This window comes from Adiantum capillus-veneris, chromosome 17 (genome assembly GCF_014529385.1).
Source record: "Adiantum capillus-veneris isolate H3 chromosome 17, ASM1452938v2, whole genome shotgun sequence".
NCBI classification, from domain to species: Eukaryota; Viridiplantae; Streptophyta; class Polypodiopsida; order Polypodiales; family Pteridaceae; genus Adiantum; species Adiantum capillus-veneris.
The window spans coordinates 78,332,682-78,404,770 of NC_140947.1; the positions used below are offsets into that span (position 1 = coordinate 78,332,682).

At 40.6% G+C, this 72,089-nt stretch overlaps 1 protein-coding gene across 2 annotated transcripts; it reads left to right on the plus strand.

Annotated features, from left to right (window-relative positions):
• The first annotated feature begins 2,350 nt into the window (after positions 1-2,350).
• Positions 2,351-59,538, plus strand: LOC147437536 (uncharacterized). Of its 2 annotated transcripts, none has more exons than XM_086485964.1 (2): positions 2,351-3,337; positions 59,017-59,538. In XM_086485964.1, exon 1 carries the CDS (start codon positions 2,507-2,509, stop codon positions 3,314-3,316), a length of 810 nt encoding a protein of 269 aa, XP_086342090.1. In that variant the 5' UTR covers positions 2,351-2,506; the 3' UTR covers positions 3,317-3,337; positions 59,017-59,538. The 2 variants fall into 2 exon arrangements, with proteins under 2 accessions (XP_086342090.1, XP_086342088.1); XM_086485962.1 differs by having other exon boundaries at positions 58,892-59,028.
• Positions 59,539-72,089: the final 12,551 nt, after the last annotated feature.

Genomic DNA, 72,089 nt, shown 5'->3' on the forward strand with positions numbered 1-72,089 from the left:
CAAGAGCCATGCTTCAATGCTTAAGCTTTCCATCTTCTTCATCTTCATTACTATGCTATTATGTTATGCTAAGCAAGAAGAGTGATGATAAGTGAGCAACTATTTATTTCTCCTATGAATGATTCTTCTTCCTCTTCCCTACTCTCATTTCCCACTAGCTCTCTCCACCTTCGAAGGTGTTTGAGGCCTTGGAACTGAGGCTTGGGATAGTTAATGTTTTTTGCAAAGTTTATGTTATGCTCATGATGCATGAAGCTTTCCATATTCATAGCATCACCAAGGTCACAAGGAACACAAATATTGTACTGTACCAAGTCTCTCTTGATGGGAGAATCTATAATACAAACGCTTTTTGGAGGGGGGACCGGCTCCAAGTAAATCCGGTCCTCAACTATTGTCATGTTCTCTAATACACTCTCAACAAGAAAGAAAGTTAAGTACTTAGCTATTATCCTCTTTGGAGCTTCAACCACCATGGAAGCTCTAGGAGTGTCATTGAGTACATTTCTTTTGGGGTAAGAAAGATAACCATGTCCTCTCCACACTTAAAGCATTTATGGTTTTTACAAAGAACAACATGTTTTTGACAAGCTCAAAGAGAAGCTTATCTCTCAACTAGTCCTTATGTTTTCGGATCTCTCAAAGCCATTTGAGGTCCAATATGATGCTTGTGTTGATTGCCTTGGAGCAGTGTTGCTTCAAGAAGGGCATGCCCTAGGAAATGAGAGCCGAAGGCGCAATGTCGATGAACGGGTCTTAGGCATATACGAAAAAGAGCTTTTAGTTGTTCTACATGCCCTAGACACATGGAAGCACTATCTCTTTGGGGCTCCATTCATCCTACAAATGGATCACAAAGTTTCAAGTACTTCATGACGAAAACCAAGCTTTCCGACAAACAAATGAGGTGGGCAAATTTTCTTTCGCAATTTAGATTTCATATTTTTCGCATTGCTGGCAAGCACAATCAACTGGTCGATGCACTTTCACGACGGCCAAGGGTAAATGTGGTGTCTATAGCAACTCACAATGATCTATCTTTTTTGATAGATGAGTATGCTACTGACCAAGATTTTAAGTAGGTAATTACAGCCTTTGCATTAGGAAAGAAAAAAAGAACCATTTACCTTGAAGGATAATTATTGTCCAAACGGCAATAGGCTATGTTTTACTTACCCGTACAATAAGAAAGTCATGTATGAATCCCATGCTTCTCCTTATCTGGGGCAAAGAAGGATTCCATAATCTACTCTTCAATGAGTAGAAATGTATTTCTGTTGGCTACCATGAAAAGTAAACATACAAGAGTATGTTTCAAAATGCAAGGTGTACCAAAAATTCAAATTTGATCGAGGGAAGAAAATCGGATTGTTTCAGTCGACAAACTTAGCAACAAAACACACTCTATGCCTGTCAAAAAGACTATTAAGACACATCAAACGGTAACCCTCTCTAGATCTCAAATTTTCAAGTAGCATGGCTTGCCAACATCCATAGTGTCGGACAAAGATCCTAGAATGACTAGTAATTTCTAGAAGAGTCTCTTTCAAAATCTAAGAAGTAGATTAAATTTCTTCTTCGGTGTATCATCCTCAAACGGATGACCAAAGTGAAATAACTAATCTAACAATTCTTGAATCTACTAAAAGCCTATGTCATGGAAGTAGATCAACGTTCTTAATGAGAGAAGTACCTACCTCTTAAGGAGTATGCGTACAATGACATTGTACATACTTCTATGGGAAAAACACCTTTCGAGGTTAAAGAGGGAAGATCCAAAAGTCCCTTACTATTGAAAGTATATGAGAAGATCTTCGCTGTTGATGAATATAGCCGAGACTTACAAGAATCTTTTCCAAAGAGTAAAAGGGGTTATATCCATCTTAAAGCAAAGGCAAAAAGAGTTGCTGCTAATAAGCACAGAAGAGCCTTAACCTTTAAGGCTTGCTACGTGAAAAGTGTGTCACGTGCCAAGGGGGCGGGGGGAAGAGGAGAATCCCTCCCCCTTTTACACTCGTATAGATTTTGGAAGCTTTCACAAATTTCAAAGGTATTGTGGTGATTTTACTTAAAGGAAAATAGTTTATCTTTAACTAAATTATAACTTTGTGGGTAAGAGGCTTTAAGCGTGGTCGCTATGGTTCAATCCTTGGGACACGTGGGTGTGGGTGCAATCCCATAAAAGTAGGCATCGTATTGAAAAGAAAAACTAAATTATAAATTTCCACCAAGATGTGCCATACGCGCCCAAACTCAGGCGGCTTCAAACATTCAACCAATATACAAACTCTCACCTGCTTTAACTGCCCTCTCTTACGCCACCTCCACCTCCTCACCTCGTCACTAATTGTGTAAGGATCGTGCTCCTCACTGTACGCTTATTATAAAAGTTGAGACAAAAATAAAGGGGATGGCGTGATTGCAAAGCCATATTCCTTCTCCCGTTCACACAACACCCCTACTCCTCCAGGCTCCTCGTCCTAGTAGCAGCTGGGGCGCTCATCTCATGTCCAGTGTGGATGACGATGAAGAGCTCTCTCCCAGGCACAAGCGCTTAAGAGAGCTGTCTCATGATCATCATATAGATACGCCACCATGGGCAGCAGAGGCCGAGACCGATACGAGACAGCCTCAAGCAAGCCAGGGGTGCATTTCACAGCACGAATCCCGTTTGCACCAACGCGCCGATGTATTGCCGAGCAAGCTCCCGGTCGGCCCCAGCACCAGCCCCGTCGAAGAAGAAAACAAAGCTTTTGGTAGGCCAGGCCGTGTAGGCACCTCGTTGAAGCTTTTTGGTGTGGAGATGACAGCTAACGTCAATGAGGCAGAATTAGGGGGAAGAAAAGAGGAGGTTGAGGAGGAAGAGCAGGATGAGGCAAGGCCCGGCATGGGCAACAGTGGTGGATCGATGACGATGGCTGGTAGCGGCGGCAGCGAGGCAGGGAGCACGCGATTGTTCGAATGCCAATTCTGCAGGCGGAAATTCGGCAGCTCGCAAGCGTTAGGGGGGCATCAGAATGCGCACAAGCGGGAGCGGCAGGTGGCGAGGCGAGAGAGGATGCAGGCAGCAGCGGCTGCGGCGGTGGGGCCAATGGAAGCAGCGGTATTGCGGCAGCTACAGGGGCACAGAATGCCGGCGTCCACGTTTCTGATACCACATTCTGTGCCACTTCAACAGTATCAGGGTGGGGCAGTTTATGTTCACACGATGGGCGGCCTAGGGCGTCCGGCCATTGGCTCGCCGGTGCCGCCTCCCCCTGCTCTTGGCGACCCCTCGGTCCACCTCCACCTCAGCCTTGGGCGTCACCCTCATTAACAGACAACCATTTCTTTAAATGTAAGTGTTGCATATTTCTTTGTAACAAGCTGTAGATCACTTGAAACACGTGTCACTGGCTTCTTAAACCTTAGCTTAGATTTTCAAATACTGTAGTGTAGGTATGAGCTCGCTGTGATACACTTTCACGATATGACCGTCCCTCTCTCTGACTTTAACGGCCCCCAAACACAATTCACATGTTTTAATAACTTCCACCTTCCCCATTACCCAAAAAGCAAACACGTTCAACACATTTCTAACCTCTCTCTCTCTCTCTCTCTCTCTCTCTCTCTCTCTCACACACACACACACACACACACACACATTATGAAGCCACAATCAACGGGGAAAATACAATCCCTAAAATCTCTCTCTCTCTCTCTCTCTCTCTCTCTCTCTCTCTCACACACACACACACACACACACACACACACACACACACACACACACACATTATGAAGCCACAATCAACAGGGAAAATACAATCCCTAAAATCTTCACCTCATTGGATGGTTGAACAATATAGTAGAAGTTGAAAAGCCATGTGGTGATCACTATCACTAGGATTTTGACTGTGGAAGGTAGGGCTACCATCTGATTTTCAATGCTTTGATAGGGAGAACCTTGAAATAGATAGGGTGGACAAAGTGGATGGTTGAACAATATCGTCGAAGTTGAAAGGTAGTGTGGCAATCGCCACGACCTAGAAAATGGAAACTCAAACAAAACGTAGTTAGAGAAACTATCCATAGTGGATGCAATCAAGAATGTCCTTTTACCTATTAATAGGTTGACATTGAATCCCCACAAATGCCAACACCTTGTTTGAGAACAATATTTAGCTCGAGGATTAAAAGTACCAACCATATCATACACATGCTCTTTAGGTAGACCCAACATGAAGGATGCACTTCCATGAGAGGAGCCTACACATGGAGGGAATGTGGCAATTTTAGTAGGTTTCCCTAAAATAGCATAGAGTTGGTCATGATTTTTTCTATGGCCTAGAAGGTTACTTCCTCATCTAGTTTGTGTAAATTAATGCTACTAATGCTCCCCAAATTCATTTTGAATGACAACCATATCACATAGATGAGAATATGCCCTCCACTAATAACTAACTAGGGGTTTTATTTTGGTTACATGCATAATAGGGATGATACAACAAACCGGTAGAGTAGTGGTCTCTCTCTCTCTCTCTCTCTCTCTCTCTCTCTCTCTCTCTCTCTCTCTCTTCACCACGAAGGATTGTGCTGCGTAATCTTGTAAATTCGGGCCGCCAGATTGTGTGGCTTACAATGCATGTGCCTCATGCATGATTTTCACCTCCACTCTTTGATCATATTTGAACATGTCCGTGTCATGTTGTGATGAGGCTACACGGGCCAAGGGAAGAGGTGAAGTTGCGTGCAGAAGGAGATACGGGGAAGAGACTAGGCCCAAGCGGTCATGGCAGAAGCCAATTAAACTACCAAGTATACCTTCAGAAAGGGAATTTTTGAGGGTAACAAATGCTTGTTAGTTGCAGTTAGGGACTCAAGGCATCACTCAATTTGGGTGGTTAGTTGCGAATATTGGAGTTTGAAGTAACTCTGTTGCATGAAACATTGGTGTCACATATTATATTGTGAATTGAATAGACTACTAGGAAAGCAATTTATTTTTTATGTACCAACATTGTATCCCTCTTTGTTGACCTGTCTAATTTCTTCACTTAACAATAATCATTTCCTAAATTTGTGGTTAAGTCAGGATTTAAATTAGGTTTTTTTCTTAATTCAAAATCATTGCAATTCAGCATTTGAATTAGGGTTTTTTTCTTAATTCAAAATCATTGCAATTCACGATTCATGTCTTGCACGCTCTCATAGCCTTCTCTTGATTAGATCTAACTTTATTTAATATGCTACTTGAGTTCTGACTTCTCATCCTTGAGAGCATCCAGTACATCTCCCTCCCAAAAAACAATCTTCATACCTCAGATAACACTCCCCTTTGATTTTTGCTTGTGACAGCCCAAAAACGATGTTTTTTTGACATTTTTAGCAAGTTGGCTTCCCTGTAGTGGGGTTGTCATGGTACCATGACAACCACCATTGGCCCTTGCACTGCATAAATCCCATCTAGCATAAGGAGGGGCAAGCCTAATGGCCGCAAAACTAGTGTCAGCACACATCCAACAATCTATGCCATGTAGCATTGCCTAGTAAAGGCTATCACCAACAACACCAATGCATGGCCATGTAGTGCGCATAAGTTCTAGCACACACAGAGTCCACATCTCCCTGAGCTCCATGAGCTCAAGGGAGTTCTTTCCCCTTTTGGATTCCTAATGAGAGGTCCCAAGTTTGTATTTATACATTTTGTTGGTGTGGATAAGCATCATGTGTGGGTTTTTCCAAATGCCACGTGACAATCTCCCCCTTTGAACCTTGTTAGTGGGTCACCGCGATCAAGCATCTACAACATAGCTGTCTGGCATTAGCATATTGTCAATACTCAGGGAAGCGGGGCATGGAGAGTCTTTGAGGTTGTCAGTCCTTAAGAAGTGAACCTACAGAACGAAGCTATCTCCAACACTAGCAAATCTATCACTCTCCACTCAAGCAATCTGCTTATGTCTTGTCTCACTGCCCTCGATCGTTATGCCATCTCGAGACTCAAACAAAGTCCAAATGCAACGGAACTTTGGGAGGAGGTCTAAGACATTTAGGGGCACTATTCTACCAAACTTGGTTGCAATCGGGTAAGGTACCAAAATCATGATCAAGGTTTTGAAAACTACAATACAACAATCCAAAATGGTCGCCCTATGGTCTGGGAACACTCTCCTATGGTCAAGACGTTAAAAAACAACCATTAACGCACCTAAAACATCAGATTTATCTCACACTCAAGTCATCATGGACCACAACAAAATTGAGAACGGTTACACTTAAATTAAAGAGCACAAGATAAGAAACATTATGCAATTGTTAGGAAAAAAAAAGGATTACTAGAGCTCAAGAAAAATGGATTACAAGTCGCGTGATAGTAGCCGCTCTCAGACGTGCGCTAAAACTCTCCAAAAACTTTGATAATGATAATGATCAGTGTTCAAACTTACAAAATTAGGCTTATATGTAGGGATTCTTTTGCCACTGGATACCTTACAAGGTTCAAACTCAAAATTAGACTTTATAACTTAAATTTTACAAGAATTGGCTTAGAGATCTCTCGGTTAAAAATCATAGTTCCTCATGTTTACAAAGATTTCTTGGAAAAATAATAATGGGACTACAAAATTGGCTGCTTTATGACAAGGTGGTTGACTAGAAGGGTGTCCGTCGAGCTGCTAACATTCACCGCTTCCTAGCCATTGCATGTCCTTGTACAAGCTTTGTCTTTCGCCTAATGAGCACTTGTCCTTAGTTTGAGCTCCACATCATCTTCAATAGTGGAAGGTGTCCTTTTTGAGGGCTTGGTGATGGTTTTGAATTTCTCTATCCTTGCCACTTTATGTGCTTGGACTGTCATATCTTTGAAAGGATTGTTCATAATTGCACTTTGATAAGTAATGTGGTAGCTGGCAGATCCTTCGCCATGGGGTTGAACATGGTTGAGTCCATCTCGAAAAAGCGTGTCATGAATGCCTCCTTCAATGTTCACAAATCGTATGAGGGCAGGAACATGACTCTTGTGTACATCCCATAATGATATTGCGGTTGGGAATCTCTGTCTCCATATTCCATGCTAAGCCCTTTATTCCTTCAAGGAACACTTACCATGGGTGCTCTGATGCTTCGATGTCCTCAAACGCGATGATGCACGTGATTATCATCTTGGCTATCTTCACCAGCATCTGGCATGTAAGGTCGGGGACATCGCGCATCTGGGTGATCATTGCTTGTAATTAAGTATGTACCATATATATGATTTTGTTGGTGGGAAATTGTTGATGGGATTTGATAAGACAGGGTAGTTGAGCACGAATGGTCATTTTCTCTGCCAGTTGTAGTAGCTTTCCCAGGATCACCTTCTTGGAATTGGATACTAGGTGGGATCAATCTTGAGGTCCTGACTGAGGCGGTGCACCTTTAATAAATTATTCATATAATGTGTGTTCAACAATTATAAAAAAAACCCTTTACTTACATGCTTAAGGTAATAAAATGATCCTTTTCTTTCCAGAACTTATGGGTTTTTCTCTAAAATCAATTAAAAACCTCCTTTTGTTAATATAATCTTGTGAAAATTTTAAAATTTTGTCAATTAAAAATCCATTCATTTGAACCCATGTGGTAACCCATATGTCTAAGATGTGAACCCCCCAAGGGTACTAAGGCACATTTTTGTACATAGTCTCATCATTTGGTCGCTTCTCGAACCACTTCTTATGCCATAGGGGTGAATCTTGAATTTCCAAGATGGTCAGCACTTGATCTAGTGGTACGTCTTTGTAATCCCCCTTCTTGTTTGGATCTAATGCCTTTAGGAGCTTCTTTTTCCACCAGAATGTATCTTGCTTCATGAGAGGTAGAGGAATCATTTCGTGGCCAAGTTTCTGTATAGCTTCATCAGGCTTTATCATTAGCAAGGTCGTTGACTCCAATACCTTCAATCCATACTGCATATATTCTTTGTGAGAGGGATCATGAGCTTCTGTTATCCACCGCTTGATCTCTTCTCATGTATGCAAAAGATCCTTTGCGTCATCAAAATCATGTAGCCCACCCTCAGTAGATGTACTTGATAGATGTATTGGGGTTGGGTCTACCCTTGTGGGTCACTATCTTTGCTAATGGTGTCTTTTGGATTGGAACAATTTCTTTTGCTTGTAGGGCACTGATTTCCAAATCTTTACTCTTTAGCTCTTGAGCATTCCTCTTCGCTTGGGTAGTTAGGTCGGTATGTGCTTTAGCTGGTTGTCCTTTCAACTACTAGATCTCTTTATCCTTTTGAGCTTGAATAGCCTTATGATCAGCCTTCATAATCTGTCTATCATAATTTTCTTGAGCTAGCTTAGCTTCCATTGCATTCAGCTCCTCGAGGACAGCAGCTAGAGCTTGTGAGGTAGAAGTCGAAGCCGCGGTATCTTGGATTTCCAGGAGCTTGGAGAGGGTATACTTCACGACATTGTAAGAGCCGCTTAGCTTTGCATTTCATTGCTGATCCTTCTCTAGATCCTCTTCTAATATTTGTTATTCCACTTTATTTTTGTATTGGTGGCTATATGCTCTTCAAGTGCCTTGAAGTAGCCCACAACTTCTCTCTTTTCTTTTTCCAGCACTTCCTGCAGCTTTCTTTGACTTTTTGTTAAACAATCTGCTACTGCAACCTTTTATTTTCTTCTTTGACTGCCCTCTCCTCTGCTTGAGCATCTCGTGCATCCAACTCCCATAGACTGTATATTTCTCTTTGACAGTCAAACTGCAACTTTATGGCATCTAGATGCTACTCCAAATTGAATTCTTTGATGTGCCAATTACCATCCTTGATTATCGCTCTAGAGTAAGGTGATACTGGGCCTCGTTCTTGAGTGTTTCGTTGTTGTGAATTCCTAGCCTCCAGTTCTTTCTTTTCTAGTTTCTCTTTGTCTTTGCTTTGATTGTCTTTCTCGGGTTGAGATTGATCAACTTTTCCAACTTCTTTGTCTTGATCATCTTGCTTTTTACCTTGGTCTTTCTTTTCTAGTAGGTTGTGATCAATATTCTCAGCCTCCTTGTTTGCTTGCTTCCCATCAATGGTCTCATTCTTTTCTTGGTCAACTTGATTTTCTTCAAGGTGCTTTGGTTCTAAATAATCCCTTTCTTGGTCCGCATCTCTCTTTTTGGATTCTCCTTTGTTTTCTTCAGTGGGTGGAGGTGTTGCCGGCCTCGGAGAAAGGTGTTTCATGGTCTCTGTATAGGTTTCTTGAGGATCTCCAAGTGTCTCCTCCCTCGGCGATTCTTCAGTTTCTTTGTCATTGCTCTTGGGGGAGTCCTTGGGAGATTCTAAATCATCAATATTTGGTTTCTTTAACTCCTCCTCAATTCTTTGCTCAACGTTTCTCTTGAGTATTGTGTGGATGTGCTCCCGCATGGTGCCGGCTAGCTCTACTTCTTCTACTACTTTTCTCCTTTTATATTGCTTGATCTTCTCAAGCCTCTTGCATTTCCTTTCCTCAAGTGATTTGTCGATATCTTCCTCATCTTTATCATCTGCTTTCGAGCCCTCTTCATCCACCTTTTTCTTCTCCTCTGCAATCTTTTTTTGTCGTTATTCTCTCAATCTTTAAGCTTATTCCATAGATATTTGTGTTTGTGTGATGGTATTTGCTATGTTGGTCTACGCTTGAATCTCACTAGAGGAATGCTGATATCTTCCTCCTCAATCATCTCGAATTCGAATGGCGCATCGGTGTATCTCTTTTCTTTGGTTTTATCTCGCTCAACTCAACGTCTGATTCCGTGGCTTCACTATCTATCACATTTGCTTTAAAACTCTGGCCTCTTGTTCTTCTTTTGGTTGAAGTCGATGAAGATCCTCCTAGCTCTCTGATAGAATGGTTGGCTTTGTGAAGTAGATCGAGCTAAGATTCTACAGGTGGTAGTTGGTCGATCATCCCCAGATCTTGGTAAGAAGTCTGTGTCAGAACAGGACCCGCATTCATGTGTGTCTTCTAACGGTTGCTGCTCTTCAAGTTGGCTCCTACTAGGCTCTCCAAAATATAGTTTTCGAGGTCACTCTTTGCTCTGTCAACCCCATAGCCATGACAACTGCAATGTAGAGATTTGGATTTGTGTATTGCGAGGGATTTTGGACCTTCAAATGCTAAGAGATTAGCCGCAATGGCAGCTCTATTTTAGTGTAGATGAGGTCCTTGTATGTAAACTTGTGGCCTTGTTTCTTGATGAATGCCTTATCGTTGTCAATTGCCTTTGTTTTCAAGAGGAGGTTGTGATTGCCTAGTGGTAGATACAGGGCTTGGTTGATGAGATCACTAGTGATTCTAACTTTCACTATAACCCCATATTTGACTGTTAAGGTGGCCTCTTCATTGTATTTAATAGATATCATCAACTCATGAGCTCTCTAAAAATATGTTCCCCAATGAGGTAGCCTGAAGAAGGTATCCATTTGTAGGCATCTTGACCCTTCAATCACCTGTCATTTTTGGTGTAGAGACCACAATTCCTTTGGAATGGTAGTGGTATTTATTTAAGCTTGGTCGGTCACTTAGAACTTTCCATCAAAAACATTGGTTAATATCTTGCTAGTTCTTCTTCTGAGACGTGCGCTTTCTTGTTTGAGAAGATGTCAACTACTTGATAGGGTGAAGCTTCCCACTACTTTTGTGGTCTTCTTCGAGGCATTCTGGCACCAGAAAACTAGTTGATTATCTCCCGAGTTTGATCAAAAAGTCTTGAAAAAAGCTGGAAAAACACCAACTTGACCATAAACTAAAAAATGAGCAGAACTTGATCAAAACGAGTCCAAACTTGATCAAACTTCATGAGTGCATCCAGGAAAACTATAGGCACTAGGTCATGTGGTTACATGTCAGATTTGTCTTTGAGGTACATGGATCGTGATCCATGAGGAACACATTTTAAAGATCTGATGACACCATCTGATTTAGCATGGTATGGGGTTGTTTATGGTTCAAATCTTTTTGAATTTGGATCATAGGTTAGAGATTTAAGCCACCTTTGGGAAATTTTCACAAACTTAGAGAAATTTGGAACTTTGGCTAGGGTTTTGACATCCAACAGGTTTGAAACTTTAGGGTTAGGCTTTTCTTATCACTTAGGACTTGATGGTATGGTTTTGACTCAAAAAGCTAAAAAAGGTACATAGATTGCGATCCATGTTTGGTAGCCCTTCTGAGGTGAAACTTGGTGGACATGTTCCTATAGCCTATCCTAATACATTGGTGAAATATTAGTTTTTTCAAGTTTTCTCGATTTACTAGTTTATAGCTCAATTTGGTCTTACTTTGTCAAATCTGATTTTGAATGGAATCTTTGATTCCTCATGTTGATCATTCTGTTTGAGATTTTTCCCATTTGATAATTGAGAGTTGGAGAAGAACCCCAATCCTAGTTGTCTGTTGATTTTCAGCCCAATTGGAGTCTGTTTGGACCTCCTAGGCTGTTGGAATTAGGGTTGCATGAAAACACACACAGCTTGGAGAAGACGAAGGAAGCTCAAGGCACACACAAAGAGTATGTTAGTGTGTAATGGAAAGATAGATAGCCCTAGAGTGATGGGCGTATATACAATGCGCGAGGGAAAAACCCTCCTGAAGAGGGAAAAAAATACCCCAACGGTCCTAGTGTGAACACATTACTGCCACATGTATATGGTAACAAATCTCCGTTGGGAGTGATACGGTGAACAAGGGCTAGCACGAAGAGTAAAGGGAAGTAGTGTCATGCCCTGAGGACAGGATCAGTCCACAAAGGGGAGCAAGCCCAAAGCTTTGAGGAAAGCTTCAAACTTCTCACAAGACAATGCCTTTGTGAAAAGATCTGCAAGGTTTTCTTGTGCTGGCACATAAACGAAGTTGATCTCTCCCATTGAGAGCCTCCCCCTAACATAGTGGTAATGCACCTCAATGTACTTTGTGCGAGAATGAAAAACTCGGTTCCTCGCAACTGCCAATGCGCTCTAAATGTCAGTGTAGATGATGTTGGCAATGTCTTGTCCAACACCTAAATCAGCCATAAGGCATGTAAAGCCATACACACTCAATCGTAGCTGTGAAGACTACCAAGTTCTCCGCCTCACAAGTGGAAGTGGCCACAATAGGTTTCTTCTTGCTCAACCATGAAATATATGAATTGCCAAGCATGAAACAAAAACCACTTTTGGACACTCACGTTTCATAACAACCAGCCCAATCTGAGTCCGAAAAAGTATGTAAATATGGCGGCAACGATCCTCCCTTGGGATAAAACACGCCAAGATGCAGAGTGCCACTCAAGTGGCAAAAACTCCTCTTGACTGCCTACCAATGCTTAGACCTTGGGCTATGCATAAATTTGTTGACCTGTGAGACTGCAAACTGATTATCCGGCCATGTGTTGCATACATAAATGAGGCAGCCAACAACAGTTTGGTAAAGAGTAACATAAGCAAGATCACCGGTATCATGTAGACTTAACTTCAAACTTGTTTCCATGGGAGTGGCAATAGGTTTGCAATCATCGAGTCCAAACTTACATAGCAATGTCTCTATGTAACTTTTTTGACACAAGGCAATACAACCATCACACTGCTTAAACTGTATGCCCAAGTAATGATGCAACAACACCAAATCTTTCATCTTGAAAGTAGCATTAAAATCAACCTTAAATTCAGCAATATGTGCCTCATTGGGACGAGTGATCAACAAATCATCCACATAAATAACAACAATGAGAATTACATCGCCCCCATGCTTGACATACAATGGGCTTTGTGTTGGACTATTACAAAAGCCTTGTTTGACCAAATGAGTGTCAGCTTTCTCATACCAAGCACAAGAAGATTGCTTCAATCCATACACATAAGCTAGACACAGCCAAAGCATAACAATCTGATGCATAAGAGGCATGACGAGAACCTAAATGAGGATGACTAGACAAAGGTGCATCCAATTTACTGTCATGCAAAGTGTGCACCAGCTTTTTAGGCATACCTCTAGCTTGCTCATTTTCAGCCCTTTCCTCATCAAGTACATCATGTACATCTTCATTAGTAATAGGTTGATCCGTAACATTTTCAGAAACCCCCATAGGCTATACACTTGCCTCATTTTAATTTACATACAAACTTCCACCACTGAAAAGAGGCAATAAATTGTCATAAATGTCCTATGAGCTTACATTACTATCTCTAGTACATGACAACAAAAGCTAAACAGAATCTTCCACAAACACATCACATGAGATAAAAATACACTTTGTTTGCGGATGGTACAACCTGTAACCTTTGCTTTCATCACTATAACCAACAAAAATACATTTGACGGCCTTATCATCCATTTTTCCGCGTTGCACTTGTGGCACTAAACGATAAGCCAAACAGGAAAAAACACATATGTGCTCAATAGATGGCTTTCTATCATGCCATGCTTCATATGGAGTCATAGACTGCAATGCTTTTGTAGGACAACTGCTAAGTACATAAGTGGCACATATGATAGCCTCGAGCCAAAACGAATGTGGTAAAGCTTGACTCTTGACCATACATTGTGCCAGGAGAAACTGCGTGAGACCAGCATGTGCTATATAGCACAACCCGCAGTAGACTGTATGGGACCTGTTATGCAATAATTGGCATTGACAAAAATTTTGCACAAAATGACAAAATTGCCTGTGCAAACCTAGCTGTAATGGAAACGGAGGTCGAAATGAGTCTGAAATGAAAAGCACGTTGAAATCTGAGAAAACAAGGAGGGGTGATCTGGCGACGCTTGCGACTAAGCGTGGGAGGACGTGACCTGCTCTGATATCAATTGTTGGAATTAGTGTTGCAAGAAAACACACACAGCTTGGAGAAGACGAAGGAAGCTCAAGGCACACACACAGAGTATGTTACTTAGTGTGTAATGGAAAGATAGATAGCCCTAGAGTGATGGGCGTATATACAATGCACAGGGAAAGAAACCTCCTAAAAAAGGAAAAAATGCCTTGGCAGCCTTAGTGTATTCACACACATCACTATCAGATGTATATGGTAACACAGGCCCTTTGGAAATTTTGGCCCACTTTGAAGGCATATTTTGTATTTCTTGAAGTACATTTAAGCTCACTAACTTTTTGATACCCATACTTTGCTCAAGACCACAATTTTTGTCATTGGCACCTTGAAACTATTGAACTTGACAATTGACTCACTTCAAAAGATCAAACATTGAAATTTTGCCAAACATTAGAATCAATCGCCGCAGGTTAAGGGCGCTTTCAAGGCCAATATTTTGCACCACTCATTTTTGAATTCTGAGCTGGGACGACATGGATCATTATCCATGTTCCACCCCTTCTGGCAATTGTGATTGCATGGACAGATTTTGCTATGTGAAATGAGTATTTTTTATTAAAACATTTGTGGATTTGATTTGATTGATACAATTTTTTGTACATTTGTTTTGTGTTTTTGGTTGTTCACAAGTGTTCTAGCACTAAAGAGGATCATATCTATCCAATCTAGTGAAGTGTGGGTGTTCGGTGTGGTTGTAGCAGGGAGAACCTTGACAGAGTGCACTAGGTCAAAAAAGCTCTCTAGCTCTCTCTCTAAAAATAACTGCTTGCAAATGAGGTCTACTTTGCCCATTTTGCTTATATATGTTTGGTTTACTCCGAATGCTATGTGCGTAGTTACCTTGCTTGGTCACATTTCCCATGACATACCACCTGTGGCTCATACTCATCATTTGGATGCTTGGTCGTTAATTGCTCTCGATTTTGCAATTTTGGCATGTCGTAAGTTGACCCAAAATTTGACATGTGTCAAATCCTTCCATACTTGACATGCTCAAAGCTCCTGTGTAGATTTGGTGTTTGCTTTTAAAACTTGAATCCGACTTTCTTGGATTTTTTTATTAAGTTTTGATCCTTATTAGGTTAAAAAAGAAAGAAAATTATTGAAAATTATTATTACTTGGCCAAAACTTTTTACCAAAACTATTCCTCACACTCATATGTATATACTCTCACTCTAGGCATCTCACCCGTCAAAATTTATCAATATGGATCATTATTATGCCTGATAAGAGTCAAATTTTGCTGAAAAGTAATAAAAAAGCATAAATTTAAGCGACAAAACACACTTTATACAATATACACATGATCTTTCATCATCTTGCAGCTTAAGATCTTACAATATGCTGCTCCAGCAATTGTTACTCACCTCTTTCCATTCTGAGTCGTCTCAGACAAATCTTTGTGCAATGTGCATGGGTACGAACAATGTGTCTATGCAAGGCCATGAACGTGGCCCTATAATTCTTATAGGAAGAGATGCACTGGGTAACACTAAGTTGTGCAAGATGTGGGTATTGAACGGATTGTTCAGTGGTTTTTGAGGTTTCATCTAAACCGTGTTTTTCAAACAGAAGCCTTTGAAGACGATTTTCCCGTTCCTTAATGGTTGGTTTAGTGAGTACGATTTTTGGGTTGCTGATTTGGCTTTGCTTAACTTTGGGTACCCACGTAAAGGTTGGTGTTGGAGACTTTGAAGATGGTGGTCGGTCTGATTGTTTGGGTTTCCATTGTCGTGTTGGTTGACAATGTTGTGCATTTGTTGTCTTTTTCGATTTAAATTTGGGTATCCATTTGTACTTGGGTGAACTTGATGAAGCATTTGGATTTGTTGGAATCTCGTCCATCGTTTTGGCTTGCTCTGAGGGATTTTTTCTCCTTGGAAGCTTGGCTTAGCTTATTTGGAAGTCTGATTTGAATGTAATCCTTTGGGTATCCTTATTTTCTTTGACTTGGTTTCCAATATGGACTTCTTTACCCAAACTTGTTTGACTGTTTCCCTTGGATATTTGGAGATTGTTGCGCCTTGATGGTGGGACTATATGTTCCAAATGTGATATGTTTGTGCCAAGGGAGTGATGTATGATGTGTCCTTGAGGTTGTGTTTTAGAGCGTCATCTTGTCAATCAAGAATTGCTTTGTGAGTACACATCCATAAAACTCTCAAAATGATTTCTTCATTAAGATCCGTGTATGGTCATGATATGGAATTGATGTGGGCAGTGATTACCATCAATGTTGATTTAGACATTGGCTTGTCCCAAACTAACCATTGTTCCTCTATTAGCTGCCTTGAGCTCAATCTTTGTTGGTTCTATTATGGAGTTTGATAGTTTGAGGTATATAGAATATCGCATGGTATTAACGCATTCTCGAGTATCCACAAGTGCTCTTTCGGTTGTTCCATTGGTAAGTTGGACATTGATGTGTACATCCATATCTCCAAGCCAAAACGTTTTCGATTTGGACTACTTTGATAGAAGGAGATGGTGTTTCTATTTGCCGAATTTAAGCGATATTTTGTTGTTCTTTGCGTTTTAGAATCTGCAACCTCGCTTCTTCCTTTGGTTGGTCTTGAATGGCTTTAGCTTTTTGCTTCCTTTCCTTCGTTTCATGAATCTTATCTATAGTGTCAACGATGAGAGATAGATGGTATTTCTTTAATTTGCAACTATTTATCCAATTAGGTATGTCCTCTCCCTCTACTGTCGTAAGTTGTACGGCACCACTAGGTTATCGATATGTCATTGATCACAAATGGGCAAGTACCTCATGTTTTCAATTTCTTGGAGTGTTGATTCAAGGTATAAACTAACACATAGTCTCCCTTTTGAAACTCCTTGTTAATCATGTGTTGGTCATGATGCTGCAACAACTTTTAGGCGCAATTCATCGAGCTTGGCTAGTTGTTCAAGTCTGCCAAATACATAACTTCACATCTCTAATGCCACAAATTTCAACCTGATATGAGTCACTTGGCCTAATTGAACCATGCATATGAGCATAACTGGAGAATCATTCCCTATGGAGAGTAACATGGAAATTAGCACATGAGTCAATGATCTAGTTTTTGCATATAACACTCATCAAGAGCCAATAATGCATCTAGACCCAAGTGAGCAGTGAATATCAAGACATCTACCGGTTATAGCATGTCAGGAAAAACCTCAGCTAGTGGAGACTCAACTACGTTGAGCACCTCAATATTCACACTACTGTTAGGAGGGTCAGACTTGACAATGAATTTACTCTTTTCACATTGAAAAATGCAGAAACCTTATTGAAAATGGTTTTTCTTGTGGTAATTATAGCTTTCTACGTTTTGCAAATCACATCTATGACTCTTACTATGACGGATCGCAATTGCGATTGTGATCTCTTTGCCTGTAACAACTATCACTAGCCAAATATGCATAACCATGCCTAGGAGTGTCAAGCAACTAACATCTAAAATATCCCATGAGCAAAGCACTAGTAATGTCGCTAAAAGAAAGCTTACCCCCAAGTGCACAATTAGTAATGGTAGTGTTAAATGCGTCCCATGACGACAAAGGCAAAGAACAAAGCAAGAAAATAGCTTTCATTTTATCATGGAAATTGAGTCCCTTATATGTAAGTTCTATAAAGACGTTGTTGAACTCATTTAAGTGTGAACTAATAGTGCTTCCCTCTTTCATATTCAACTGCATGAGATTTTTCTTAAGAAAAACCTTCTTTGAGGTAGTCTTGCCATCCCAAGCTCAGCATAATGACTCCCATAAATCCTTTGCAATAGTCTTGTCCATAATTTCAAAGAAAATCGACTCACCAAGGTTCAATAAAATGGTCGACATAGCGTGAGCATCAAGCTTCTCCCACTGATCGTCAATGTAAACACCCTCTCTATTCTCTTTCAACAGCAGTGCTAGGTCCTTATTGACAAAGACATCAAGCACATGTTGGTTCCATATTGTGAAGTTTGTGCCATCATAATTCTTGATATAATACTCTTCTTTCCCAGAAGATCTAGCCATAACTAGCAAGAGAGTGAGACTAAGTATTTATAGAAAATTTTCTATGAAAGTTTTGGCAAAGTTTCCTCTATATGGGGAGTAAAATCTCAAACTTGAAACAAGAATTCAATGCATAAACCCTAAAAGAGTGCTAACAAGGTATCAAGTTGCATATATTGCTCAAAAACATTGTCAAAAGATTGCAAACTAGGCATTAGAAGCACATGCACACCTCTATACATGTTCTATGGTGAGGTGATGAGTAGGGGGATCTCCAAGAATGTGTATCACCAAAGGTGTCTCATACATATGAGAACACCCTAGCTCTATAAAACCTTACGCAGGGTCCTCCAAAGGTTCAACAAACTTAGTGAGTAGCCACACTCTTAGAAAGGGCTCCTAAATGGCATACATAGGCAATATTCACAACACAATGTACATGAGTCATAAAATCATTGCAAAGTGCAAGATATGCACATAAATAAGTATTTACAAATATGCAAGCAGCTAAATCACTATCCTAGTAGGGATCCACTCTCAAAAGAGCACAATATTGTCAAAGTGTCAAAATTATGCATAAAATTGCATAACCTCCCACAAATGAGATGATGCAAAAACCTGTGTTGATATACTTTACAACCTATGAGTGTAAGAGAACTTCAAATATAGAGGTATGGAGATCGCAATCTCAAAAGAACATCACAAGTATATACATCATGCCCAAAATGCATATGTCATAACCAAATCTCTCTCAAGCGAAGAGACAATTGCGCTCCGCTGAAGCACAACTTGTATTCCTGTATATGTGTGCCCTTGTCTCTGTCTCTAACGTATAATGAGGCCAAAGATATATTATTGCTCTCTCTATGTGTAGTTGAAATTAGAGAGCTCTACTTTCACTTTATCAAAGCGTCAATGCCAAAAGGGTTCAAGAGTTTGATTCTCTCTCTCTCTCTCTCTCTCTCTCTCTCTCCTCAACTTAAATACACAATCTATCTTGAGAAAACAGTCTGTGTTTTTTTATTTTAGGCATACTTGCATTGCAAATCAGCTGACAAGCTCTTCTACAAAGTCATAGAGCTTAAGAAAAAGCTTTCTTTTGATAACAAAAGTTTTTGAATCCAAGTTTTCTAGCTCAAGATATGAGAAAAATAGTGACCTGCTATCAATTTTTCTTCTTCTTCTTCTTCTCTCTCTCTCTCTCTAAGCTCACACAAATCTCAATATCTCTCCATTTGTGGCTTGGAGTTCAACCCCTTGCTACCTTAATACATGAGCTCTATGTGTCAAGCTCACAATGCCTCCATAGCCATGGAAGCTCCGAGTGTTGATCTATTGCCAATGTAGCCGATATGAAGCTCTCTAGGAAGAGGGAAATGTGGGAGAGAAGTTGCACCACAATTTTTGTCTCTCATACCACTTGAAGTGTGTGCATGAGTGCATGAGTTCACTATTGTGCGAGTATGGAGAGCATAGAGTGTGGGAATCACAAAGTGCGAGTTATCCTCTCTCTCTCTCTCTCTCTCCTTATTCTATATTCAAGTAAAGATGATCTAGATATTTTGACTTATTTTTTAACACACTCAAGCTATCGAGAAACACCCTCAAGTAAAGATGATTTGGATGTTCTGAATTCTTTCCAAGTCAAATCATCCAAAAACACCCTCATAAAGGAAGTTAGAAATCGCTCAAACACTTTTGCTGCTCAACTGCATATTCAACTAGGAGAGTAGTGGCTCAAGAGTATTTCCCAAGAGCTTGCTCATACTAGTAAATAGATATTTAATGATTTGCTGACATGCAAGGATCTAACGAGGAAACTATTAATCAACTATGTAGTGCTCTGATACCAGTTGAAAGGATAATGGGGATTACCAAACATAGCATTCATGTTAGCATACTTATATAGCACACTAAATATTCTTGAGTCCAACTCTTGTACCTAGGGTTGTTGTACTTACACAATCCAACTCTCACCGAGCTTATCCTCATTGTACTGGTTTCTTGTTCTTAATATAAAATTCCAATTCTGGCTAATTCCTATTCCAATTCCAATTTCACATGGCTGATTTGGCCAATTCCAATTTTGTTGTCTTTTCCAGCTCCAGCCTTGTTTATGTCTGATTTGGTGTAGAGTCTAATGTTTGATCTGAACTAACTCTTGTTAGGTTTATTGTCCATGTGGCCGACCGTCCATCACTAACTGCTACTAACCCTAAGTGTACAACTATACACTTGTGTGAGCCACTAATACTAAGTACAATGTGTATTGTGCCTTAGTGCATAAGATAGAGAAGAAAGAAAGGGGGCACACAGTGTGTGTCGGCTCTCTCCCTCCAACCTGTGTGTGTGGCTATGGTGGTGCGTGTGTGCATATTCCTCTTCCTCTTCCATTGTGCTCTCGGCTCCTCTCCTTCATCTGGTATCAGAGCAGTTTCATTCCCAAAATTGTTTTCGCATGCGCACCAGCACTTTCAAGAGTGCAAATAGGGTTTAGGTTTTGGCATCGACAAATTCAACATTCAGAGAGTGTTTCCAGCAGACGTCCTGGGTGTCCTGGCATTTTACCCCCCTTTCGGAGCCATTTGTGCCATCAAAAATCTCATTCAAGCTACGATTCAGGAGCTGAAATTTTCAACCCTCATTTGGTAGTTTGTGCTGGAGAGCTGCCATAGCCATTATAGATACCATCGTTGTAGTCTCTTCCATCTATGAGAGCCCACGGCTCATTCAGGAGTGTGTAGCCTCTTTTGGAGTGACTTCATACACACACATAGAGTGGGAGTTTGACGGCATTGTCTTCTTCGACTCTACAGGTACAGGTACGCGTACAGGTACATAGAGTGTCTTGTTAGCTTTCTCTCTGCTTCTTGGTCTCGATCTCGGCTTCAGCTACAACATTGGCATCAAATCATAGGCGATAGGTTTCAGTGCTTGCGATACTCTGGTTCCAGTGGGAGCAGTTGTTTATGCGTACATGCATATGTTGACACTTTTGACAGTGTTTGAGCTCTTTTGAGAGCGGTTTGAGACCGGACAAAGTGTAAGCTAGAGGGATGCTATAAGATAGCACGTTTAGGTGGAGACTAGCACACACATTACCACCGCCCTTTCGTTGGTATCTGAGCTACTTTTGGGTAAGGGGAAAAGCGGGTTGCATGTGCATGCGACGTGCTGCTTCTCTCCCATGATCTGCAGACATAGATGTCTGCGTTGTGCAACAAAGTTCTCTGTGGGAAGCACGCAAAAACAGATAGCGACGACAGCCGATCTCCCCACCTATGCCCTCCACAATGGGAAACCAAGGCAACCTCGGCCAAAAACTCTATGGCACCGAGGGTCTGAAGGCTTTCGTTGGTGTCATTGACGGCGCGCGCAAGAAGGCCCGCTTAACCCTTGCATGAAGGAGGGTTGAACCCACCCCATGGGGGTAAGAGGCCAACACTTTACCATCAATCTATTGAGCTTTGTTATGTATAACAAGGAAAGATAGCATACTTGTGTTAAAAAGAAAGCTAGAAGGAAAGGGAAAGCTTCAAACTTCAAGGAAGTAGTTTCACCCTTCCTTTTCACTTCTTGGAGGAAGGCAAATTTTCCTCCAAAAATTCTTTTTTCCTCAAGGAGGTAGCTTCAAAGTGAACAAAAGCCTTCACAAAAATGACGAGCTTTTGTGAAGAATCTACGAAGGTGTTCTTACAACAACGAATGACACGTGAAGCGTTACCATTTCCGAAAGGCGAGGTTTGCATGCGACGCAAATCGTCGAGCATAAAAAACACAAAGACTTCAAGCTTCACAAGGTACAAGTTGACGTTTTTTTCTCTCTCTTTACATTAGTGTGTGTTTACAATGGCCAGTGAGGATATCCCACCTATACACACTTTTGATTTTGAGCACGTAGATCAAAATCAGGATACACGGGTGTGCTGACACTAATATGCATGGCGATGATGATCTAGGAGATCATGGCCTTGTAGATATGGCTGCTTTCAAGACTTTGGAAAATTGTCAAAGCGTGCTTGAACGAAACCTCTCTGCACTCAATGCAAATGTTACAAATCTTATGGAGCTACTTGTGAAATTTATGAATTCAGAGATGGCTGCCTTACCTACGCCCTCCACGGCGCACGACTAAGGCGGGCCACCAAGGCAAACTCAACCGGCAACTCTACGGCACCGAGGCTTGGAAGGCTTCCGTTGGCACCGTTGGCTACGCACAAAAGATGTAGAAGGTAGCAATGCATTGCTTAAGAATATCACCATTCCTAAGTTTTACGGGGAAGAGCGTGATCGCGACAAGGATGTAGTCAATACGTTCTTACACAAATGGAATGATTGAGACACACCCTAGATATAAAGACGGCTGTGGAAACAAGTCTATCTCTTAAAGTCAAGGCCTATAAGTGGTGGATGACATTTCCAATAGATGCTCGTCCTCCATCTTGGGTTGCGTTTCAAGCTCCTTTCTCCAAAGAGTTTTTGGACTCCAATGAAGAAGATAATAATTGGTTAGCATGGGATGCATGCTGCATGTCTGGCCTCTCTCTCACACAGTACCTTTTGAAGTATCGGGAAATCATATTAAAACTAGAAGGTGTCGATGAATTCCAAAAGATACGTGGTTTCAATAGGGGTATTGACAAAGACTATCGTCTACATGTCAAGACCCAGCATTCAAAAACTTTGGAAGAAGCCATCAGTCATGCCCAAAGATATGATGATGACCAAGAGAGGAAAGGAAATGTTCCCTACTCTAAGAATAATTTTGCTAAGAGCAATGTGGCTAAGAGCCAATAGCGACGTAGATCTCCCACACGTTCCAAGAGGAATAGGAGACAATCTACCTCTCCACACCCACAAGAGGCTAAGAAGCCTAAGCAATCACGAGATACTCCACGTGGATCTCTTAGCACTGCTGATTTTGAGAGTGCAAAGAAACATAGTTTGTGTTTTAGATGTCTTTCGGACCAGCATAAAAAGAAAGATTGTTCTGTTTTGCAAGGAAAAGAAAAGGCCATGCACATGGTGCAATGCCTCACATTAGATTTATCTCCTAAATATTGTGATGTAGAGGTTCTTCATATGGAATAAAAGCACAAGTGTTGTGTGCTTGCTTCAATGTAGCAACCCACCTTTGGTCCCCATGATTTGATTCGCATGCATGGCACTATTAACGGACAACGTGTTTGTATTTTAGTGGGTGATGGTGGAACTCATAACTTCCTAAACTATAAGCTAGTCAAGAAATTGAAGCTGACATAGACTCCCTTCTCTCACAAGTATGTGATCGAACAGATGTCTCGCAATGATAAAGAAGTATGGGACACGGAAGTTCAAGGGGTTGACCTTATTGTTCAAGATCATACGATGACCCTTGACTTTAAAGTTATGAACATGGACCATGCTGATGTAGTTTTAGGACGGGAGTGGCTGCATCATGTAATATATAATGCTCTATAAAGCTTGTAAATAGCAGAAAATAACTTAACATACTGAGCATTTCATTAAGAGCAAGTTCCTAATGAGCATAAGAGAGTGCTTAGTTGGAGATAGCAACATTAGCATAACACCTAATTAGTTTGGGATAACAATACTTGAAAGAGGGAGAGAACTAGAACAATTGAAAACTATTGAGGATCGGATTTACATGGACCGGTCCCCCCTCCATTAGGCATTTGTATTATAGCTTCTCCCATTAAGAGAGACTTTGTACAATACAATTCTTTGTGTTCCTTGGTAGAAACTCGTTGGTGCTATGAAGATGGAAGCTTCATGCACCAAACTTACACGTTGTCGAGAAATTTGCGGTCTTGCCAAGAAAGCACCGAGCTTATGGCTGTGAGAGTTTGTGAGAGAACTCAACAAAAACTATATGAAGGAGTTAAACCATAGATGCCATGAAGACTAGGGTTTGGAAAGAAGTGCAATCAAAGAAGACTCACTCTTTCTCTCTTGCACTCACACACACAAAGAAAGAACACAAAAGAGAATGTCAAAACAATACGAAGATGAAAACATCAAGGCTATGGTCATATCATATCATGGGTAATATGAAAGGGTTAATGGATGAGTTAATGGCATTCAATCTTGGCTGACCAAATAGGCTACGAATTGTTCTTTGGAATTGTAGTTTTGTGCTTACCATAATATATATATTTTGTTTAGTGATTGGGATTAATTGTGTGTACAAATACTCTTGGTTCATAGCAAGATAACTATGCTTACATCAAAAGAAAAATTATAGTCTATGAGAGGTAGTATGATGGGATCCGGTGATAGAAGTATTTCATTGAGCCTTTCAGGGCCGAAGAGAAACACTATACGTTGTTGAAAGTGTATTTTACAGCTAATCCATACGTTAATTATAATAGATCGTACAGAGTGAAAGCGATAGAAATGATCATCATGTGAGTTATTCATCTAGGATAGTATGTGAGAAATGTAGATATGAGAGAAGTGAAGAGATGAGAAGTTTCCCTCCCAAGCCCTATTCTTGCCCGTAGGCAATAAGGATACTGCGGGGAGAGATGTACCTGTAGCAAAGAGAACCTAAAGAGGATGAATTACTAAGAATGAGAGAGATAGGTTTGGTTAAGGAGATGAGATTAGATACATATATATATGTTGGATTAGAGATGAAAATGAAAACAACAAGAAATCAAGAAAACATCAATGTAGAACACATCTTACTTGAAACCCTTCGACACCATTATTGATGGGAGAGAGAAGAAGAGGGGAGAATTCAACGTTGATTGATATGCCAAGTGCAAGACCTTATTTGATTAAAGTTGATCTTCTAAGGTTAGCTTGTTGCAAGAATGGCTAGTCTCCCTCTAGGAGAAAGTGTAGGCTTGGGCTTATGTTAATGGCTAAGTACAATTAGGCATTACTACTGACTCCCTCGAGAATTCCTCTCATCAATGGCTTGAATGCTTGAGTTCCTTTTCAAGGAAGAAGAGGTCCCCTTTTATAGGTGAAGGGAGCCCCCAAAGGTTTACACAAGAAGAGAGGAGCCAGTGTGAACAGAAATTGGAAAAGTTGGAAATGAGCTGCCCCTGCATGATGTGGGCATACCGGGGTCCAGTATTTTGATCATATCTCCTCAACTGTGGCTCCAAATAAAAAAGTAAAAATATGGGCAAAAACTTCAGCTCATTAGCTACGATTTTCATTTTAAAATCGTTTTCCAATTCGGATTGGAACCTTGTGTAAAAAATTCATCAAAATAGGGTCCATTTATGGCAGCAAAAGTCTTCATGTGGTCTCCTTAGCCTAGACTTTTATTTAATTCCAAAGGACACCTCATGCCATATGAAAGCATGACATTGCTCCTTGACAAAGTTTTGTAATCATGCTTGCAATAATGCATTAAAATAAGTGTATCTTTGAAATCATGCCACATAGTGTCCCACTAGGATTTGATTCTCTCCTAGTAGCTATTTAAAAAGAAATATAACAAAAGTATAAAAAATACATAGAATATATATATATTGGAGTTTACCTTAGATATAGGATCTAGCTAGGGTGTGAGATGATAATGAAATAGTAGAAATAAAGAATCAATGCTTTTTGCCCCAAGTTAAAGAGGTGGAGCTATTGATGCTTTTCCCATAGTATTTTCTGATGGTAAAGTAAGGATATGTTACCCTTGAGAAAAATAATAGGATGAGATAGAAGGCTTATTATTATACTTAAATATGCATATGTACACTATAGGAAATATAATTATGTATCTAAAAAAATACAAGATAGATCTTGGAGCATGCATTCCCACTATGTACGTGTCACAGCATGACATCCACCCCCTCTAAACCTGCACATCCTCCGGTATGTGCCACATTGTCTCTTTGTAAGATTAGACCTCTTGTACATCTTCCTTGTCTTCTTCTTCACTGGATGATTCCAGAGCTTCATGTTCACTTTGATCTTCACCTATGTTTTTCTCTTCTTTCTCATCCATATCTTCTAGATCATTGTCTCCTCTTCTCTTAAACATTTTAATCCTTTTTCCTGCAATGGGAATCTTTACTTCTGTACCATCTAGTTCAGACAAGCTGTAAGTAGCATTTTCATGCACATGCTTTACAACATACGGTCCAAACCATCTTTTTGAGAACTTACGCATGACTGTGTGCTGGTTATCAAGGCTACTATCATACACTAAAACCCAGTCACCTTTGTCAATTGCTTTCCTCCTGAGTCGATGTCGCTTATCAAAATAGTCCTTGTTTTTCAACCTTGCATTTTTGAGTCGTTCTTTTGCACCTTCAATGTCTCCAGGTCTTCTCTCTAGCTGCCTTATACGCAGTGCAAGGAGATCTTCCCTACTAAGTCCCTCTTGCCAAGGTAGTACATTCCATGTGGGAATTGTATCCTCAATCGACATCATTGGATTTTGACCATGCATTAGCTCCGCAGGCATGTAGCCAGTTACTGAGCTATGTGTTGTACGATCAGCCCATAAAGCATATGGTAACAATTTTGGCCACTCACCAACTCTTCCTTCGCAAGCCTTGGCCAAAGCTTTGATGATAGGAGGATGCCCTCTTTCACTCTTTCCATTGCCTTCAGGGTTGTAAGCTGTAGTAAGAGAAAGCTTGATCCCTAATCTAGAAAAGAACTCCCTTGCTTCTTCGGCATCTAGTTCACCTCGATCTGCAGTGATTTTTCCCACACAACCATAACGGCAAATCACCTCATCAAGAAGGAATTTGCACACAGCTTCTGTGGTCTTAGCTCTTAATGCTCTTCCTTCAACCTGGTTAGTTAGGTCCTCTCGTGCAAGAACCAAGTATCTCATCTGCCAGAGTCCTAAAGGCATCGTGACTAGATCCACAACCCATTTATAGTGCATGGCTAGTGGATATGTAGGGTGCAATCCATCACGATGTCGAACATTTGAATACATTTGACAAGTTATAGATGACTCTACAAACTGAGATACATCTTTATACATACCCTTCCACCAGTATTTTTCTTTCAACTTGGAGAAGGTTGCCCACACACCCCTGTGTCCAGCCCATAGACTCTCATGAAACTCTTGCATGAGCTTTACTTAAGTCTCTTTTTTACATATAACCCGTTGTGGTGTAGCACCCTTTTGTTTAGGATGCTTCCACAAGTAACCATCCCTTAAAAAGTACCCATATGCTTTCCTGCGTATCCTCTTGAATTCTTGTTCAGACCAATCATCCTGTTTTGTTAGAGTACTCAAGTACCTTCCAATAGAAATCCAATCACCTTCATAAAGATCTTTCAAGAAAAATCCAAGTGAATTAGTCATGCAGACATTGTTACCTTTGACATGAGAGATAGAATAGAATTTTGTGCCTACATCTTCTCCCTCATCAATCATTTGTGACTCATCTTCATACCTTGCCCTTGATAGCATATCTGCCATTGTATTGTCTTTACCTGCAATGTGCTTAAACTCGGGATTTAAGGACTTAATGTATGCAATCCACCGCAACATAGCAATGTCTGGTGTTGAGCAGCTTGTAATCATCCCAAGAAGTTGTAGACAATCTGTTTCTACAACCACACATGCACCAATTAGGTACTCTTTCCCACTTTTCAAGGCTGTAACCATACCCCATAACTCTCTCTTTATCTGTGGATAGTTTCTTTGGCGAGCACTTAGTACCTTTGCTCCAAATCTTACCACATACCTGTGTCCTTCTTTGTCATCTTGCCCTATTGCCCATCCAATCCCTGTAGGACTGGTATCTACTGTCACAATCACTGGCCTTTGACACTCATAGTCTACCTTTCTCAAAGTCGTTGCTGACTGGAGTAACTCCTTTACCTTTTTCATGGATTTTACATGTACTTCTGTCCATTTAAACTTTTGATTCTTTCTAAGCAGCTGATAAAGAGGATCAGCTACATGTGCATAATGTGGGATCCAAATAACATAGAAGACACATGCTCCCAGAAATCTTCTAACCTCAGTGATGCTAGTGCATGTTTCTTTCATTATTTGGATGGCATCTACCTTTGATGGACAAGGTTTCCTACCATATGGCCCGCACATGTGCCCCACAATGAGCACTTCTTTGGCACCAAACATAGACTTTTTCCCTGACAATGTAAGATTCACTTCTTCCAACCTAGACAAAATTTTATCACAATCATTTATGTGATTTACCACAAACCTGCGACATCCCTTGAGATCCAAAGCTTCATCTTTGTCACTTTCTTCACATCCTTTGATAGGCAAATCATCAATGAAAGGCATTGTGATTTGAGAAATAAAGTCACGTAAGACCTTATTCATCCCATTCATCATATGTGCAACCGAGTTGGTTGCTCCCTGTGGCAAGGTACACATCCTTACCAAACCCAAAGGTGTCCTCATGGTTGTCAAGTCTCTGCTTTCGATTGCAAGCTGAAATTGATCATACCCTGAGTAGAGATCCCCCATTGAGTAGATTGCCCTCCCTGCAAACGCCTCTGCAAATTCATCCAAAATTGGACCTGTTCCTACATTTCTAATTGTCACCTTGTTCACTGGTTGCATATCTTGGATAAAGCGTAGAGAACCATTCTTCTTTGGAACTGTGAACCACCTGTTTGAGTATGGAGCACAAGAAGGCTCCAAGATTCCCATTTTGATTTTCTCATTCAGTAGCTCTACTAACGTTGGCAAATGAGCATTTGGAACCGGAATGGGCCACAGATTCCAAGGCACATGAGGTATTGTGAAAATTACCATAGGAGCTACAATATAAGGATCAACACATCCCATCTCATGTGGCTCAAATGCAAAAGCCTTACCATGCTTTGAAAGCATTTCGTTGAAGCACTTTGTCTCCTCCTGTGTTAGAAACTCCTCGCAACCAATCTGCAACTCTTGAAAGGACTCCTTTGTGAAGGTATGCCCGATCTTTTTAGGATTCCGCAAACTTGGTTGTAAAGAAGCATGTTCAATCTTTTCCCTGTTGTTGGGTGGTAAGGGTGAAGCTACTGGTTTCACCTTCTTTGCTACACTCTTGTATTTAGTTTCAACATGGACTTCTGGGCCAACTGTTTGGCTTTCTTTAAAGGCTTCTATTACTTGATACATTTCCATAGAGCAAACTTCCACAACTTCATTTTCAAGATGCAAACTAGACCTCATTATAGCATCAAGCTCTCCCATAGTATCTACAAAAGAAACTTGTTCACACAAACCCAAAACATTTTCAGTAGGCTTTAGCAACCCACTCTTTTTCATGCCTATTTGTACATTATGCACATATTGCCTCTCATATCTCTTCAAATCTTCAAGTTTTGTAAAACATACTGATCCATTCCTTGTTACCAAGGAGCTCATCGAGAAAGTTTCACCTATTTTTGGATCAAGCGAGACCCTTTTTCTTTCTGTACCACTGCAATCCCGCTTTACAATGGTACTTGGCCAAAACCCATCATTTCTCTATGATCATGAAACTCTTTGCTTACCTTTGGTAGAGGATGTTCTCTGAGGTTGTCACGATTTCTTTCATGGTTTACACAGACTGTGAGAAATTGGACAGCTCGTTTACCATCTTTGCTACGTATTCTAGCATATGCTGAACCATCGTCCATTACCTTTGTTTCCATTCGAACTCCCACAATGTAGGGTTGTCCAAGGATGAGATGATATGAAGATGTATCCTGTACAAAGAAGTTTTGGTCAATCTTTACATCACCTATTGTTACCTTCACACCTGGACATGCTGCATATAATTCACCGGATGAATTGTTTGCCACTTTTACCATCCAGCCATGATCTGTGTCCATCGGCCATTTGCACTTGTTGTAGAGACTCTTTGACATTATGTTTATTTCTGAACCATGGTCAATCAAGGCAACAAATGGCTCTTCAAGATCACCTACCTTGACCAAAGTTTCTGTAGTAGCCCTTGCCCAATGACTTCGTGAATAGTAACTCCTAGGAATATCTTCAACTTCTTCATCATCATTTGAGAAATACACTTGCTTCACTCTCCCACTAGATTGGTAGCATCCTACCACAGCTCCATCATTCTCCTTATTTTGCAGTTGCATCCCTTGTGTCTTTGAGGTTTCCCCTTCAACCTGTGGACGAGAAACTTCAGCAAGGGTTTGCCTCTTTCTCTTGATGATGTCAATGATCTCCTCATGGAATTCACGCTTTGCAATGCCAAGAACTTCTCCCAGAGTAAACTCAATCTTGCTATTCAAGATCCTTTCCTCCAAGACTTTCTTTAAATTTGTAGCAACCTCAATATCAGATTGTAGTTTATAAGTTGGGCCTTTTGTCTTACCTTTCGTTGGCTCTTTCTTCTTTCCTGTTGTAGACTCCTCCATTAGTACTTCAGGTGGAGATGCTCCTTGTGTTGAGGGTGTTTGAGAAGGCATTGAGTCGCTTCTTCCCCCACTTCTAGAAGCTCTTTTTGATGGTCCTTCATCATCATTCTCACGTCTGCGCTTCTCTTCTACAATTGCCTCATTTTGTTGGCATTTTGTAATGTAGGCATGCACTGACAATGAGTCCACTGGATCATTCTATCCTGTTTCTAGACGTATGCAATCACCTGCTTCATGTAGAATCTCTTTTGTAAGATTTCCCTTTTTAGCTAATTGCATGACATTTGGCCAAATTTGACCATGATGGTCACTCACCTCTTCATCACAAAAATGTTCAATTTTTACTCCATAAGTAGCTGCCTCAACTGAAGAGGTGGCATGCTTGGTTGCCATATCTTCAACTAAGGTTTGCATTCCCCCCTTCCCAAAGTTAGTTCTCAAGGGTAGACCTGTCTCTCTTAAGTGGATTTTATCATCCTTAAAAAAGACAACATCTTTTGACAAAGCATCACTAAAATCATCACAATCCCTTCTTACATGGTTTGTACTATCACACCAAATATATCTATTAACAAACCCTTCTTTGGGCTGTTGTCATTGCCTAGGAAGTGGCCCTGATGGTTGGCCTTTTTCTTCAAGCTTTGCAAACTTCACCTTCAAGTCACGCATTCCCTTCACAAGCTCATCTCGCATGGACTCATCAAACTTAGGAGCGATAAAAGTAGGCTTTACCATTTTGTTAGAAGTTGAGGTGGAAGGACTTGTAGTGTTTACTACCATCTTGTCCCTTCTTCTTTGTCGTTTGGCAAGCAGTGAGACAGCACCTTCAACCTCATTCCAGTCGGTCTTTAGTCCTTGCTCAGCATCTTTATCTTCAAGAAGAAGCTCCAAATTTTCTTGAAACTCTTTACCTGCAGCTTGTAAGAAAAGATCTGTCTTCTCTGCATCTAGTGTGGCTCTTTCTGTCCTAGTGAGTTGTGCATAGCGCCGCTCAAATTCCCTAAGTAGCTCTGTTATTGATAGTCCTTGCTTTGGCTTGACTACCCATTCTAAGAATGTCCTTTTGGTCACTCTCTCCGAGTCCTCCATGAAATATTCCTCCTTTAAAGCTACTTTGAGTTCTTCCCAATTTCTCCCATGCCCATCTTTAATTGCCCTAACATGCTCCCTAATTTCTGGAGCAACAACTAGCTCAAAGCTTTGAATCATCTCACCTTCTGACACACGATGCAGCTCCATCTCCTTCACATACTCGCGTAAGTACTTGGTTACATCTTTGCCATTGAACTGATCCATTCTGTTGACGACCGCTTGTATGGCCTTCATTGTTGAAATCTCCCTTCTTTCAGTAGCATGTTGTTGTTGCATGAACATTGCAAATGCTTGAAACATTTGCATTGTTGCTGGGTCAAAATGCATACCCTGTTGCTCAACATGATCACCCATGGTTACCCACAAACTCTCACCCTAGCAGATTCGCGTCGGGTTCACCAAAAATATGTCGAGAAATTTGCGGTCTTGCCAGGAAAGCACCGGGCTTATGGCTGTGAGAGTTTGTGAGAGAACTCAACAAAAACTATATGAAGGAGTTAAACCATAGATGCCATGAAGACTAGGGTTTGGAAAGAAGTGCAATCAAAGAAGACTCACTCTTTCTCTCTTGCACTCACACACACAAAGAAAGAACACAAAAGAGAATGTCAAAACAATACGAAGATGAAAACATCAAGGCTATGGTCATATCATATCATGGGTAATATGAAAGGGTTAATGGATGAGTTAATGGCATTCAATCTTGGCTGACCAAATAGGCTACGAATTGTTCTTTGGAATTGTAGTTTTGTGCTTACCATAATATATATATTTTGTCTAGTGATTGGGATTAATTGTGTGTACAAATACTCTTGGTTCATAGCAAGATAACTACGCTTACATCAAAAGAAAAATTATAGTCTATGAGAGGTAGTATGATGGGATCCGGTGATAGAAGTATTTCATTGAGCCTTTTAGGGCCGAAGAGAAACACTATACGTTGTTGAAAGTGTATTTTACAGCTAATCCATACGTTAATTCTAATAGATCGTACAGAGTGAAAGCGATAGAAATGATCATCATGTGGGTTATTCATCTAGGATAGTATGTGAGAAATGTAGATATGAGAGAAGTGAAGAGATGAGAAGTTTCCCTCCCAAGCCCTATTCTTGCCCGTAGGCAATAAGGATACTGCGGGGAGAGATGTACCTGTAGCAAAGAGAACCTAGAGAGGATGAATTACTAAGAATGAGAGAGATAGGTTTGGTTAAGGAGATGAGATTAGATACATATATATATGTTGGATTAGAGATGAAAATGAAAACAACAAGAAATCAAGAAAACATCAATGTAGAACACATCTTACTTGAAACCCTTCGACACCATTATTGATGGGAGAGAGAAGAAGAGGGGAGAATTCAATGTTGATTGATACGCCAAGTGCAAGACCTTCTTTGATTAGAGCTGATCTTCCAAGGTTAGCTTGTTGCAAGAATGGCTAGTCTCCCTCTAGGAGAAAGTGTAGGCTTGGGCTTATGTTAATGGCTAAGTATAATTAGGCATTACTACTCACTCCCTCGTGAATTCCTCTCATCAATGGCTTGAATGCTTGAGTTCTTTTTCAAGGAAGAAGAGGTCGCCTTTTATAGGTGAAGGGAGCCCCCAAAGGTTTACACAAGAAGAGAGGAGCCAGTGTGAACAGAAATTGGAAAAGTTGGAAATGAGCTGCCCCTGCATGATGTGGGCATACCGGGGTCCAGTATTTTGATCATATCTCCTCAACCGTGGCTCCAAATAAAAAAGTAAAAATATGGGCAAAAACTTCAGCTCATTAGCTACGATTTTCATTTTAAAATCGTTTTCCAATTCGGATTGGAACCTTGTGTAAAAAATTCATCAAAATAGGGTCCATTTATGGCAGCAAAAGTCTTCATGTGGTCTTCTTAGCCTAGACTTTCATTTAATTTCAAAGGACACCTCATGCCATATGAAAGCATGACATTGCTCCTTGACAAAGTTTTGTAATCATGCTTGCAATAATGCATTAAAATAAGTGTATCTTTGAAATCATGCCACCTAGTGTCCCACTAGGATTTGATTCTCTCCTAGTAGCTATTTAAAAAGAAATAAGAAAAGTACAAAAAATACATAGAATATATATATATATTGGAGTTTACCCTAGATATAGGATCTAGCTAGGGTGTGAAATGATAATGAAATATTAGAAATAAAGAATCAATGCTTTTTGCCCCAAGTTAAAGAGGCGGAGCTATTGATGCTTTTCCCATAGTATTTTCTGATGGTAAAGTAAGGATATGTTAACCTTGAGAAAAATAATAGGATGAGATAGAAGGATTATTATTATACTTAAATATGCATATGTACACTATAGGAAATATAATTATGTATCTAAAAAAATACAAGATAGATCTTGTAGCATGCGTTCCGACTATGTACGTGTCACAGCACGACAACGTGATAACATATAACATCAATTCCTCGTTGGTCTCTGACCGAAGACCTCACACACTTTCAAAGATGGTGAGAGCTAGCGGGGTATGAGAGTAGATCTAGAGGAAAAAGGAGCATTCTTACGAGAAAGAAGTATTTCCTTTCTTAATTACTCTTGTAGATTAGCTTAGCTTAGTAATTAGATAATAGAGGAGAGAAGCACGACATTGAAGCTCTTGGTTGGATTTGCATTCTATATCCAAGAGTTCTTGGTGTAGGCCTCCATTCTCCAATCTTGGAGAAGAAGATGAGCTTTCCATTAAAGCTTTGAGAAGGAGATGACTTTCTTGCTCTACACAAGAGTTGTGTGAGTGTGTGTGGAATTATACCTTTACAAATCAACCCCCTCTCTCATCTTGGTCGACCCCTCTTGCAATTTACTCATGCTGGCTTCCTATTGGCCCTTGAAAAGCTTAGCCAATAGCATTTGAGCAAGCGTTTTACTCATGCTGGCTTCCTATTGCATTCCATATCCAAGAGTTGTTGGTCTAGGCCTCCATTCTCCAATCTTGGAGAAGAAGATGAGCTTTCCATTAAAGCTTGGAGAAGGAGATGACTTTCTTGCTCTACACATGAGTTGTGTGAGTGTGTGCGGAATTATGCCTTTACAAATCAACCCCCTCTCTCATCTTCGTCAACCCCTCTTGCAATTTACTCATGTTGGCTTCCTATTAACCCTTGAAAAGCTTAGCCAATAGCATTTGAGTAAGCTTTTTACTCATGCTAGCTTCCTATTGGTCGGTGAAAAGTTTAGCCAATAGCATTTGAGAGGCCCAGTCAAGAGCCTTGTCACAAGTGTCCACCCCTTTCCTCTTTTGTAAAAGCTGAGATAATTAATTTAATTTTCTAAATTGTTATTGGACCTTTTTGTCTTCTGGCCAATAGGAATTAAGCAAATTTGTGGCCTGCTTATTTCTCATTGGACCTTTTGACTGTCCAATAGTCTTTTTGGGAGATTAATTCTCATTGGTTCTTTTATCAAGAATTTCTAAAATAAAAAATTGAATTTACACTAGCTCAATCCCCATTGGTCCACCTCTTTGTCAATCCAATAGGATTCAGGCAAGAATTGGGGGTTTCTTTGCATGCCTAACATGTGTCCTGTTTACTTTGTGGAAAGGGTAAGCTTAGGTGTATAATGTGTGTGTGTGTGTGTGTAGTCACTTCACAAGCTTTGTCATCTTCCCAGCTCGCCCTCGAATCTGTCCTCTAGCTATTTGGACTTTTGTACACACACAAAGCATCCTATTCCATTAACATTTGAGCATTGGACTTACACTTTGAAATTTTGGAACTTAACCTTTTGGAAGTCTTAATGGGCTGAACCCTAAGGTATTTGGAGCCCATCCATTGCACATTGTACATTGCTCTTTTGTAGATGGTACCCCTTTGGATCCCTACTGTGACCAGACTGCTAGCCTTACTAATAATCTAGCTTTTGTTCCCCTAGTACTTTCTTATATTAAATGATCAGTTTAACATGAGAAAATAATTTAGGAGAATTAGATATTAGTTATTATGACATTACCTCTCTCTTGAAATCATAGTCGTCCTTGACTATGAGGTAGAGATGATAACGCATAGTCATTAGTCCTTTGCTTAGCGGGTATAGGATCCCTATTTTACCCTATGACATCGTTCCACAATCGATGATTAATCCATTTGGCGCTTGACAGCTGAAGTTTCTGCAAGCATGTCTGCGCATTAGTCATATCAATCTTCTATAGTATAGTGACAAGCTCTACTTGGTGTTTGGGAGACGTCGTCTCCGCAAACTTGATCCTAATGAAAAAAAGAGATTCTTATAAGAAAAAAACATTGATCATTTAAAACATATTTACATTTGCTTACTCTAAGGAATCATTGTAAGCATTGACAAGGTTTGGGTTATCCTTTAATTGTATGCCTTACATCCATCTAGCATCTTCAAAAGGATAATTCTTGAACTTAATAAGATACCGTCGGATAATATTAACACCTCTCAATACCTTGTCTTCGTGTCGCAGAATGGACTCTGGCTGCAGTACCTCTTCTTGGTCTTCAATCTCCGATGGGTCTTCTATGGTTGCTTCTTGGGGTGGCTCTCCTTGGTAAGGCTTTAACAGGTTCACATGGAAAGCATTGTGTATGAGCCAGTGGTTGGGAAACTTGAGCTTATAAGCCATCTCATTGATTGGATTAAGAATCTGAAAGGGGCCATAGTACCTTTTTGCTAGTTTAGCATAGTATTTTTGGTGTCCCGTAGGATTCTTTCCCGTCGTGTGTCTTAATCGAGCCTTGGGAAATTTAAGCAAGACCCAATCACTCTTTTTAAAGTTCAGGGCTCTTCTGTGCTTGTTAGCAGCAGCCTTTTTCCTTTGTTGTGAGATGGATATAGCATCTTTAATCTTTTGGAAATATTCTTGTAGGTCGCGGCTATATTCATCTGCAGCGAAGATCTTCCCATGTACCTTAAGTACCAGGGGACTTTTTTATCTTTCCTCAATTACCTCAGAAGGTGATTTTCCCGTGAATGTATGTACTGTGTTATTGTAAGCATACTCCACTAAAGGTAAGTACTTATCCCATTGGGATCTTTGATCTACTTCAGTGACATAAGCTTTTAGTAGATCAAGAATTGTTAGGTTAGCTATCTCACTTTGACCATCCATTTGCGGGTGATAGGCTGAAGATAAATTTAGCCTTGTACCCAAATTCTCAAAGAGACCCTTCCGAAAATTGCTTGTCATTCTAGGATCTCTATCCGACACTATTGACATTGGAAATCCCTAGTACTTAAATATTTGTAATATAAAGAGGGTTGCCATTTGATGAGCCTTAATAGTATTTTTGATAGGTATGAAATGCACTTGTTTATTGAATCTGTCTACTATTGTCCATATTCCCGTATTCCCATGGATAGACTTAGGCAATCCAAAGGTAAAATCCATGGATATGCTCTCCCAGGGTGAATTAGGAATTGGCAAAGGCTGAAGAAAACCAGGTTGCTCCCCTCTATCAAACTTTGTCTTTTGGCAAACCACACATTTAGAAACATACTCTTGTATGTTTGCTTTCATGGTAGGCCAATAGAAGTACATTTCTATCCCTCTTAGGGTAGCTTGAATCCCTCTATGCCCTGCATATGGAGAGCATGAGATTCATACATTACTTTCTCAAGTAGCGAGTTAGTAACACATAGCCTATTACCATAGAGAAGATAACCATCTTGTAGGGTAAATGGTTCCTCTTTCTTCCCTAGTGCAAGGGCTGACATCACATCTTTAAAATCGGAATTGATAGCGTACTCATCTATCATAGAAGATAAATCATTGTGAGTTGCTATGGAAATCGCATTCACTCTCGGTCGTCTTGAGAGTGCATCAGCTACTTGATTATGCTTGCTAGCAATGTGAGCAATATCAAAATGAAATTGCGAAAAGAAATTTGCCCACCTCATTGTTTGTTGGAGAGCTTGGTCTGCGTCATGAAATATTTGAGGCTTTGGTGATCCGCCACAGAATGAAAGGAGTCCCCAATAAGTAGTGCTTCCACGTGTCTAAGGCATGTAGAACTGCAAGGAGTACCTTTTCATATATGCCTACAACTTGCTCAACTGGGTCGAGCCTTCGACTTTCATATGCTATGGCGTGCCCTTCTTGGAGCAGCACGGCTCCAAGGCAATCACCACAAGCGTCGAATTGGACCTCAAATGGCTTTGAGAGATCCAGTAGTGTAAGCACAAGTTGAGAGAGAAGCTTCTCTTTAAGCTTTTCAAAAGCAGTGTTCTCCTTGGTAGTCCATGCATACTTAATGTTCTTTTTTGTTAGTTCATGCAATGGTCCTGCTATGAGTGAGAATTTTTCTATGAAGCGTCTATAGTATGCACACATACCTATAAAGCTTCTTAATTCATGCAGATTCTTTGGGTTAGGCCATGCTTTTATTATTTCTAACTTTGATGGATCCATTTGGATGGCATCTTTAGAGATAATATGACCTAAATACTGAATCTCTTGTAAGAAAAATTCACTTTTCTTTTGATTTATATAAAGCTTATTCTCTCACAAAACTTGAAAAATTACCTGGAGGTGTTGTTTGTGCTCGTCCAAGGAATTGGAGTAGATGATTATATCATCAAAGAACACTCCAGTGTAAATGCAGTGAGGCCTAAAGAGCTTCTCCATCATGTGGTTGAATGCAGTTGGTGCATTGGTCAAGCCAAAAGGCATGACAATGAATTCGTAGAGACCAAACGTAGTGCAAAATGCGGTCTTTACAATGTCTTGATCAACAATCCTTATTTAGTGATAGCCACTTTTTAGGTCAATCCTACTAAAGTAGGTCGATCCTTGTAGCTTATCAAATAGGTCTTCTACTCGCGGAACGGGAACCCTATTTTTGATAGTGATCTTATTTAGTGCTCTATAGTCGACACACATACGATATGTGCCATGTTTCTTTTGCACTAATAAAACTGGTGAACCAAATGGAGATGAACTAGGCCTAACCATTCCTTTCTCAACCAACTCATACACTTGCCGCATAATTTCCTCTTGTTGAGCTTGAGAAACTCGATAAGGAGGTTTATTAGGCGGTGAGCTTCTTGGAAGAAGCTCAATTGCATGGTCACCATCCCCTCATTTTGGAGGCAATTCATTAGGGATGTCGTCAATAAAAACATCTTGGAATTCATTAATGGAATTAGATAACCCTAATTCTTTTTTATTCCCTTTATTTTTATTTGACAGACCATTGGGTTCATTTTGAGAGTCTTTTACAAATATCATGTACACGGAAATAGAGCTCTTTATTGACTTATCAAAAGCTTGCTTATGTACAAGAGGTATAGTGTTACCTAACTCGTTAGCATATACGTACATATCTTTGTCCCTGTACTTAAAGTAAATGTTCCTTTCAGGAAACTTGATGTTGGCCGCCATGCGATCAAACCATGGTGCCCCTAGGATTACATCCTCATGCTTAAGGGGAGAGATGAATAAATCCTCTTTGTCCACATAACTTTGGACATGAAGCTTCAATTTCCCAATTAAGGGAGTAACTAGGAGTTCTTCTCCCTTGAAAGCACCATCGGCTAGCAAGGTATTTCCCATCTCAAAGGCTTGGATGCCTAGCTTAGTGGCCAACTCCGCGGATATGAAATTGTGAGTAGAGCCATTGTCGAAGAGAATGAAAGCATCATGTTCTCTTACCTTTCCCCAAGCATGGCATAGAGGAAATCCTTTGCGATGAGCATCTTCTTCTTGAACTTCAACTATGGAAGCTCTAGGAGGTTCATTGCGTGTGTTCTTTTGTGGGCAAGCATGATAAGCATGACCTTGCTCCCCACATTTGAAACAACGGTTATCCTTGCGATAACGCTCTAGATCTTTAGGAGAGAGTCTATTTTTGCCTTTGTAGACTCCCTTCTCCTTAGCTTTGTTGTTGTTGAAGTTGCCCTTGGGAAACTTTTGGACACGGTCCTTCCCCTTAGGCTCATTACGGTCTTTGCTTTCCATGGGCTTAAGATTTTTCTTAGCCCCTTGTTGGAAGTGGATTTGTGAAGCCACCATAGTATGGTGTATGACCGCTGAAATAGTGCGAGGCCTTTGGGAGTTGACATACTCCACCATATCTTCAGATAAACCCACACAAAATTGTTGTATTTGCTCTCCAAAATCTATCTTTTTGTAGACAGTGGCTTTGAGATGTAAATCCCAAAACTTGTCTACATATTTGTGAATAGATTCGTAGGGAGAGAGCTTCAAGCTTCACCATTCGGTGAGCACTTTGTCTTTGGCATCGCTAGCCAAAACCTGCTTCATAATGGAAGCTCTTAAAGATTTCCATGTTCGTGGAGCTTCACTATTTGCTCGTAGGCTACACCACCATTGCCTGGTGGACTTTTGAAGATGCATGGCTACATGACGTCTCTTAGAGGACTCCGTGTAAAGTGTGAGCTTTTTCCTAAGGTGTGAGTCAAGGAGAGGAGAGTGGATTTATCCCACATACTGTGGAGCAAGGTTGTAGAGCTACTTAAAGCTCATTTCTTGAATCAATAAACAGCAACTCATTTTGCACTACATGCTTGTCTATGGTGAGCTTGAGCTAAGCTAAGTCAATACTCAAGATTGTGTTTATGAGTCCAAGCTAATCCTATCTTGGAACCTAATTCACTTGAGTGATAACCTTGCTTACACACACTCACACACTTGCACCATGTTTCTCTTTCATCCACCATAGCTAGCACGATCCAATTCCTAACATTTGGTATCAGAGCTATGGTGTGCTAGCTAGGATTGTTGTTGTACTTTTGTGTGTTAGCTTGATTAGCACCTCCTAATCATCATTAGGATCCTTGGTATTTCTCTTCTTCTCTTCCCATTGCATACCTTGTAACTAATTAGCATCAATTAGTCAGTGTGAGCACGTTCTTGGGTTTGATTCCCTTGGGCCACTACTCTCCTGGCTAATTCTGAGGTTAATTAGTATTATGCTTAATTATTAGGTGTTTCTCTCAATACTTTTCTTACCATCTTTTGTGTTCCATTACTCCCATGTACGGCACTACCTTGCTTTGTCACTTATGAGCATCCATAGCCAATGTCATGAGCTTCGCAATGCATCCTCCAATGCTCCAATTGGACATCTTATGAGAAAATAATTGCTTAATTAATTGTGAAAGTTTATGCCACTATTTCTATGTCCTCTGCAGCAGGGAAGTGTGTTTAGGTGTGTGTGTGTGTGTGTGTGCCTAGAAGAGCATTCAATGCTCACCACCCTTTGTGGAAAAAACAAGCCTTAACTAGCCTTGCAAGTGGTGGGAACACCTTGCTTAAAGGGGCCTTTGACCTTTTTAAAGGGTGGCCACACCCCAAACAAGGCGCCCACTGGACGGACCTCAAAAACTCGCTCAGCTCGTTTGAAGTCCGGAGTCGGGTCCGAACGGCCGGCTGGAAAGCAGCATCGCCGTCCGGCGGTCCTCACTACACAGTGGAGAATGGACGCGCACGCAAATAATCCGATTGTCTACCCGCCTGCCCATGCCTACCCGGCCGTGCCCGCGCCGCCCGAACTGCCCGGCTTCAAATCTTCACCTTGTTGGCCCCCCCCCCTTCCCACGCCGCAGCCTCAAAGGCCTTCAAGTTGTTTATCCTACCCCCCTCACAGGGGCGCATTCCCACGTGCCTGAAAGCTCTAAGGAAATGCTTTTTTAAGCCCATGCTCCCAAGGTGTTTTCCAAGCCTACATAAGCTCACTTTCCCACCGCACTGCTGCCGAGCACCTCCAAGAGGATCAAAACCCCAAGCTTGCTACAACCTTTTGCTTTGATGCTTGAAAGAAAACCTGCTTTAAAGTTTGCTTCGGAAGGGCTCTTTTGAAGTTCCGATGGGACACTCCACATTGGCTTGGTTAGATATCCAAGCATCCAAAGGAGCATTACCTCCTTGTGAAGAGGGGCTTCACCAACGCGACGGTGAAGAGGAGCTTCACAAAAAGGGGGGATCTCTCTCTCTCTCTCTCTCTCTCTCTCTCTCTCTCTCTCTCTCTTACAATGAACCCTTAAAATTATTGCAACCAAGAACAAAATTTTGCAAATTAAATTTTTCTATCATCAATTGTGCACCATGTAAAGAGGCAGACACTGGCTAGGAGAGTCTCCTACGCTAAGACCCCTCTATTAGCACAAATGGGGGACAAGGGAATAGAGAAATTCAATGGGGAGGGATTTCACACTTGGAAAACGAAGTTAAGAGGCTACCTTATGAAAAATTGTTTGTGGTCTGTCATTAGCACTGCCTTAGAGCAACAAGCCGAACCCGATGGAGTGCACACTAGGGCATCTACACTCATAGCAAGTGCACAAAATTTGGCCAAAGACGAACAGGCATTGGGAATCATCATCACCTCCTTGAATGACAACTACGTGCATTTCATAGATGAATGTAAGCATGCACATGAATCCTGGCATGTCCTAGAAAGTAATTTTGGAGCTAGGGCCAAAAGAAGCAAAGTTAGTAAAGACAGCTTTACAAAGTGACTATGATTGAAGGGGAGGATATTGCTAGCCTAGTGAACAGGCTTAAGAGCATTGTCACACAGCTCACTTACATCCAAGTTGAAGTACCAGAAGATGACAAAGTGGCCATACTTTTAAGTGCACTTCCACCTTCTTATGACCACTTAGTCACAATTCTTGAAGAAAAAGAACCAGCACCACCATTTCAAGATGTCATCAACTCAATCCAAGCAGAAGAAAGAAAGCAAAGAGGTTCACTCACCCCATCAGGAAGAGTTTTCATCGCAACATCTTCAAGGGGAAGATATTCACCATTAACATCAACAAACAGAAGAAAGTGTTATGAATGTGGAAGAATGGGACACGTAGCGAAATATTTCTACACAAACAAACCTTGCAACAAATGTGGTAGGAAGGGACACCCTCCTTCTCCATGCTACTCAAGTGGAGGTAGTAGCAGTGGAGAAAGCAGCAGCAGTAGAAGCAACAGCAGAAGCAACGAAAGCAAGAGACCTGACAGAGGATCAACTCACATAGTAGAAGACAAAAAGGATGAAGACGAAGGTAGCGTTTGGGAAGACCCATTTTGAAGATGCAGACTCTCTACTTGTAGGGGAGGACTTTTTCCTGTGTGGATACCAACTTATCATCCTGTGTGGACATCACCATCCTTTGTGGATCTTTCTTGTGTGGATTTTACCATCCTGTGTGGATATCACCATCCTTTGTGGACTTTATTTTCCTGTGTGGATATCACCATCCTCTGTGGATTTTGTTAGCCTGTGTGGATCATGCATCTTCAGTATCTTGTCTTAGTCCAAACCTCAAGGGGAGGATTGTAAAGTGTGAGCTTTGTCCTAAGGTGTGAGTCAAGGAGAGGAGAGTGTATTTATCTCACATACTGTGGAGCAAGGCTGTAGAGCTACTTAAAGCTCATTTCTTGAATCAATAAACAACAACTCATTTTGCACTACATGCTTGTCTATGGTGAGCTTGTGCTAAGATAAGTCAATACTCAAGATTGTGTTTATGAGTCCAAGCTAATCTTATCTTGGAACCTAATTCACTTGAGTGATAACCTTGCTTACACACACTCACACACTTGCACCATGTTTCTCTTTCATCCACCATAGCTAGCACGATCCAATTCCTAACACTCCATGAAGCCCTCATCTCCGAATGCCGCATCAAATTGTTGAATAAAGGCCAAAACTTTGTCGGTAGCACCAAAGGTGCCATTGTAGGTAAGAAAAGAGATACTCTTTCCTCCCTCCTTGAACTGTTTGAGCTTGAATGACCTCTTCCAAGACGCATAGGATTTCCTATGGCCTCTCCTTTTGAATTCTTTGGGATTTGCACCATCACTTCCTTCATAAGAGGAGGAGGATGATGAAGATGGAGAAGAGGGTGACCTCTTTCTCACATTTTTCTTCTCATACTTCCTTTCTTCCTTCTTTGAATTACGGTGAGAAGGACTATCCGATGGTCTTCTCCGTTTAGGGGGTGTTGGAGAGCGTTTTGCCCGCTGTATTCGTGGTGCCATCTCCGCCGAGGTGGTGGGAGATTCGCTTCTTTCTCGTTATTCCGATGGGGGCTCTACCATTGAGATTTGGGCTCTCCTTGGTGAGGGAGTTGCCCCGTCAACTTGTAAGCTTATGGGTCCTTCATATGGGTCCTCCTCTTCTCTCACCGTAGAGAGCCCTCTTTTAGAAATCTCACTAGGAGCTTTCATAGGCACTCCCTCTTCTAGGTGAGGAGATTGGAGAGTCCCATGGATGCGTAATTGCTGTTGTACTTCACCTTGGAGGGATGGGTTGCCCATGGCTTGTTGAAGCATAGTAACAAGATAGTTCACAAGCATAGGGGCACAATAGTAGCTTGACCATTAGCAAAATCAAAGCCATCAACATTAATTTCACTCTCTCTACTATTGTCAACCATTCTAGCTACGTTTAAGGTGTAAATTTTTACTTGTACTTTGGCACTTCAAGCCCTAGTTGCTACTCCTCTTTACTTTAAAAGATAGGCACTCAAGCATCTATACCAATGGCTCGAAATATCATTAATTGCAAGGAATAGAAGAGAGGGTTTATCATAGCCCACTCGGCACCGGTTCTTGTGAAGCTTCTAATAGCTCAATAATGTTTAAGCCGTAGGCAAGCCCCTTGGGACTCCATTATTAAGACCATAGCTCTCGACGGGGATACCCCGTTAACTGCATGAAGCAGGTGCACCTCAAGGATAATAAATCCCTATTCTACTTACCCTCATGAAATTATTAATACCAACTGCTTGTAGCAAGCTTAAGGATCTCTCTTTTTGAGCAAGAAAAGAGAAATTGATAGCTCTGATACCAATGTAACATTTAATGGTCTATAAAGCTTGTAAATAGCGGAAAATAACTTAACATAGTGAGCATTTCATTAAGAGCAAGTTATTAATGAGCATAAAAGAGTGCTTGGTTGGAGATAGCAACATTAGCATAACACCTAATTAGTTTGGCATAACAATACTTGAAAGAGGGAGAGAAACAGAACAATTGACAACTATTGAGGATCGGATTTACATGGACCGGACCCCATCCATTAGGAATTTGTACTATAGCTTCTCCCATTAAGAGAGACTTTGTATAATACAATTCTTTGTGTTCCTTGGTAAAAACTCGTTGGTGCTATGAAGATGGAAGCTTCATGCACCAAACTTACACATACACATAACATCAATTCCTCGTTGGTCTCTGACCGAAGACCTCACACACCTTCAAAGCTAGTGAGAGCTAGCGGGGTATGAGAGTAGATCTAGAGGAACAAGGAGTATTCTTACAAGAAAGAAGTATTTTCTCACTTAATTATTCTTGTAACTTAGCTTAGCTTAGTAATTAGATAATAGAGGAGAGAAGCATGGCATTGAAGCTTGGCTCTTGGTTGGATTTGCATTCCACATCCAAGAGTTGTTGGTGTAGGCCTCCATTCTCCAATCTTGGAGAAGAAGATGAGCTTTCCATTAAATCTTGGAGAAAGAGATGACTTTCTTGCTCTACACATGAGTTGTGTGAGTGTGTGTGGAATTATGCCTTTACAAATCAACTCCCTCTCTCATCTTGGTCGACCCCTCTTGCAATTTACTCATGTTGGCTTCCTATTAACCCTTGAAAAGCTTAGCCAATAGCATTTGAGCAAGCTTTTTACTCATGCTAGCTTCCTATTGGCCGGTGAAAAGTAGCCAATAGCATTCGAGAGGCCCAGTCAAGAGCCTTGTCACAAGTGTCCATCCCTTTCCTCTTTTGTAAAAGCTGAGATAATTAATTTAATTTTCTAAATTGTTATTGGACCTTTTTGTCTTCTGGCCAATAGGAATTAAGCAAATTTGTGGCCTGCTTATTTCTCATTGGACCTTTTGACTGTCCAATAGTATTTTTGGGAGATTAATTCTCATTGGTTCTTTTATCAAGAATTTCTAAAATAAGAAATTGAATTTACACTAGCTCAATCCTCATTGGGCCACCTCTTTGTCAATCCAATAGGATTCACGCAAGAATGGGGGTTTCATTGCATGCCTGACATGTGTCCTGTTTACTTTGTGGAAAGGGTAAGCTTAGGTGTATAGCGCACGAGCGTGTGTGTGTGTCTAGTCAAACAAGATTTTTCATCTTCTTAGCTCGCCCTCTAATCTGTCCTGTAGCTATTTGGACTTTTGTACACACACAAAGCATCCTATTCCATTAACATTTGAGCATTGGACTTACACTTTGAAATTTTGGAACTTAACCTTTTGGAAGTCCTAATGGGCTGAACCCTAAGGTCTTTGGAGTCCATTCATTACACATTGCACATTGCTCTTTTGCAGATGGTACCCCTTTGGATCCCTACTCTGGGGCCCCTACTGTGACTAGTCTGCTAGCCTTACTAACAATCTAGCTTTTTCTCCCCTGGTACTTCCCCATATTAAATGATCAATTTAACATGAGAAAATCATTTAGGAGAATTAGATATTAGTTATTATGACACATTGTTTAGGAAACACATTGCACACTAGTTATGAACACAACTCCTTATCATTTATGGCCAATGGTAAACATGTGCTTTTGCTTGGTAAGAAAAATATACCATCTGCACCTCTTATATGTACAGCCAAGCTTTCTATTTTACAGAAAGCAAATTTAATAGATGAAGTCTTTTTGTGTTACTGCTTATCTCCAAGTCTTGTGAATTCTCAAGAACAAAGTGCGGTGAATTCTATTAATGGTATACAAAATGCAATGAATTCTAATGATAAGCAAAATGTTAACAAGTCTAACGAGAAAAGTTCTCTCAATTTTAATTCTATAGAGCAACGTGCAACTATTATAAAATAGACATTACAAGAATTACAAGATTCTCCATTGCAGCATAACTCTAGTTTACTTTCTTCTTTTGCACGGCAAAAGCTGACTCACTTACTCACGGAGTATAGTGATGTTTTCTCAAGTGATTTACCCCGGGTATACCCCCTACACATGATGTGAAGCATGGCATAGATGTCTTGCTAGGGACTAAACCAATGAGTAAACCGTATGAGTGCTAAAGAAGCCAAGGAGGTTGAGAGTCAGTTGGCTGACTACTTCGCCCTGGTTTCATTAGACCTAGCACTTTGCCTTAGGCATCACCAATTCTATTGGTAAAAAAGAAGATGGTACTATGCGCATGTGCGTAGATTATCGTGGATTAAATGCCATAACCATCAAGAACAAGTATCCTCTGCCTTGAGTGGATGAGTTGTTTGATCAACTCCATGGGGCAAGATACTATACAAAGATAGATCTCTGTTCAGGATACCACCAGGTGCGTATCCTTTTGCAAGATATCTCCAAAACCTCCTTTAGAACACGGTTTTTGCATTTTGAACTTTTGGTTATGCCTTTTGGTTTAACCAATGCTCCAAGTACATTTATGACACTCATGGATAGTGTCTCCCTATCTTGGAAAATTTGTTTTGATGGCATTCTCATTTACAGTAAGACTGAACATGAACACATAGAACAGTTATGATTAGTGTTCAAACAGCTACGAGCTCACGTGTTGTATGCTAAGTAAAGTAAGTGCAATTTCTTTAAAACAAAGATACATTACCTCAGTCATGTGATCTCTTATTCTGGCATCAAAATGGACACTGACAAGGTCTCTGACATTCTTCGATGGCCACATCCCAACATGGTTGAGGAGCTTCAAATATTTTAGGCATGGTTGGATTTTATCGACAGTATATCCGTGATTATTCCAAAATCACTATTCCTATGACATATCAACTTAAAGAAAAACATAAGACCTTTTCTTGCGGATGGCAAAAAATGCAGTTTTAAACAGCTCAAGGTAGCTATAGCCACTGCTTCCATCCTAGTAATTGTTGACCCACTTAAGCCGTTTGTGGTAGGGAATGATGCTAGTGATAAAGCAATCGGTGCGGTACTTCTCTAAGAGGAAAGACCTATAGCCTTTGAAAGTAAAAAGTTAGATAGAGCTCAATAGAACTATTATGTCTATGACAGAGAGCTGTATGTCATAATTCACGCTTTACGAAAGTGGTGACACTGTTTATATGGTGCCGAGTTTGAAGTAGTATTTGACCATGAGAGTATCAAATGGTTTACTACTCAAACGGACTTGAAGGGTCGTAAAGCTAGATGGGCAAAAATCCTTCAAGATTGTGATTGTAAGCTACGATGTTGCAAGGGGCAAAATAATGTAGTAGCAGATGCACTAAGTCGGATGCCTCAGATTAATTCACTTGCTTTCACAAAAATAAAGAGTGAATTTTTGGAGTCATTACGTGGCAAGTGTGCACAAGATCAATCATATGCTAAAGTGTGGAGTGAAATTTAAAAAGGGATCCCTCACACTCACATGTCTCTGTACAGCTATATCAACATGTCTCTGCACGTGTAGATAAAAACTCCAACACATAGAGCTCCACCCCTACTCAGGAAGAGCTTAAGTGATAGAAGAATTTTCCATTGATGATGTATACTTACTCCACAAGGGTAGAGTATGTGTCCCAAAGGACTCAGACACTAGCACCAAATCTTATTTGAGTGTCACAATAGTCCAAGTGCTGGTCGTCCAAGTATTCGTAAGACGTATGCCTTAGTTCGACGACAATTTTATTGGTCGCGGGCTTACATCATGATGCTCAAGAGTACGTACTAAACTACCAACCATGCCAAGTTAATAAGTCACACCGCCTCAAGGTAGGTGGCCTTTTACATCCTTTAGAGATTCCACAAGGTAAGTGGGAGAGCATCTCTATGGATTTTGTAGTAGGACTACCTACTACAAATTGTGGCCATGATGCCATACGGATAATTGTAGACCTCTTACAAAGATGGGCCGATTCATTCCCACTAAGACTACAGTTAAGACATCGTAATTAGCACAACTATGTGTAGAGGATATATATAAACTCTACGGTCTTCCAACTAGTATCATTAGTGACAGAGATCTAAAGTTCAAAAATCACTTCTGAAGAGCTGTGTTTCAAAAGTTGGAAACTAAACTTAATCTGAGTACGGCTGATCATCTAGAAATAGATGATCAAACCGAAAGAGTTAATCAAGTGCCAGAGGATATGCTACGAGTGTACGTTAGCAAGAAGCAAACCAATTGGGAAGACTACTTACCTATATTGGAATTTTCTTATAATAGTTCAAAGCATGTGACTACAGGGTTTAGTCCATTTATACTTTTATATGGATTTCAACCTAGATCGCCCATTACGGTGGGGTTGGCTAAGGAGAAGATATAACAAGCGAAGGATTTTCTCCAAGACCATGTTGACATGCTTTGAGTTGCTAGACAAAATGTTAATCAAGCTCAAGATCGACATAAGAATTACATAGATGAGCATCATCGTCTTGCTACTTTCGAAGAAGGAGACAAGGTTTTCCTCAAGGTTCCATATCACTCAGAAATTTTGAAGATGGGAAAAGTTGCTAAACTTTCACCATGCTATTGTGGACCATTTATCATTCTTAAACGTATAGGTCAAGTGGCCTATAAGTTAGCTCTTCCAAAGAACTCACGAGTTCATCTTGTTTTTCATGTTAGCCGTTTTACGAAAACAGCTAGGATAGAATGATAATATCATTGACACAGGTGTGTTAGCTGACCTTATTGAAGCACCAAGAATCCCTCATGAGCCCAAAAAGATTTTGGATTCTTGAGCTTTGCACCAGACATCATGTCAGACGACAGGTGTTGGTAAAATGGCTAGATAGACCTGAAGAAGGTTCTACATGGGAGAATGTCTCTACACTTAAAAAACGTTTTCCTACTTCATTTTTTAGGACAAAAATGATTCTCCAAGGGGGGGGGGGGGGGGGGGAGGTAATGTAAGCACATGGGTCCTACGGGAAAGGCCACCGACACGACCGGATAGTGTGTAAGCTAGGGGGAGGCTATAAGATAGCACGGTTGGGTGGAGACTAGCACATGCATTACCACCACCCTTTCACTTGGCTATACATTTTGTTGCATATCCTACGTTGTTGAGGTTCGATAGCGTGAGGTTTTCATTGAGTTGAGGTATTCTCAAATGTGGAGATACCTTCCGTGATACAGGTAGGTGGAGCATCCCTTATGAGGCCTCGCCATAGAATATGTATAGAGTGGTATAAGTGCTTTTGACGTCGAGTTGGCAGTCTATGGTCAGTTTGACAGTTTATGTGCCTCAGTTGGTCTCTATACAGTGTGCTTTTGAGAGGCATTGCCCTCTTTTATTCTTTGTGAGTGACACACTTGGTCATTTTGTCTCGTATTTTGGTTGACATCGTCCCAAATACAAAGGAAACTCTATTGAAAATTTTCTAGAATCTTTTGGTAGTTTTGTCACCATGTCGTTCTTTCCACCTTTGAACATTGGGAAGGAAAATTTTAAATTACTCGAGTGTTCTGCAATGTGACTGGTTCTGGTTTTGTGAATTGGCTTCTTCTTTATGGACCTTCTTCTACTATAGTGATCCATATCAACACTCCACTCCTTGTATGTCTCTATTTCTGACATTGTGTCCTCTTCTTTCTTCTTTGCTAATTTATGCGTTGATTTGTGCCATTGTTTACTCCCATCACTTTCTCATTGTGTTTTGTATTTTTTGGGACCCACAAGATTGATTTCTTTGTTTAGCCCGTTCAGCTTGCCTTCTCTTGGAATGAGTGGAATGTTGGGAATCCCTCGATTCATCAACTATCCCTAGCCCTAGGGCCACATCCGTATCATTACTAGGTTCTTATTCAATTTGTAGCTGTACTCTAATTGGACTAACATGGTTTGGATCATCCATGAACTTGGTAGCTGGCCGTTGACCACTTGTACCTCTTCTGGGCAGCATATTGGGTATCGTATAGCTCTAGCACCCACTGGGAGATAGTTCACTTGTGGAGAGCAACTTAGCTCAATCCATTTGTGATCGCCAAAATGAAATGAGCTGGACACTCTTAACTTTTCCAGGTTGGTAGTTAGAGTTGACGGAGAGGAGCCGGGAGCACAACAAAAGAGGAAGAGGAATACACACACGCACTACCATAGCCACATACACAGGTTGGAGGGGGAGAGCCGACACACACACTATGTGCCCCCTTTCTTTCTTCTGTATCTTATGCACTAAAGAATAATACACAATGTACTTAGTGTTAGTCGCTCACACAAGTGTATAGCTATACACTTAGGGTTAGTAGCAGTAAGTGATGGGCTAATGGCCACATGGCCATTATACCTAACATTCTCCCACTTGATGGACAATGTGGGAGACCATAAGAATGGAAGAGAACCACTCTTCATCCAATGCCCATCAACTCACGATAGTGCTAAAACTGATGGCTGGAGAGACTTTTAGTGAGTGCATCCGCTGTGTTCTCTGATGTAGGAATCTTCACTAAATCAAGGCTCTTGTTTGCCAGGCATTCACGAGACTGAAGTGATAATGCACATTAATGTGTTTCCTTCTGGAATGAAACACTGGATTGTTAGCCAAGGCAATAGCACTGTGACTGTCACAATGAAGAACCGGAGTACGCTGCTCCAATCCAAGATCTTTCACTAGGTGAGCAAGCCAAATAGCTTCTTTGCATGCTTCACTCGATGCAACATACTCTGCCTCTGTGGAAGAAATGGATGTACAGTCTTGAAGAATGGATCTCCAAGAAATAGCAAAACCAGCAAATGTGTAAATCCAACCTGTTGTTTATTTACAACTGTCAACACAACCTACATAATCACTGTCTACAAATCCCTGAATGGATGACTCTCCACAACCATAGAATAACTGTCGATCTGCAGTGCCACTCAAGTATCTGAGAATCGACTTGACAACATCCCAATTCTTTTTACTAGGGCTAGACATAAATCTGTTGACAACTCCCACTGCATGTGTAATATAAGGTCTTGTAGCCACCATGGCGTACATGAGACTACCACAAGTTGAAGCGTAAGGAGCCTTAGCCATCGTAGCTTTTCCTTAGCAGATTTGGGACAATCGTTCTTGCTAAGTTTCAAATATGCAGGCAATGGATTACTAAAAGCCTTTCCCCTCTGCATGTTGAAACAATCAAGAACCTTGTACACATACTCTTTTTTAGAAAGGTACAACAACCTCTGCTTACGGTCACGAGTAATGCGCATACCCAAAATTTGATTGGCTTCACCCAAATCTTTCATGTCAAATTGACTTTTCAACTTGGTTTTCAAGTCAACAATGTCCTTCTTGGAATGACTAGCAATAAGCATGTCATCTACATAAAGGATAAGCATAATAAGCTGTCCATTGGGTTTTCTTTTCACATAAATACATGGATCCTCATCACTACGCTTATAGCCTAGGGAACTCATAAACGCATCAAAATTTTGATACCATTATCTGGATGATTTATTCAAGCCATGGAGACTTTTTAGAAGCTTACAGACCAAATGTTCCTTACCCTTTAACACAAACCCTACAGGTTGCTGCATATAAATATCTTCCTCAAGATCACCATGTAAGAAAGTTGTAATGACATCCATTTGATCAAGCTCCATATCATTAGTGGCAACCAAAGCAAGCAACATTCTTAGTGGTCATCTTGACCACTAGAGAAAAGATCTCCTAGAAATCGACACCATATTCTTGCTTGAAACCTTTGGCCACTAAACAAGCTTTGTAATTGTCAATCTTCTTCTTGTAGACCCATTTACAAGGCAATGCTTTCCTACCTTTTGGCAATGGAATAAGTTCCCATGTTTGGTTCTTTGCAATATTGGACAGCTCCCTCTTCATAGCATGTTCCCACTGAACCTTATCATTGGCTAGCATAGCCTCTTTGTAACAAGAAGGCTCACCACTATCTGTCAGCAAAACAAAATCCACTCCTGGAACAAAACATTTTGGCGGATGTGAGACGCTTTGAGATCTCCGCGGTTGATCAGAACTCGTACTAGCCTGTGTAGTAAATGGCTCGGGAGCTATCTGGACATGAGGTGATACATTGGAAAACGTCACTTTTTGGAATTCAACCTTTTTTCACTGGCTGTCTATGCATCTTAGTCTCATTAAAGACAACATCAGTGCTACTATCACTAATCGACTTTTTGGATCCTAAACGATAGCCAAGTTGACCATCTACACCATAGCCCATGAAGATGCATTTCTTGGACTTAGGATCTAGCTTAGCACGCGTCTCCTTGGGTACATGTGCATAAGCTTCACAGCCAAATGTGCGGAGTTTCTCATAAGACAATTTATGTCATGACCATAACTCTAAAGATACACGAAACTATAATGAAGCATGTGGTGATCTATTGATCAAGTACATGACTGTGTATATAATGCTTCAGTCCAAAACGCTTGCAGTAAATTAGCCTGTGATATCATAGACATAATCCACTCTTAGATGGCCCTATCCATTTGTTCTGCAACACCATTTTGTGCAGGGGTATAAAGAGCTGTGAACTCACGCTTAATTCCCCTACTTGAAAGAAGTCTGTAAAATCTTTGGGACATATTCTCCACCATTGTCTGAGCGCAAAGCTTTCAACTTATGTTCAGATTGTGTTTCAACACTAGATAAGAACTTCTTGAAGAAAGAAAGGGTCTCATCTTTAGACCCCATGGCGTAGATCCAAACATGCCGTGCTGCATCGTCAATGAATGTAACATAATAGGACGCATCACCATGAGATTTAGAAGGCATAGGCCCACATAAATCACTGTGCACAAGCTTTAAGCGTTTTCTTTCTTTTTCAAAAGAATGTGTACGATTTGTCCATGTTTGATTTCCATATTGACAGTGCTCACAAAAGGGAAAATAAAAAAATGACAAAGATGGTAAGTAGCCCAAATGAGAGAGTGTCTCCATTTCCTTCTTTGACATATGTCCTAAGCATCTATGTCACAAAGCAATGGTTGGAAGCTAGGTTATAGAAAGAACACTGTTTTTATCAGATACATAATGAGGATAAAGTGAACCAACTTTAGAACCATGTACTATAATAAGATGGCCCTTCGCAACACGCCAAGACTGTTGATGAAAAATGAATTTGTAACCCAAGTCATCAAGACGTCCAACCGAAATCAGATTGCGTAGCAAGGCTGGAACATAATGCACATTAATGATGAGAGACTTCACCCCATTTTCCATAGCCATGGCAATATCACCTACGCCAACAATGTCACAAGAGTAACTGTCACCAAGTGTAACAGAGCCAATGGTTTCCCTCGTAGTGTAGTAAACAAATGTCTATGAGATGTACATGCAACGAAGCACCCGAATCAAGAATCCATGTATGGGATACTTTACCACTAACAAGAAGTTTAGTTGGCATAGAACTCTGCAAAGATAAAGCTTCTTGTGCATCATAAAAGACATCATTATTTTGAGTGAGCATATTAATATCTTGCGCATCACTATCATCTTGAACTACATTCAGTTCTTCAATCTTAACCGAACTCTTTGGTTTCTCCTCTTTATCATCATAATCTTTGCCTTTACCTTTTCCCTTCTCTTTGTCATGCTTCCAAGCATAAAAATCCTTCTTTATGTGACCAAACTTATCACAATAATGGCATTGAACATTGCGGCGACCGCGAGACTTTGATCTACCCTTTTCTGCATCTCTATTGCCCTATTTCTTGGACTCACTTTGCAAACAACGTCCCTTAAGTTGCTTATCATCCCTTTGCACATAATGAGATTCACCATGATGCGAGCTAGTCATGGTCTTTTGATGCATTCCCTCTGAAAAAAGTGCACTAGTAACATCGTCGTATTTTAGTATACAATTAAGATCAGAGTTACTAATAAATGTGCAAAAGATATCCCAAGAGGGTGGCCGAACAAAGCAAAAAGATTGCTTTCATCTCATGATCAATGGTCATGCGTTGTGCACGAATCTGGGCAAAAAAAGAATCAAAATCTTTGATATGGCTAGCAACACTAGCTGACTCCTTTATATGAAGATTAAAAAGTTATTGCATCAAGAAGACCTTTTTGCTAGCTGTATCCTTTTTGTAAGTATCAGATAATTCTATCATAAAGCATGAACAGTCTCGCATTCTAACACTGGAAAGTACACCAACTCACCAAGGTGCAATCGAATTGTAGACGTGCATAGCTCATCAAGCTCCTCCCACTGAAACTAGGTCATGTGCATATCTTCAGTTCTAGCTGCATAGAACTTTCCACGGACCTTAAAGGAGGTAGCTTGAAAATGGTACTACCATTATCCAGCTTGTCAACTCAGATCATACCATAAGCTTATTAAGGCTTTCAGACTGGAGTATACAGACAATAGGGGAGATGAAGACATTTTGTGTGAGCTTGACAAGATCAAGCAGGGTAAGCTATTAGTTAAGAGCTATGTTGATAGGATCAAAGAGTTAACCAGACAGTTACAAAAACCCCCTTCTGAGAAGAGGATGAGAGTTTGGTTTTTGAATGAATTTAGAATTAAAAAGCTAAGGGAACAAGAGGTTCCAAGGCCAATGAATAAGCTCATTGACTTGGTACAAAGAGCTCTGAAACTAGAACAACAAGCTAAAAAAGAAAAGGGTCATCAAAGGAGACGATCCAATGATAGTGAGTCTTCTACTGAGGAGAACTCCAGTTCTAGTTTCAACTCCACTTCATCTAAAAGTGAATGAGATGACAAGGGTAAAGGGAAGAAGAAAGGATCATGGACCAGAAAATTGGAGGAGATGTCAAAATAGATCACTGAGATTGCTAGAACAAAACTTATAGTCAAGAAAATGGAAATTTGGTGCTCCAAGTGTAGATCTAAATTGCATAGGTCTGATGAATGTTCTGAGTGTACTTATTTCAAGAAAGTGAAGATCTATCAATGATAGCAGTGACAAATCTAGAAGTAGTCAAGGTAGATAGGGCTAGTGGGTTTAAAGAAAATGAAGCTAGCACAAGTATTGGTACTTGCACAGACAAATACTAGGGCAACACATGCAGGGGTAGAGGACAAGGAAGTTTCAAAAAGAAAATCCACAACTACTATACATGTAGCAAATATGGACATTTTGCAGCCTAATACTCAAAAGGTTCGAAGCCAGAGACTACTGACTAGAAGATACTGGAGTCAGTGTCAGCCATGTGGTAGCTAGAAGCAAGGGAGTCATTATAGAAGAGATCCCATATGCAAATGAGGAAAAGTAAACCACAAAAACCAAAAAGTGGGAGCAACAATGAGTAGTCTCAAAGGCTAAGGGCAAGGAAATGGTAGGAGTAGAGGGGACTTGCAACAAAAATCACTGAGAATTTGGCTAAGAAGTTGCCAAAGAAAGCAAAATGTTATAAGGCCCACAAAATTTAGAAGCTACCACCCCAATCTTTAGAATAATGGAAAGATAGAATGAGAAGGCAACATTTGGACCAAGTGAGGAGTCCATGATTGCTGCAGTATAAAGTCTAGAAAACAAGGTGAGACAAGTTAGATCATAATTGATTGAAGCTAGAGTCAATGGTATGATGAAGGATCCATCAAAGAATCCATCTCAGATCCATCCAACACAATGGAACTATGAAGATAGTCAGGAGGAAAAATCTTACTATTTAGAGAATAGCTTTGGTAATGAACAGGATGAGATAAATGTCAAGGTATATGAAAGGATACAGAAGCTAACGGTCAAACTTGATGACATCTGGAAAACATTACCAATAGTTGTGAAGCTCATTAAGCATAAGAGAAAATCTGAGATAGAAGCTAGAGCAATGGACCTAGCAGCTATTTGAGACAACAAGGTTTTAGTTATCCGAATGGACTACAAAGTAAGGAAGCACTTGGAACCATTATCAAGAGTTATACTGGATGGTGGCATTGGTGTAAATATCCATCTCAGACAAAATTTGGGAGTCACGGATCTAAAAATCGCACCATTCAGAGTGAGGATGGTTAATCACAGGGTGGTTCAAGCTACTAGACTCATGGAAAGCATGCAAATCAAAGTTGGCAAGGAGACATCTAAGACCAGCTATCTAATGTTGGACGTGCAAGGAGCCTACGGGATGCTCCTAGGTAGACCTTGGCTCAAAACTTGTTGGTGCTATACTTGATTATGAAAATCATACATTAACTATCCAAGGGTCTACTAGAAGGATTCAAATAAAAACGGACAATACTAGAAGTTGGAAGAAGGAATTGAGGCCTGAGGAATTATGCAAGAAATATGGGACAAAGAAAATAGAAAAGATGATGGTCTCAATGAATATCTTCTCACTCACATAAATAGACCTTAGCGATGTGCTCATGGATAAGGATCAGGCCAAAAGACAAAAGAAACAATAATCAAACCAATTCACTGAGATGAACCCTAGGAGAGGACAGTTCAGTTGGACAGACGACCACCAAAATAGCCAGCACCAAAAAGAGGGGGGAACCAGTTCAAATTCAGACCAGAGGGGGAAACCACTTCAGAAAATTTTGACAAAGAAAACCCAAAAGCTGAAGAACTAAAGATTCAGAATGTCCTTTTAGAATTAAGAAATACATTCAATCATTATGTTGCTAATATCAAAACTGAAAGAAGCTGAATCCATGGCCAAACAAAAGGGAGGAGGCCTGAACTTGTTATTTCCAGACGATTAAGAAGTGGAAGAGTTTAATCCTAGAATGAACAAAATCAACAAACATCTAAAAGTAGAGAATAAGGAGAAAACCAAGGCACTTTTCTAAAAGTACAAAGATGTTTTTGCCTAAGAACATAGGGATCTAAAAGGAGTGGATACAGAGGTGTGTAGCATAGGATGTCACTAAAGCCAGATGCCAGACCAGTCAGATTACAAAGTTACATGATGAATCCCAACTATGCTAAGAAAGTGAAAGAGGAATCTTCTCAAAGCTGGGTTCATCACAAAAGTTGTAAGTAGTGGTTGGCTCTTTCTGATAGTGCTAGTACCTAAAAAGAATGAGCAGTTAAGGCTATGCGTGGACTATAATAAATTGAATGCATTTATGATTAAAGATCCTTTTTCCTTACCCTTTACAAAAATGATGCTAGATGAGATTGCAGGCCATGCAATGTATAGTTTCATGGATGGATATAATGGCTACAATCAGCTCAAAATTGCACTTAAGACAGAGCCAAGACCACATTCGTCACTAAAAGGGGAGCCTTTATGTATTTGGTAATGCCATTTGGGCTATGCAATGATGTATGATGGAGATTTTTAGTGAGTTTCTGCATAAGTTCTTGGCTATCTTTGTTGATGATTTTACTATATTCTCCTGTGAAGAAATGCATTTATTATTTTTGGAGATGTTTTTTGAGAGGTGCAGAGAAAAGGAATTTGTTTGAACCTCTTCAAGTCAGTATTCATGGTGTGAAAGGGACAACTTCTCGAACATGTGGTTTCCAAAAATGGAATTAAAATGGCTAATTATAACATCAAGTTACCAAACAACACTCCCAAATCCATAGCCACATTTTTGTATGAAAATATTATATCCAGATATGGACGCCCAATCAAGATTGTCCCAGATCAAGGCACTCACTTCATCAATGAAACCATTTAGATAGTGACTAACAGTTTCTTAATAAAGCATTTGAAATATACCCCTTACTATCTAGGTGCAATGGCCAGGCTGAAAGCAACAATAAAACTATCTAGACAATTCTCAAAAAGATAGTTCAGAAAGAACCACACCAATGGGATTCCAAACTCCAAATAACATTAGATGCCTACAAAACTACTTATAATGTTACAATTGGAATGATACCTTTTAAAGTGGTGTATGGCACATAGGCGATAGTACCAATGGAGTTTGTCATTGTAAGGAATTCTAATTTTTAGGAATTAAGGCTAATGTTGTGTAGGGTTAAGGGGACAAGGACATTCAAGAGGCTAGTTTTAAATAGTCTTTTCTAGCCTTTTTTTAAGGCACATGTAGGATGTGGACCTGGGAGATCACTTTCTCTCTCTAGATTTTTGAAAGTGAAGGGAGTAAAGGAGTGTGACCACATCAACAAAAACGTATGTCACTAAGGGCGAAAAAAAATTTGATTTTTTACAAAAAAAAGTCATTTTTACTTAAAACTCCACCCCAACATATATGCATATCAAAAAATCCTTTTTTTATCTTTTTTTGACCTACAGGCAAGTCCACTTTCTCAAAAATCTTTCTCCAAAAAAAAAATTTGTTCTCTCCTCTCCTCTCCCTCTCCCACCTTGCCCCCTTCTCTCCTCCCATCTCCCTCCCCCCCTCTCTCTTTTCATCCTTTGCTTCCTCACGATCAGCTGCCATGGCTCACACAAAATCACAAACCGTGTGCCTCCACCACCACGTACTCTCCACACCAAAATCATACACATCTACATATGCACGGAGTTTGCACCAAAGGCCACACATGAGGGTGAGCAGAGGTCATCACAGGAAGTCGCACCGTCGATGAGACAAATTTCAACATTTGGGTGGATCGCCATTTGTACCCTTACGATCCTATAAGCCGCTTTTATTCATCTTTTAATAGACTTTTGTGGATGCATAAATGGAAATCTCTTCATCTCAAAACAGAGGAGGAATTATAACAAAGTACTACCTCTTTGGAGAGGGAGGTTGAAACTCTCCAACAAAAAATGAAGGAAAAGGATGCCTATATTATGAATCTTGCCAACACCATCACATGTTTGAAAGAAACACCCCTTGATGCAAGGGAACAATATACTTCTTACTTTTGGTTGTGTTCTTCTTATTATAGACTTTGAATTCTAAGGTCTTGCCTCTACTTGTATTGCAGTGCTTGGCACAAAGGCTGCTTTTATGCTGAAATCGATGAGTGTCAAATAGTGAAAGGTCGAAGGTTAGAGAGGTTAAGTTTCACCACTTTTTCTCTAAAACAACCTTCTTTGTTACATCTTGCAGGTAGGTGCTTCAAATCTATGCTTATTAGAGGTGGGTAATCTCATTATAATGTATATTTTAGAATTGTTTATTCCCAAATTGATGGAAATACTTGCAAATTTGTACAACATGTACTTAAGAAGTGTCTTTATTATACAGCTTACAAATGTTGAATTCATACATGTTTTTATTTAAAGAACGGGTTTCTAATGCGTCATGGTACAAGATGACCTCTTACTATGCTAGTTGAGTGGTGGTGTTTGCAACAATGGCTCAAGGAACTGGCATAACAGGAATATTTTATAGTGTCACAAAGATCTCCTCAAGAAATGTGGCTCCCACTACTCCAAGAACCATTATGCCAACATGGAGAGATCCCTAGTAAGACAATACAATAGCTTTCCATCAACAACACACCCTTTCCTAACATGAGGGCATCCCCACCAAAGATATTTTATGGGATAGGTTATCCCATGAGCATACCATGTCATGGAATGGATGCAAGAACTATGATCGCACTATCCCTTGTAAGTTGTTCATGAATGTATGTTTATCAAATTCAACTAGAAGAAATTTGGACTTTTTTGTTTGTTGGTGTGTAAGAGCTCTATAGATCTACCATATTCTGAGATTGTTTAATAAGTTAAATAAAATTCGTAGTCATTTAAAGTGTGAATTTGTTTTTGTTTGGTAAGATTGTACATGAAAAGACATGATAAAGTAAAAGAGATCTTTAAGGAATAACCCTCGGTGAAATTCCTACCATGCACTTGTGACACTAAATCTCTCCTTGAAACCTTTGAGTTTTATCGTTGTGGGGAGTCCAAGGGAGGCCTATTTTTGAATTTTTAGCAATAACTTTTGTTTAAATGAAATTTTGGTTGTTTTAAAGCTTGTACACAGTGTAGGAGTTCATTCAAATTTTTTTCCTTCGCTTTCAAATTTTGACCGAGGGCACTCCTTGGAAGCCACTTTTGAAGGTGTTAGGGTGAGATTTTGGGAAAGTTTTGTATGTAGGAAAGACAACTCTTAACACAAGGGAAAAAATTGGTTGTTTGAGTATTTTTAGATTCCATGGTTTTGATGCTCGTTGGAGCCTGTAGATTAAGGAAAAAGTAAGAAATGACTGTTTTACATTATTTTTTAAGAAATTCCCAACTTGCACGTTGATTTTTGGAGAATCTGAGCAAGATATTACATTTTTTGCATCACATGATGGTCAAAGAGCGCGACGAGGTGAAAATATTCATGTGAGACAAGCTCGGAAAGATTCGGAGCCAATTGGGAGCTACAGGCTATTGAGATTAGTTTAAAAGTTCAACACTTCAAAAAAAAAACTTACTACTTGAATCATTGCCAAAGAGCTAAAATGTGCTTGTGTTTTCCATTTTAAGGCCTCGAGGACACTCAACAAGAGGGGCCACGAGGGGGCGCAAAATGGACAAACAGAGACCCCTGTTTGTCCATTTTGCACGCCGCCCTTGTGGCCCCTCTTGTTGAGGGTCCCCGGGGCCTTAAAATGGCAAATGGGACCTTTGTTTAATGCATGGCCATGAGATCGAGGTTTAGTGTTTGATGTACTCAAAGGAACACCCCCCCCCCCCCCCCCCCCCCCCCCCCCTCCCCCCCCCATTTTGCTATGTGTTCAAAGGTAGGTCAAAGGCCTCACAAATCTTGTGTACTTAATACAAATCTTGTGTACTTAACGTTAAGCACTAGAAATCGACCAACCAAGTAGCAGGTTTTGACTTCTTTGTGTCCACCCCCTATTCTTGAGAATGCTTTGGTAATGGAATTTCTTTGGTATTTGAAACCACATGTAACTAGTACTGTTATAGTATCCAACCAAAGGTTTCTTGATTAGTACTTTAGATAGGCAAGAGTGGTACATATCTTCTATGTTAACAATGTAAGCATCTATAATTTATGTTTACACGTTGTCTATCCAAATGAGCTACATAGTAGAAGTACAGGTTTGCCGTTCTCCGAGCAAGAAAAACCGAGTGACTCATCTTCCGAGCGAAAGTTCTCAAAAACTCGAAAAGAAATTCATATTTACTCAAGCTATATATTCAATGAAAAAATGCAGGTATCTTTTTTCAAGCTAGCAGTAAAGTCATCCTTGGTGGCAAAAAACTCTCCCAGGCTGAAGATTTTGTTATTTCTTCAAGTGAAACGACCATTATATGCAAAATGGAATAAATATCAAGTCATCATTGATAGAACCAACCAGATTCTCATGGGAACAATATTATGCTGAAACTCTAGCCCCTCCTAGCCCCTCGAATAGCTCTACTTTTGTTAATGCAGCCTGATGCAGAAACTCATGATCTATAGAGTCTAAGCCAAGGACACGAAGGAACACAAAATACATGTGTTTACATGGCACATACGTGAGGCGTTGGCTGTCTCTTTTTAGGAAGTCCTCACAAGTACATCGAGGAAAGTCTGCAATGGTCACCGCATAAGTCATACCCTTTTGAGCTGAACCATCAGTGCTAATGTGGAAAACATGCGATGCATTTGGCACCAATATTACCTCCCGCACCAACTTTTCTTGCATGCTTCTTCCCAATTCAATCCGGTCATGGAACTCCTTGGTTAGTTTTGACCTCCGTCTCACTTGTTTTCCATCTCTAAGCTTTGCACGAAAAGAACTAGGCTGCGGCCCATTCTACCTTGAAGGGTGGTTTCCCGTAGGTGTGCATGCATTAGCACCTTGCAAAACAAATCCATTACTTTGAAGCATCTCAACCTCTGAAGGCAAAAGGGAAGTTCCCTCATCCACAATCCACAATCCAGGGGCAGGTCTAGGAGGTCCAATAATCATGTCATCAATATTCCAAGCATGACTATTGCTAATGTTGCAAAACCAAACAAATCCCTCAACAACCCCTCCTGGTTTCGGGCCTGCAGGATATTTCCTCCTTCCCCAAAAACACGGTCCAGGAACTCCAGTTTTAATGTTGCTTGAAGTCTCATTTATAAATCTACCACAACGTGATGTCTCAACAAGCAAAACACCGAAACATGTCATTTTCCTGCCAGGATCTGTTCACCGAATTGCCCAAACTGTTCTTGGTAGCTTTTGCTCTGGCCAAATCTTTGAAGTCCCAAAATTGACCGGCTTGTATTGTGCTCTACAATTGACTATTGCGGGAGCGACTCACACACCCATGAAGTGCATACAAACACTACCTAGATCAACATAATGTCAATCGAGGACACAGATGACACGATAGGCACACGGAGGAAATCTCTTTAGCTTGTCAGGCTGAGACCATCCTACACATACAACACTTTGGAAGGCCAACTAAACCACAATCAAGAACCTCACTGCTCTCAACCACACCACCTAGCTACATACACACATACGGAAGGTAACTCACCTAATCATGCCAGATTCGTACGAAACTTAAGGAACACCATCCCCTCACTAGGATACACCTGTCCCTAAGCTTCTACACTCAAAACTCTCACTCTAAACCCATCTGCGGAAAACGCGTAGGATGACAGAGCAAAATTTTGAAAGTGCCCGAAACTGAAATTTATGAGTACCTATGCATAGCTTATGTCGCCACGATTCTATAGACTACTAGCACGCAGAAAACAGACATCGTTTGATACACTTACGACCACAAATAGCTCGTAGATACGTCGGCGTGTGCGCTTAGCCTCGCCTGGAATGCTTGGCGTTGTCGCGTAGCTCTCCTCGATCCTACAATAATGGTGGAGTCGGATCTCCAATGTGTTGAGCGAGCCAGGTGTAGCTAGAGGATAAAGCTCAGGCTCACTCTCTTTCTCTCTCACACACAGTAGACGACAACGCTAAGTTTTTATTATGATTAAATTCTTCCTTTACAAAATGACCTAGGTACCTTATATACTAAGGCTACCTTAGGTTTAACCAAAAATGGGGTTTAAAGGGTCAAATGGTTTTGTATTTACAATCTGGAAGTGCCATTGCATCTCGGCTTCTGAAACTAGAATAACTACTCATTACAAATGACGTTTATAGCCATAATTCGCAACATTTCATAACTCGCAAAAGATAAGACTTTGGTACGAAACTTGAGTTATGTTGTGTTGTTGACCCAGCGGTCAACACTCTCCCCTTCCGCATTCATGTCGTCCCCGACATGACCTGATTGTCGATGGTGATGTGGTGTTTGCTGTCGTTTTGGCTTCATCTGTTGCACTGCTTGTAACTTTGTCGAGACACAACAAGAACTATGATCCATTAGAGCGGACATCTATCATCATAACCATTCATCTTTTGAGATCCTCTGATTACTTTTATCTTTAGATTAGGGTCTAAAACCTGGATGACCAAAGGGAAAAAACCCGGTGGGAAAAAAAATGCCTTTGGTATACGCTCTTATTGGAGTTGAGAAGTTGAACGTGAAGTACATGTTCATGAAAGGTGAGTGCTTGGGTGAAACACGGAAAGAGTGCCTGATGCAAGTGCCAATTATGGGACACTCTATATGCATATGAGAAATTTGTCAACAAAAGCATGCAATGTGAAAGAAGGAGATGATGGGTGTTTCGAGGAATAAATGTAGCACATGTGACATCAAAAGATGTCTCAATAGCTTCCACCTTTCCAAGCAGTGTTGTTGATGTAGAAGTTTCTTCACTCGTATCTCACTGTGCTCAGTACGTGAGTGTCTTTTGGACCTTCTCCTTCACTTCACCAGACTTAAGTACTTAGACTTCGACTCTTTTGCTCACCTATACCAGCATGAGCGACACAACGTAAATATGCTCAACTCTTCCAGCTTGAGCAGTACCTAGAATAGCTAAGACGCTTAGACCACAGAGAATATTACTTGAAGCTTTGGGACTAACACCTCACTCATTTTGTGTCTTAGCTACTCGAATCTGACTTTTATGACTTGTCGGTTGCCTGTTGTGACACTACTTTGTGACAAGTTCTTCGGCTGTTGTAGTGGCTGCTGAGACATACTTCGTGAAGTTTCATTCGTTTTCCTATACCTTCTTCTCTTTGTAGTGCTCAGGCCTCTCGTCAGTCTTTTCTTCATGTGGATTATGGATTTTTTTATTTTTTTCATAATAATAAACAAAGAAAATCTTAAAACAACTCAACAAAAGAAAAATCATTCAAATAGAAATCTAAATGCTATGTAAACTATACACATGTCCCTAGGGGCCCATATATGGATTTTGTCCCCATACTCCTCTGTAACACTACTATGAGGGCATATACTCTAAATTTCGTCAAAAAATTATCACAATAAAACACAAAAATTCAATGCCCTCTCACAAAACATTGCCCTCTGTAACACTACTATGAGGGCATATACTCTAAATTTCATCAAAAATTTATCACAATAAAACGCAAAAATTCAATGCATGTCACAAAACATTGCCCTCTAATAGTCATAATGTTAGGTCCGCATTCAGAATGCCTCCCCCCTTCCTATTTGGAGTCATCCTTTACGACAGGGTATCGCAAAGGGTATGTGTTGTGCTTGGGCAATTAAAAGTTGTGCCTATGCAGGCCTTGTAATGTAGCCCTATTATGCATACACAGTCAATGCATGGAAAAGATTTATGTTGTGTAAGATGTGGGTATAAGAAATTTGCTTATTGGAATTTTTTGGCGAGGCTTCCTATTCTAAGCAATGTAATGGTCTTTGAAGCTCCTGTATCCTTGCTTGATTGAAGCGACTTGCTCTCTTCTAACTGTACTGTAATCGTAGGAAGAATTGTAAGAATTCAAGCGGCGATGCACTGACAGCAGTTTTGTTGTTCTTCTTTGGGACCCATTTCTTTGCGATTATTGGTTGTTTTGATGCCGGCTCTCGTTTGGGAACCCATACTTGCACGTGCTTCGTTTGTGTTTGAAGAGACTTCTTTGGGATCCACCTTTTTGTTGTGTGAGTCAACAGTGGTCTTTGCTTCAACCCTTGTACGCTTGGTTGGGGACGGGATTCAAGCTTTGAAAGTTGATAATGTGGTTGTTTTGGAATCCAAATGAATTCCTGACTTTTTCGTGCTTGAATCAACTTCGTTGGAGCCCAAACCTGAGTTGTGAAAGCTTGCAATTTTGTGATATTCTTACCCCTTTGTGCACGCTTTCCTTGTTTTTGTTTTGGTGTTGGATCTTGTGATTTGTCATTAGAGATCTTTGTCTTCTTGATCCATATTTGTGTTTGGCTGATTTGGCTTTTTGGTATCCAGATTTGTCGAGCTTTTTGGCTTTGACTTGTTGTTCTGTTCTTTTGACCTATCATGGTTGTTGTTGAAGGGGTTGGTGATAGTGATGGCCTGAGTTGATGATAGGGGATGTCGTAAGATTCATCACTATCGCTACTATCCTCAGCAAGGTTGACTTTTTGTACTTTCCCTTGATTTTTTGGCTGGTAGTGCAAAGTTACTGTCTGTTTTCTCGTGGGTGGTAGTTTCTTGGAGGAATTTTCTAGCCCATTGATTGGAGCATTGTTAGCTCGTTGCTCTGGTTGTATTCCTCCTAGCTGAGTCTTTGCATCCTTATTAAGATCCATGTATGAGGATGCTTGTGGTGGCCGTGTCTTCAGTGAGGACTTTGAAATCCACTTTTGATGCACTTTATTCGTGTAGCGATGACATTGATTCCCGGGTCGTTGATCTTCTTGAAGCTCGAAGTGTTCTACAGAGTCATAGAACTCGTCGTCTTCTTCATTTTTTGATTCTCCACATTTCTTTGTTTGCTCCTTATTTCGAGAGCTGTTGATGTCTGGTTCTCTTCGTTTTCCTGGATTACACTCACTTCAAAATAAGGAACGACATCATAGCCATTTTCATCACAAAACTTTGTTGTGGGAGCATCCTCCACGGCGCACACGTCCAGAGTAGCCAAGATGTGTTCCCATCCAAAAGGCTCTAACTCTTCTTCAGGAAATGGTTCTGGGATATAGTCCCTATCCTCTATAATCCGCTCTAGAATACATTCCTCACGTTTCAAGCTACCACATTGTGAAGCTCCACAAATCCACAGTTCTTTAGGCTTACCTAACCAACCTGGAAGTTCTGATCCTGCTACTGTGGCGGAATCAAACTCCTCAACCGGTGTTCTCGTCACATCCCTATAGCTATGGTCCCTCAAGTTTATCTTTGTTATGGTTTCCATATGTCTCGGGTATATATGGTCATAACCCCAATCTTGGACCATTTTCAATTGTCGCATGAATGGTCTTCCCAGAATGATGTCATAGTTGTTCTTCTTGCCAAAGTCAACAACAGCAAAAGTGTGTTCATATTCAATGTCACAAGAAGTAACAAGTACTTTTTCTACCAGTCCTAGGGGCTTTTCCTTGTGTCCGTCCGCAAGCTGCAGGGTCATTCGTGTGGATATCAAGGCAGGTTCTCCCCATTTTTTTACAAACCTCTTTGGTTGCAATGGCCACACCAGCTCCACTGTCAAGGATTGCCAGGGTTTTACACCATTGAATTCCACAGGAAGGGTGGTGTTTCCATCTTCTCCCTCGTAATACTCGCCTACCTTGTTTAATGGCACTGGCCTAGTATTTAGTTGAGGCATTTCAAGCTCTTTGATGCCTTCCTCGATTCGAGTCATTGGGGTTTTTACACCAAATTTCTCTAGAAATTTACCCACATTAGCCCACATGTTTGGTCTTATTCTGAGAAACTTGGCTAACATTATTGTACAGGTGACTGGGGTAGATAGAATATCTACTATCCCCTTTGAATCGATGGCCTTGTTGGGAGTCTCTGTGATGGGACTTCAACCACATCTAACTTGGTCTCGTACTCTCCCATGTAGGATGGTAGTGTTCTTAGCGAATGCGGTTGACTATCCATAGATTGTACAGATCCTTTGTCACCCCAATACGATCGCACGTCTAGATTTATTTGAGATCCAGTCTCAAATTCCTCTATTGGTGGTAGAAACACTCCTCGTTCATCACCAGTATTTTCTACTCGTCTTCTTAGGTCATCGGCTTCATTGGCCTCTCTGACTTGTTTCCACAATTCATCAAGACCATCTATCTCTTTACAATCCTCAGGTATAGCTTGGTGAAATCCCTCGGAAGAGTTATCCGTGGTATTAAGTATTATCCTTGGTTCTAATGCTGGGTCTTTGAGGTTTGGTTTGTGCTCATGACTAGAATCTGGCTCTTTTAGTTCCTGTTTTGGTGGGGATTACTTGTGTAGGCATGACACTGATCACATCCTCAGGTTTTGCTACTGGTGGTTCTAGTAAAGCTTGGGCTCTTTGAATCATTTTCTGGCACATTTCAAACCTTTGCTTTTCTAGTTCCGCATAGGGATATGTCATCCACCTGTGTTCTTGGTTTTGGTTGTTTTTTAGCCTCACATCATAGGCTTTCAAGAGGGTATCTAATGCTTCATTAACCTTCTCTGCCAACACAGATCCTCCTAAACTAGCACTTCTCGGTTTCTCATCCGTGGATGGTTCTTCTAGAGGTTTAACCATCTGTGTAAGAGAAGGTGCCTCCTTTTCCTCATATTGTTTTATCTTCTCCTCAGCTTCGGTAAGCTTCTCAGCTAGGGATTTTTTCTCTCGTTCCCTGCGTGCTTTCATCCTAGTCTTTCTAGCTTTCCAACTATTTCGTTTGCTCTTGGTTTTCTGACTAGGTGCGTCTGTCTTTGGTCCATCATCTGTCTTTGGACTCATGTCACTTTCTATGTTCTTTGTCTCTGGATTCTCATCAGCTTTATTTTGAGCTTGTGCTCTCTTAACTACTTGAACTGGTACAACATTTTCATTTTCTGATCTACTAGGGAGCTGAACAATCCCTAATACATTTGTCGTGATTTTCCTGATTTGGTTTGGTTTTTTTGGGCAATCGGGGATCAAGTGAGTGATGCCACACTCAAGACAATAGGCATTTACTTCAGTGATCTCCGTATGAGGACATTGTTTGACCAAGTGGTTGTTACGACTTTTGTGACAATCTGTCTCTGGTTGAGGAGATTCTTTTAGCATTTTCTCTTGGCTATAAGCAAGCTTTGACCTTGATAAGCCGTTATTTGCAATGAATCGCAATGTCCTTTCGTCCATTTAATACCTTCTTTTTTTCGAATGAAACCCAGGAGGTGGAGGTTGTACCGGCCTCACCACTCCATGTGTTTCTCTCACATTTTGTTGCTCCGAAGGGTAGTACTCACTTTGGTTGCTATACCACATTGTAGCTAGTACTGGCGTTGGTTTATTTGATGCTTCCATCATTGGAATGTATCTCATGTCTACAGGCATTCTAGCACCTAGCAGCGGAGGTTGTTGTCCTAAGACAAGCTGTGGCCTTAAAACTCCTACTGGTCCTCGCGCATTCCCCGTAATGTATCTAGGTGGAGTAGGTGCTTCTAGAATAGGTTGTACATACCTCTCCCTAGCATTTTCCATGCTATAATAGCACTCTTCCCCCGTATGGTTCGTCCATTTTCTCTCAATTTCACACCACTTCGGCTCTCCCGAATCAAACCTTACAAGAGGAATCAACCTCTTGACCAAGTCGTCGATAAGATTTTCTTGATCAATAAGTGTCGTTGGCTTGGCAATGGACTCGCTTATCTGTGAAACATTGTGCTGAGAGGATGTGTTATCTCCTTGACTCTTTAAGTCCTTTTCTTTGTATGCCTCACAGTTATCCACTAGATAAAGAGCTTCTTTGATCAACTCATTTAGCGTCATCCTCCTTATCATATGCAGATCCTTCTGAAGGCCTGCATGTCTCATTCCCTGGATAAAGATCAGTATCAGTCGTGCTTGCGTAGGTAATTCCACTCTCGGATAGAGCTTAACATATCTCTTGAGCCGTAATGATGCTTTGCGTACTGATTCATCCTCTTTCTATTTGAATCTATGGATTTGCGAGACAGTGTTGTGAGCAATGCCTTTTGGCGAGAATTCTTCAATAAACTCCTCAAATAGCTCATCTAGGGTCTCAAAATCCCATTTTTCCACCGAGTCGAACCATGTAGCTGCATCATCTTCTAGAGTCAATCCAAATCCCGCAAATTGTGTCGCAAAATCTGAAACTTCCTCTGCTCTAATCACTCTTCTAAAAGCCGTTACGTGATCTCTCGGATCTTTATCTCCGGAGTATTTTCTGTTTACCCATTTTTGGACTTGGGATGGTCTAACTCGTCGATTGTCTACAAGTCTAACCAGAGACTCTCCCAATCCTTCTCTCGTTATCGCTCTTGAAGGGAATCCTGGTGGCTCTCTTCTTGGAATTCCTATAGGAATTCTCGTGTTTGGTGGAGGAATTTGTGGTCCTTCATTGACCAAATATCCACCTCTTTCTTGTACAGTCTGTGGATTTGTGCTTTCTACAACTCTGTATTCTCGTCCATACTTGTCGACAACTATAGATCTCCATTGACAGTCGAGTCCGTATGTGTAGACATATAAGAGCTTGTAATCCGTTATCTCTTCTAGGTATGGATCTGAGCACCTATAAAGATTGACCTCATTGTCGTCAATGTATCAGTCCTTCACTCTCATGACCAATCATCCAAACTCTCTCAACAAGATGGATCTTTATCAATTGCAAGTTTGGAAGATCCATTGTGGGAGGATATTCCTCTATCGTCAGGGATCTCCAAGCTTGTTAAGCTGTGTTTGAATCTAGGGTAGACATGATTTCTGGGCTTAAGAGCTTTTTCTTGGTTCAAGTAGACGTAGTCCACTCTGTTCAAGTTCTTTGGTTAGGGAAAAGTCGAAACTATGTCCAAAACCGCAACCGTTTCGTCACAATTCTCGCAAATTGTCGCTTTTAGACACCCCTAACTTGCGGATGTATTTTGAGACCTCAAACGACGTTTTTTTCAAAATTGAACTAAATGGTTGCCATCGGCATGCATTTAGTTCATGTTTTGCTCTAAGATCTGTAGAGTCACTCTCATGCTACGTTTTGATATAAAAACTTTTCCGATCCGATACCGTTTGTGAAAGTTATGGCCAAAATAGTGAAATGCAGTTTAGACTGGTCAAAATGAGTCCAAATTCAATTTTAAAAGAAGATTGGGATCTCTGTGACACAATGAACACTCCTGTATGGTCAAAAGTACAGTTGGACCCTAAAACTGGCCTAGAGACATCCTACGCGTAGGATGTCTATATGCTCAGAATTTAACAAAATTTGGTCCAGAGACTCCCCTTAAGTCCAGCAACACAATGGTATGCTCAGAATTTCATTTGGACCTAAAAATGGCCTTGAGACATCCTACGCGTAGGATATCTTTTTGCTCAGAATGACTTGAAATTTTCACCCCAGCTTCTCCTTGATGTGCTGATCACAGTGGTCTGCTGCTCATAGGTGGAGTCCTAAATCAAGCTAGAGACATCATACGCGTAGGATTTATAACTGCTCAGATTTTTTCCAAACTTGATCCCAAGGTTCTCCTAGTGCTCAGCAACCCAATGGTATGCTCAAAATTGAATTTGGATGCCAATAGGTCAAGATTTGGGCTGCATAAGCTTCTAGTGCACTCCTAGAGTAGGATGTCTAACAATTCTTGTCTTTTCTTGGTAAATAGGCCAAACAAGGTCCAAATTCACTTTTGAAAAATCCTTGAGACACTTAGAACCTCCCTATATGGCTACAATAGAATTTTGACCACTTTATGACCCTGGAGACATCTTACGCGTAGGATGTCTTTTTGCTCTGTTTTAGCTTAAACTTGCACTGTAGCTTCCCCTTGATGTGCTTAGCTCACAGCTACTTTTACTTTTTGATTCTGACACTACCTCTCCAACTTTATAGCATAAAACTTTGCATACTTCTCAAATATGGTGTCTAATTCCCTTTCCAAATCATCCTGGTAGGTATGCTCCCGGTCACTTGTAACCGACTGCTCAAAAACCTCCTTGGAGTTAGTCTCTGACACAATATCTTCACCCCTTCTTCCTTTTTGACTCATCGCTAAATTATCTTCAACTGAATCATGTCTCCCGCCATCTAGGGAGAAACCTTCTTCATTACATGACTCTGGTGTCAGCATAGAGCTAGCATCCTCTTCTTGCTTCAAGGAATCACCATGTATACCCTTCCTATCCATAGCAGATAGATGCTCACAAAACTGCTTGCAATTTATACCCTGTGACACAAGACCTAAATCCCTTTTATGCCTCAGATATTGTTTGCATACCTGCAGGCAACCGAATTTCTTAGAACCCTGTATAGTAGGCACTTTATGGAAAGCATCTTTATTTGCATCTTCACACAGATAAGAAATATCACCCCAATCACAGACCATATCCGAAGAGGTTTCTTGCTCTTCTACTCTATCCTCTAATGTCACTTCAACCTGTATAGCATAACCAAACACTTTTCTATCTTTGATTTGGGAATCTTGAAGATTCATAGCTTCATCTGCAGAACCCCAATCCTCATGCAGAGAATCTGCATCTGTCATTTCTTCCTCTACCATGGAATTGTGAAAGCTTGCTTCATCTAGCTCTAAATAAGGCACAATTTCATGAGTCATCTGCATCACATCTGCTACTCCATATATACAAGACATACATATTACTTTGTCAATGCACTCCTCTTCTTCCACCTCGTCTAACTGAGGTACTTCACAATCCGCAATGCTACTAGCAGAGCTATACTCACAAAGGAAGAGATTTTCAATCACCCCCTCTAAATTAGCACTTTTGCAGCTAGGCATATCCATTTGGGTAGTACCACATGCATCAAACTCGCATAGGAAATCATTAATAATGGCTTCTTCATCCTGGTATATGTCTTCAGTGTAGGCATCCGGCTCTTCTAAACTTGGTAAAAGTTCTTGGATCTGCTCAAAAGTAGATTGTAGCACATCACTAATATAGGCGTCTTCCACCTGTTTTCCCTTCACATCCTCTGTCAAAACCATAGCATCCTCATCCTTGTATATACACTCATGTGCATCTTCAAACGAATCCAAAGGAGCGTCCAAATCATCTATCATAGCCGACGAGTTTGCATCATCCTTTAAGTTGCTTTGAGCCATTTCAGGCACTTGGATAGCATCATGAGAGTCATTATCTTGAGATACGAAGGTTACAAGACCCAAACGTGCATAAATAGCTTGCACTATGTCTGCTACATCTGCAT

Bases quoted from the DNA above. Each gene is read 5' to 3' on its own strand.
- LOC147437536 (XM_086485964.1), top strand. From the start codon at position 2,507: ATGTCCAGTGTGGATGACGATGAAGAGCTCTCTCCCAGGCACAAGCGC.